This window comes from Schistocerca americana, chromosome 1, assembly GCF_021461395.2.
Source record: "Schistocerca americana isolate TAMUIC-IGC-003095 chromosome 1, iqSchAmer2.1, whole genome shotgun sequence".
Taxonomy (NCBI): domain Eukaryota; kingdom Metazoa; phylum Arthropoda; class Insecta; order Orthoptera; family Acrididae; genus Schistocerca; species Schistocerca americana.
This window is the reverse complement of record NC_060119.1, coordinates 633,626,695-633,698,783: the sequence shown is the minus strand read 5'-3', so window position 1 is coordinate 633,698,783 and position 72,089 is coordinate 633,626,695.

Genomic DNA, 72,089 nt, shown 5'->3' with positions numbered 1-72,089 from the left:
CACTACCTAACAGATCAAAACGAAAATTTCTGTTCCGACACTAACAATGTTGAGTGTTTATGGAAAAGGCAATAGTAAAATGCGTTTTAGACAGGTACGTCCCGAGTAAAACTGTGAGGGACGGGAAAAACCCACCGTGGTACAACAACAAAGTTAGGAAACTACTGCGAAAGCAAAGAGAGCTTCACTCCAAGTTTAAACGCAGCCAAAACCTCTCATACAAACAGAAGCTAAACGATGTCGAAGTTAGCGTAAGGAGGGCTATGCGTGAAGCGTTCAGTGAATTCGAAAGTAAAATTCTGTGTACCGACTTGACAGAAAATCCTAGGAAGTTCTGGTCTTACGTTAAATCAGTAAGTGGCTCGAAACAGCATATCCAGACACTCCGGGATGATGATGGCATTGAAACAGAGGATGAAACGCGTAAAGCTGAAATACTAAACACCTTTTTCCAAAGTTGTTTCACAGAGGAAGACCGCACTGCAGTTCATTCTCTAAATCCTCGCACAAACGAAAAAATGGCTGACATCGAAATAAGTGTCCAAGGAATAGAAAAGCAACTGGAATCACTCAATAGAGGAAAGTCCACTGGACCTGACGGGATACCAATTCGATTCTACACAGAGTACGCGAAAGAACTTGTCCCCCTTCTAACAGCCGTGTACCGCCAAGTCTCTAGAGGAACGGAGGGTTGCAAATGATTGGAAAAGAGCACAGGTAGTCCCAGTCTTCAAGAAGGGTCGTCGAGCAGATGCGCAAAACTATAGACCTATATCTCTGACGTTGATCTGTTGTAGAATGTTAGAACATGTTTTTTGCTCGAGTATCATGTCGTTCTTGGAAACCCAGAATCTACTATGTAGGAATCAACATGGATTCCGGAAATAGCGATCGTGTGAGACCAAACTCGCTTTATTTGTTCATGAGACCCAGACAACATTAGATACAGGCTCTCAGGTAGATGCTATTTTTCTTGACTTCCGGAAGGCGTTCGATACAGTTCCGCACTGTCGCCAGATAAACAAAGTAAGAGCCTACGGAATATCAGACCAGCTGTGTGGCTGGATTGAAGAGTTTTTAGCAAACAGAACACAGCATGTTGTTATCAATGGAGAGACATCTACAGACGTTAAAGTAACCTCTGGCGTGCCACAGGGGAGTGTTATGGGACCATTGATTTTCACAATATATATAAATTACCTAGTAGATAGTGTCGGAAGTTCTATGCGGCTTTTCGCGGATGATGCTGTAGTATACAGAGAAGTTGCAGCATTAGAAAATTGTAGCGAAATGCAGGGAGATCTGCAGCGGATAGGCACCTGGTGCAGGGAGTGGCAACTGTCCCTTAACATACACAAATGTAATGTATTGCGAATACATAGAAAGAAGGATCCTTTATCGTATGATTATATGATAGCGGAGCAAACACTGGTAGCAGTTACTTCTGTAAAATATCTGGGAGTATGCGTGCGGAACGATTTGAAGTGGAATGATCGTATAAAATTAATTGTTGGTAAGGCGGGTACAGGTTGAGATTCATTGGGAGAGTGCTTAGAAAATGTAGTCCATCAACAAAGGAGGTGGCTTACAAAACACTCGTTCGACCTATACTTGAGTGTTGCTCATCAGTGTGGGATCCGTACCAGATCGGTTTGACGGAGGAGATAGAGAAGATCCAAAGAAGAGCGGCGCGTTTCGTCACAGGGTTATTTGGTAACCGTGATAGCGTTACGGAGATGCTTAGCACACTCAAATGACAGACTCTGCAAGAGAGGCGCTCTGCATCGCGGTGTAGATTGCTCGCCAGGTTTCTAGAGGGTGCGTTTCTGGATGAGGTATCGAATATATTGCTTCCCCCTACTTATACCTCCCGAGGAGATCACGAATGTAAAATTAGAGAGATTAGGGCGCGCACGGAGGCTTTCAGACAGTCGTTCTTCCCGCGAACCATACGCGACTGGAACAGGAAAGGGAGGTAATGACAGTGGCACGTAAAGTGCCCTCCACCACACACCGTTGGGTGGCTTGCGGAGTATAAATGTAGATGTAGATGTAGATGTCTATTCGAGAGCATTCCACATCATCCCTCAATGTTCCGGAATATTCCACAATGATCTGGGATGTTGTGCAATGTTCGGGATTAGTCTAGAACATACGAGAAGATTCCAGAATGTTCGGGAACACTCCGGAACATCGCAGATCATTGTGGAACACTCGAAAATACTTTTGAAAGTTGTGGACTGTACTGGAATAGTCCTCAGCTCGTGGTCGTGCGGTAGCGTTCTCGCTTCCCGCGCCCGGGTTCCCGGGTTCGATTCCCGGCGGGGTCAGGGATTTTATCTGCCTCGTGATGGCTGGGTGTTGTGTGCTGTCCTTAGGTTAGTTAGGTTTAAGTATTTCTAAGTTGTAGGGGACTGATGACCATAGATGTTAAGTCCCATAGTGCTCAGAGCCATTTGTACTGGAATATTGTGGACGATTCGAAGCCTTTTTGGTATGCTCTGGAATTCGCCACTGGTGGGGAAGTCCATTGGTAGGGGCACATAAAGCAAGACCCTGCGTATGTTCGGTTTCTTATCAGTGACAAAGGGAGAAACCGAAAAAGTAGTGCAGCGAGCGAATAAAAACAAACAGTGAAGTGTGAGTAGTCGAAGAGCTGTGTCTGAATATAAATCGAACGTAAGTGTGTAGAGTGTACTTAATGTAAAAAAGAGTGACCGCAAACGAAACACCACACAACAAGTCTGGCTATGAACTCCAGCAGCATGTCAATATTTTCCTGGAGGCTAATAAAATGGTTCAAATCGCACTGAGCAGTATGGGACTTAACATATCATCAGTCTCCTGGACTTAGAACTACTTAAACCTAACTAACCTAAGGACATCACACACATCCATGCCCGAGGCGGCCCTGCGACCGTAGCAGCAGCGCGGTTCCAGACTGATGCGCGTAAAACCGCTGTGCCACAACAGTTGGAGCAGCTAATAACGTAGAGGGAGAATGTAAGCAGACGCGTGGCGAGAAGGTGGGAGGGGGAGAGCACGGGGCGAGGAAGGGAAACCAGTGTGTGGACCCCAAACCACATCACACCACTGAATCGTTCCTTTCAGCTGAGAGCTGCAGGTATGGCGCGCTAAGAGTATTGACCGTGGGGACCGTTGTAAGGAAAGTGCCATTAGGTGCAGGAAAAATTAAACCCCATCAGAAAACGGTTCCCAAAGAGTTTTAATGCACCATATAAATTTGTCTCTTTATTGCTTTTTTGCGTTATACATTAAGGAAATGGATACACAGTGTGCTTCTGTAAGAGCGTGCAAAAATCTAACAGAATGCAGTGAGTGCTCCACTGAACAATTTGAAGTAGGAAGCAACGGTTGGAGGAGCCAGCTTGAGATATGGAAGTAATCTTGTCCATCGCTTTGTCTAGCATTACTGTTTTCCAGCTTATTTAAAACTAACATGCATACAAGTCTACACGTACTGTGCTGTTTATTTGCAGGTACATTCTTTATTTCCTGCAAGGAAACAACAAGGACGAGTCTCATTGCGAGGAGTTCATGGTATAGGTTTTGTTTGCTTTACGTGTCCATACGGTGGCTCCATTGTATCGTATTTACATTGCCCCTTAACAGAATGTGCTATGAATCATCTACAGATCCATTCATTACTCAGTGATAGTGACGCACTTACAGTACAGTATGGTGGAGCAGTACCAGTACATTATTCTCTGATCGCTTGATTGGAAGGGGAGGTCCTATTCCATGACGTGCGAGATCTCCTTGGTTATTTCCTGTGGGGTTATATAGAGTCACTTGTGTATGAGACTCCAGTTGATATGGAGATGGAATTAGTTGCAAGAATTGTAGCTGGCTGTGATGTGGATCGAAACACGCCAGGAATATTTGTCAGGGTACGTCAAAATCTTTTTTGCTGATGTCATGCTTGCAATGAGGTTGATGGCCGCCAGTTTCAGCGCACTTTGTAAGATACAGTAGTAATGGTACGTTCATTGTGTCAATGATGGTATTTGAAGTTAAATATGAAAATAAAAACTACACAGAAACGTGACTTTATTCCTCTTATCCCCTTAAGGTGGCTTCTCCGACCTCGGGTTTCCTGCCCCAAATTGTTCATCGGAGCATCCTCTATGTCCTGTTAAATTTTTGCACTCTCTTACGAAAATACCCTGTATGTGTGTGTGTGTGTGTGTGTATATGTGCGCGTACATATGTTCCACAGCTCCTCCTAGACCACTCGACCGATTTCAACCAACCTTGATATACGTATTTTCTTGTAGCAATCGCTTTGGGTGTAAGAAACGAGTCAAACGAGTGGGGGTGAAACAGAAACGCAATCAGCGAGGAGTCAGTATCGAGAGTAAATTCGTGCAGTATTGGAAAATGAGAGCTCTTGGCAACTTCCAACAAATGTTACACATAATGTCGTGCTTGTACGAAATTTTTCTCGCTGAAAAAGAAGTACCGCATGAGACATGACGTTATAATTTATTAGTTCTCCACTGCTAACTGTTTTCGCGACACGTTTTCCACACAGAATGCACATATACCACTGAATGAAACTGCAAAATTATGTCACTGCGACACATAATTCAAGAAATATAATGTAATAAACAATGAGGTGCATGATATACTGCCACATCGTCCACGACGTTTAAATTTACTACATCTGTGCCACTAACACTATTCGCAATAAATTTTGCAAACAGTATCCTCATATACTGCTGAATGTTTCTACATCATATCGTTGTACGACACATAGCTCAGAAGAAACGACGTCAAAATATTATGCATAAGGACAGACACTGCTTGATATGAACGTCAAAACAGTGTTGTAAGTGAATACCTGGACAACGGCGAGTCTCTCTGCTACTTCACTTACAGACGCGATATTTCCGTTGCGGACATAACATTAAGCAAACACACAGAGATACTACAAAAACCCGGGTGTTTAAACAGGAGTAGTATATGGGACTGGATGTAAGGTCTATTCCTGCAGTAGACTGAGTCCTTGCTGTGACAGGCGAGTGGATTGTGACAGTTTTGAGAATGACTATCATTTTATCTGCAGCATACATGGCCACCATAATCTCCGAAAACGGCTTTGCTAAATTATGTTTCACACTCTTTTGATGTTAGGTCCTTATTGAGCATAGCTATGTACAGGACGCTAAAATACACGTACTAGATAGAGTGGACAAGTGTCATTTATGATACTAGATCCTGTATGTAATTTATTTCGGTATGGGAATTCATCAGTCTGTATTATCGGTGATGAGATCAAGAGCAAATTTTCTGACAACGCCTGCAAAGGTAACTGAATAACGAAGAAATTGATGTGTCTGGTATGAGGGAATGCTGAACAGTGTGAGGGATGTACATGAAATAGAGACCATAGAATTCTATCTAAACAGTCATGCAAGTAGCAGAAACTATTTATATAAAAACAGGGAGAAGAATCTTGGCTTCTCTCAACTGCACGTGTAATGAAACACCGTTAATCAGTTTCATGTAGAATGGTAATTCATATACCGAAATTACTTGAACATAGGCAAGAAAATGAGTTCCTGTCTCTTCTGCGTTACATCATCTCTTACTTCTGGAAAGCATTTCACGTCCAGCCAATTACCAAAACTAATGAAAATAGCGTTGGGGACACATTTCAGTTACTTTCATGTCGAGTTCGTTTGATTTAATTAACATAATGTACGTGGAGGGGCAAGACTGGCAGAGTTTGTGTGAATGTTACTGCCGATAGCCCTGTTTGCAAAGTATTGGGGTACAATCAAAACAAAAACGAAAATTTCTGTCATTGCTGTGTATTAAAATCGGCGAGCGAGAGTTTAATTATGGCACATGCAACTCAATATTTTATTTAGTAATCGTTTCGTCCGTCTCGCACATTACATTAAAAACGCGTCTCTGATATTACAGCCAGGTTTGCAGAAACGTTCATAATTAATGTCACTGTTTTTATAATATTCCAGTTCATTTCATGACCTGGACTGAGGTCATAGCTTTTTGTGTTCTGCAATGCAAGTGATTTTAAATTGCTGTTGTGTGGATTTTTCTCTCATGTGGTTTACAATTAAGACCATATTGCATGAGTTAGGCTCTGAAAGATGCCAGTTCGTTACGTTATCGCGATTGAAATGTAATTTGCTCAATCAAAGAGGTTTTAGATAAATGATGTCAGAGGGACGTTGAGTAATTTAGGTTAAAAACAATAGTCGAAATCGCAACAATATTTGTTTATTTACAGGTTTCGGCTTATGATAAAGCCATCTTCAGAAGTTTTGGCGCCCTATGGCTCGTGCTGGCGGCTCCTCGGTTTTCTTACGATACCACGATCGTACACTCTGATACTCGTGGTATCGTGAGAAAACCGTAGAGACGAAAGCACCAGCCATAGGGCGCAAAAACTTCTGAAGACGGCATGAACAGAAGCCGAAACTGGTAAATAAACAAATATTATTGCGATGTCGACTGTTGATCTTAATGTAAATATAGCATGAGATCGCTGCACTCCTTAGACAATGTTTCTAAATTAAGGGACGTAGAGTAATGTCAAAAATCTACTATTCATGTGGATGCATTTTGAAATGCGTATACCAAATTATAGCTATAAACTCGCATAAGTAGTAGGTAGATACCAGTATCAGCACAAATAGATTATCAAATTGATATGCAAATTAAATAAACTAATCATTTATTAGCCTACACCCCTCCCCCCCAAACCACTACCACCCCCCCCTCTCATTGGCTGACATCGGTGTCTTCCTCAGCCAGAACGTGGGTCCCGACCTCCTCTCCCACCAGCCGTCACCCTCCACCTCCCTCGTGCACCCTATAGGCAGTGGGAATTCCAAATTTTGGCTGGTATTTCGAAATTTGATGGGAATTTCTTTGTGCCAGGACTGTGCTGATACCTCACCCCAGCCCCTCTCCCAATCCGGAAATTGGCGGGAAATAAAAAGGGAAGTGCCCTTTCTGGGATCCAAACCCGTCCTTCTGGACAGCAAGCCCAAGTGCACCCCACAACACACGGAAACTGCCCAGATACAAGAGAGGAAGGTTGGGAAATTAAAATGGAGGTGCCCTTTCTGGGATCCAAACCTGTCCTTCTGGACAGCAAGCCCAAGTGCACCCCACAACACACGGAAACTGCCCAGATATAAGAGAGGAAGGTTAGGTTAGTGTACTTTGTTTATTTTGGTTGGGCAGCTGAAGTAAAGATTGCTCCTACTTCTATAATTAATCATAAAGATCAATCCTAATTACACAAGTATATGCATAGCGCTACACAAGGACTGCCTAAAACCGCAATACAGCTAAAATCGACGATATCATACAACTGGTGTTAATCTGCTGAGAAAAAATTCCACATTACAACTTAAAACGTACAAGCTGGCAGGCAAAAGCCTAGACAGGGAGAAATTATCTTCACTTTCTTGGTGGGATGTGTATTCAACTGACGAGGGGATGCTGGTATTGGACAGAGAGGAGTTTAAGAAGTCTATTACCAGTAAGCATACAGCTGAGAGCTGTATCTATAGTTTATTTGACGTTAGAGTTTGCTACAGAAACCTCCTCGACAATCACTTTGCAGCCCAGGAAATCTAAACCAATACATACTACCACAACTGATGGAAAATGCTTCGCTGCTGTAATTACAAGTCGAAATTGTCGTGGGAAAAAAACAGTGCTCAGAACGGGTTACAATGCAACCCATGTAATGGGGAAAATTGTCGTCGCAAAAGATAGCAGAGGGAGAGGTAGTTGAACGTTCGTTCTCTTCAGTGTGCAATCAAAAACTGCCGAAATTAGAAGCACTCTTACCTCCCCTCATCCCTCCGCCTCCCTCCCTCCCTCTCTCACTCCCTCCATCCACCTATGAGGAGCAACAGGACTTTTCAAATGGCCAGCTGTTACTGAGCACCTCGCGGTTTTTCTGCGGCCTACGCACATTTGGTAGCAGAAGGGAGGCAACCAGGCTGCCCTGAGATGGCAGCCCTTCACCAACACAAAAGAAAAATTTAGCACCACCATCCCGCCCCACCTGCTGCCCCCCATTCAGGGCACAGCTGCCTTGGAGTAACCATACAAACACACACATAAACACACACACACACACACACACACACACACACACTGGACCGTCTCCACACAACACCCGCAAATACCCGCTGTTCAGAATGTGAAAATACTCCACTGTAACAATTGTATTTAATGTCAATGCACCTCTTATAATCTAGCGTCTATTAAAGGGAATACACAATAGTGATGCTAATAAATGTCTTTTTTCTACCAAAACAGGTACAGTTCACTATCTTTTAGTTTTATGTGCAAAGTCGGTATAGTTTTTACATTCGACTGCAAGAAACAATTTGCATCTCATTATTTTGCAACATCCAATGAGGTGCACCACCGCCGATTACAAATGGTCAGACTGCAGAAACTTATACATGTCTACCCTGCGTAAAATCAGGAAGAAAAAGGTTCCTCTATTTTGCTGCAAAAACTACCAATCATCACTAAATGTCCTCGTAATTTAGAAAGCATCGTCGAAATAAATAAAAAGCGTACATTTAAACTACAAAGAGGAGACATCTATGTTAAGCAATTTCTTTTATCTTGATGTACAAATTACATGACCTGAGACTGTCTCTCTTGTTCAAAACAGTGTCTGTAAATAAGCTGTCATGCACTTGTGTATTACAAACGTTAGACATGTGAAATAACATTACAGAAAAACTTATCGGAAGAAACACAATCATACTGCGTTTGACAACAACAAGCTACAATTCAAGAGGACGTTGCTGTTTTGTACATTACTGCAGGTTCCGTTTTACTAATGTGATGCTATATCACACTGTCGTTAACGAAATAAATTGTGAGAGCCTGCATTGTAATAGAACCTCTTATAAGAGTTAACGTGTCTCTCCCTTCTGATATACTGAAATCAAATACTATTTGTGTGCTTACATTTGACATTTTTGATCCATAGCTCACGTCCACTAACATGTCTCCAAGGTTTCTATGAGACACCAAATTCTTGAATTATATTTTGTAACCAATTTGATCATCACAGAATGTTTCATCCAATTTACTGACATGTCAGGAAAAAACACAACAAGCTATAATTCAAGTGGTGCCTACTTTGTGATTAGAGGTTATGAAGTATGATACAACAGGATTTGCGGTAACACCTTTTTTTAAACATGCAATCATGACGATAATAATAAAAACAGTCATGATCACACAAGAACAGATACATCTGATTTAGTTTCATTAGTTTTATGAGCAAAATCGTGTAGTTTTGAGAGAACCATCTGCATCCAAACTTCAACAAGTTATATCACGCCTTTAATAGAACCTCCTATAAGATTTTACCATATCACTCTCTTCGATTGCAGTGGAAAACAAATATGGTCATGTTGACGTTGAGCGTATTATATATACATGCACTGGAGAAGGAGTCGGCTGCTGTGGGCGAGTGGTTCTAGGCGCTTCAGTCCGTAACCACGCGACTGCTCCGGTCACAGGTTCGAATCCTGCCTCGGGCGTGGATGCGTGTGATGTCCTTAGGTTAGTTAGATTTAAGTAGTTCTAAGTTCTGGGAGACTGATGACCACAGATGTTAAGTCCCATAGTGCTGAGAGCCATTTGAACTGGAGAAGGCAACCAGAGGTCGAAGTCGCTTGAGCAGATCTGTGTGAAATTTTATCTACTGTACTGGAGGAGGACCATATCCGACAGACTATCAGTCACGCAAGTGGGTTCCTGTATTGTTCCTGTTGTGACTTGGCAAGACAGCCAAGCCACTAGGAGGTAGCCGAAAGCCACGCGTTTAAGCTCACGCAGGCTGGCGTGAGGTCTGGAACTGTTAAAGGACTTGAGTCTGGCAAAAAAGTACGGAGCTTCTGGAATACTTAACTTTAATCCATAATTGGTAAACATCGGTCTGACGGTACATACATCACAAGATAAATAGCAAATGATAATGGCGCCTTGCTAGGTCGTAGCAAATGACGTAGCTGAAGGCTATGCTAACTATCGTCTCGGCAAATGAGAACGTAATTTGTCAGTGAACCATCGCTAGCAAAGTCGGCTGTACAACTGGGGCGAGTGCTAGGAAGTCTCTCTAGACTTGCCGTGTGGCGGCGCTCGGTCTACAATCACTGATATTGGCGACACGCGGGTCCGACGTATACTACCGGACCGCGGCCGATTTAAAGGCTACCGCCTAGCAAGTGTGGTGTCTGGCGGTGACACCAAAGTCCTCCCCCGCAAATCGGTGTACGGTTGTGTTATAAGGCTTCCGCCCGCCGTGGGGAGGACCCCATGTTGACGTATGCGACGAGGTGGGGAGCCTAACAACAGGCGAGGCTGTGCCACCCGCACCCTGCCATTCGGTCCGAGGGGAGCTAGGGAACGCCTGAAAACCTAGTCCAGGGTGCACGCCAACATGCAGTGTATGCGCCCGTAGAGAGACAGGAGGGGCCGAAGGGTCGACCTCCATCGGGTCGGGGCACCCGACGGGCGAAGACGCCATGTGGTCCGGAGCGGGTAAGAGTTTCCAGGACAGCTGGTCACGGGAAGCGATCGGATGCGCGTGACCCATGGAGGCGCCCGGCGGTTGGAGCGACGCGTTCACTGCGGGCTTCGCCGGCGGGAGAACAGGCGGCGGCGCGTCGCCATGGGGCAAAATGGAAGGCAGCATCGGTAACACCTGGGGCTGAGGCGAGCCAGTAGATGGGTCCCCAGGGCGCTGACCGGACGGCACCGTCGCTGAAAGCAGACGGGGAGCGGCAGATCCCGTGCGACGACAGAGGCGCAGCTGATTGAGATGCCGACGCACCTCACCAGAGGCCCCCAAAACGAAATACATAGCGCGGCCGAGGCAGCGAAGAATGCGCCCTGCGAGCCAACGCCGTGAACCTCGAAAGTTGCGGTAGTAGACAACGTCGCCTGGGGCAGAAGCAGGTGTCTGCCGCTGCACAGGAACCTGATGCGGCGGATGTAGCAAAGACAGGGTCAGCAGTTGTGGCTGTAGCTACACGACGAAAATCAATCGGAAACGATTCGACCACGTCATCGGTTTCCGAATCAATGAACTTGCAAGCAAGTTCGGAGGAATCGAATGCTCTATCCTCAGCAACAGGCAAACGGGACAATGCATCGGCGTTTCCGTGCTTAGCAGTGGACCGATACAAGATATCGTAGCGGTACTGCGAGAGGAAAATTGACCAGCGAATGAATTTCTGCGCTGTACGTGGAGGTACAGGCTTGGTCGGATGAAAAAGCGATGTCAAAGGTTTGTGGTCTGTGATGATGGTAAAGTGACGACCATACAAGAAATCATGAAACTTAGTAACACCAAATACGAGAGCCAAAGCTTCCTTCTCGATCTGTGAATAATTTCTTTGTGCAGACGAGAGCAATTTGGACGCAAAGGCAATAGGGCGATCGTGCGAACCATCTTTGTGCGCAAGCACAGCACCGATCCTGAAATCCGATGCATCCACCATCAACAAAAGGGGTTTCTGGGGATCGAATGGCGTAAGGCAAGTATTGGAAAGCAACGCCGATTTCAAATGACGAGAGGCGCGTTCGCATTCCGTCGTCCAGACGAACGGAACACCTTTACGGCGTAAGCGATGAAGCGGAGCTGAAATGGAAGAGGCGTGGCGCACATATTTATGGTAGTAATTGATTTTTCCCAGCACACTCTGTAGCTGCTTCAAATTCTGCGGCGAAGGCAAGTCTTGTATGGCACGGAGGTGCTCTGGACTGGGATGTATGCCATGGGCATTGAGTACATGGCCCAGGTAGGGTAAGTCCCGAGCAAAAAACACACTTTTGTTCTTCCGCAAGCGAAGACCATTTTGTCGCAAGACCTGAAATAATGTTCTGAGATTGGCTAAATGTTCTTATTCCGTCTGTCCGGAGATCACAATATCGTCCAGGTAGTTTGCTGCAGTAGGGACAGACGCACAAACAGTTTGCAGATATTGCTGAAACAATGCAGGGGCGGATGCACACCCGAATGGCAGTCGTTTGAATCGATACAAACCAAGATGCGTGTTAACCACTAAAACGCGCTGGGATTCTTCGTCCACCGGTATTTGCAAGTACACATCTGCTAGGTCCAACTTCGAAAAATATTTACCCGGGCACAGTTTGTCAAAGAGATCTTCCAGGCGGGGTAAAGGAAAAGTTGCAGTCACTAGTTGTGGATTCGCTGTTGCCTTGAAGTCCACACAAAGTCTCAATTTTCCAGAAGGTTTTTGCAAATTTACTAAGGGTGATGCCCAGAGAGAAGCCTGCACACGTTAAATTACACCTTGTGATTCCAAATTGTGTAATGTTTTTGCGACCTCATCACGCAATGTGTGGGGAACATTGCGCGCTCTGAAAAATTTCGGTTGCGCATTGACTTTCAGTTCCAAATGTGCTTTATAGTTCTTAGTGAAACCGAGGCCCAGTGCAAAAATGTCTGCGAACTCTTCACATAGACGAGAAACACTGTCTGAAGGCACAGTCTAGTTCACTGATAGTACCTGATTGACTATAGACAAGTTAAACAACTGAAACAAATCGAAACCAAACAAGTTCACCGCAGAAGAAGAACGAAGGACGTACAATGACACAAGTTTTGTTTGTCCCTTGTATGTTACAAGAAGGCTGCACTGTCCTAACACAGGGATAGCTTGTCCTGAATAACTACTTAACATTTGCAGCACGCAGCGGAGGGGTGACCAGCTGTTTGTACGTGTCTTGATTGAGCAAGGAAACTGCAGCTCCGGTATCGAGCTGGAATGGTATCACATTGCCATGAATGTCCAAGTCTACAAAAAGTTTATTGTCCTGCTGACGACAAGAGCGACTGTCTCGTGCAACGTGAACTGACACTGGCACAGAATCACTTGCGACTTGACGGGATTTCCGTCGATGTCGACGCACACTATTTGTGGGACAAACACAGTCACTTTTAGAGAGAGTGGCACTGGGCGGAGTGGAATGAACTACATGAATTTCAATGGGCGAAGGTTCACAAGCCTGAGTATTCTTGGTTCGATTCCAGCGCAAAGCAAAGGGCCTGGAATGGTTGTGAGTGTCTGATTGGAGCTTTTTCTGGCAAACACTTTGAACATGGCCTTTTTTATTACAGAAAAAGCAAATAGCCTGGCGTGATGGGCAATTCTCATGTGAATGTCTAGTAGCACACTGCGGGCATGATTTCACCGCATTTGCTTACTTACGCGGCACACGTGGCGGAGAGCTTGGCGGCAGCTGCGTGGACGGGCGCGAGGGCTGTTTACCGTTCCGAGCAGCGCGACCGGCGGCCCGGTTAAGCTGACACACAGCTGGCGAAGTTTCAAACGATTCCTGAGCAAAGTCAAGTGTGTCCTGCCGATCCAATATGTCTATCACTTGTTGAAGGGAGGGATTGACTAGTTTCAAAATCTGTTCCCGTATACGAACATCAGAAACGTTCTGTGCAATTGCATCATGTACCATAGTGTCTGAATAAGGGAGTCCACATTCACACTCAATAGCACAATCCCGAGTAAGGCCTTGCAAAGTTGCAACCCACTCCCTATTAGTCTGACCGGCTGTACGTTTTGTATGAAAGAAGGTATACCTTTTTGCAACTACATTGACTGATTCTTTGAAATACGCATCTAATGCAGACAAAATTTCGTCGTAGGACAGAGTTGGCACGTCGCGTCAGGGAAATAATTTCACTATCACACGGTAGGTGGACACCCCAACACACGATAATAATAAAGACTGCCGCTCATTACCTTGAATTCTGTAGGCGGCGAGATGGAATCCAAATTGGCGTGACCACTCCGTCCAGCTTTCCAGTGCAGCATCAAAAGGACAAATAGGTGGTGCAACTGTGTGTTGTGGCTGCGGTAGCGGTGGAGCGGCGGCGGCCGCATCGTTTTGCATTGCACGTTGACCCTGGACAAGCTGCTGATTCTGTAAGCGGTAAAATTCGGACAGTACATCTGGAGATGGTGGCGAAGCCATTACACAAGTATATCAGTCTGTATTGGTACAAACGCGAATTGGATCGTCGCCAAGCCTCGTCGCCAAACTGTTGTGACTTGGCAAGACAGCCAAGCCACTAGGAGGTAGCCGAAAGGCACGCGTTTAAGCTCACACAGGTTGGCGTGAGGTCTGGAACTGTTAAAGGGCTTGAGTCTAGTAAAAATGTACAGAGCTTCTGGAATACTTAACATTAATCCATAATTGGTGAACATCGGTCTGACAGTACATGCATCACAAGATAAATAGCAAATGATAATGGCGCCTTGCTAGGTCGTAGCAAATGACGTAGCTGAAGGCTATGCTAACTATCGTCTCGGCAAATGAGAACGTAATTTGTCAGTGAACCATCGCTAGCAAAGTCGGCTGTACAACTGGGGCGAGTGCTAGGAAGTCTCTCTAGACCTGCCGTGTGGCGGCGCTCGGTCTACAATCACTGATATTGGCGACACGCGGGTCCGACGTATACTACCGGACCGCGGCCGATTTAAAGGCTACCACCTAGCAAGTGTGGTGTCTGGCGGTGACACCACAGTTCCTTCATAAGCAGCTTAATACATTGTTTCCTTTTGTCTGCAACACGTTCAAGCAGTGTACAACTACAGCTATGTACATCACCATGTACTTTGTTATTCTACCATGACTTCGAGAACCGAAATTAACATGTTTAGATGTGATAGCGGATGTCTCGGTGTCCTGTTTCGAAGAGCATTCTTTCCTTATTTTGCTGTCAGGTACAAAATTGCTGTTCCGGTACTGACCACGTCAGTACTAGAAATAAAAAGATATACTTTTATGTAACTGATGAAACAGAAAACTGCAGGGCATCACAGCATATGGAAATAGGACAAATCTGCAGCATTGAAGTGTACTTCCAAAAAACTACGTTTAATTACATGCTCCGTAGTAACAAGTAAGAGATATCCTGTGTTCCACCAAGGCTCCATCCATCTCAGCAAATGTTATCATTAAGTCATTATGTGATGATCAACAGCATACCAGTGGACAGATTGGATGGGACAAAACACTGTTGATCTGGGGCGTATACTGTAATATGCACCACAATTGATAGCGTGATCAATTTCAGTATTTATACCAGTTGTTCAGTAATTTCACTGCCCGCCACAGATGCACCAGATTGCTTCCCAGTTTCTATATCGTCTCCTAATCACCCTTTCACTAATTTTCAAGTACTGTATACCAGATGTGCAGTACGTCCATTCAGTCATAGACATCAAGAAAGGCCAATTGTTATGTAATTCCAACATTAGCCAATGACATGGAGAATGATCTCTAATTTGTGTATCATTGCCTAAACCACCCCTCCACCACTTTGCGATTAGGAAATACAAGACTTTGAATCAAGATAGATGACTGTGCCCTATGTCCATTTGGACATATTCATCAAAATATACCAGACAGCGTCCTATACCGATGCAATTAGGCTATCTACACATTACCAGTGCATCGATCATAGTGCAGAATTCATGATTGCGACTGGCCGTCTTTCTCTGTGTGCCTGAGTGTGACAGAGTATTCTCGCATTAGTAGGATAAAGTCGGAGATTGATAAATCTTTTCCACATTGCCCTTAGCAGTCTCCGTGCAACACCAATTTTACCCACAGCGCCCATCCAAATGCACAAAATCTGTCCACATGCATGTGTGACGAAGAGAGTAGCTCCCCTTATCGGTGTATAGTAGACATGAAAGCGTTGTGGTGATATAACAGACGGTTAAGAAGAAATGTGTGGTTTATACAGGATGATAGGAAATACCCGTTACAAACTTCTAGGACATGTAGAGGATAATGAGTTCATAACATTTTGAATAGGAAACCAGGTCCGGAAACGTATCGTTTCCGTTCTACTACAGTTTCAATGCAGATGATTATCTCATCCACATCCACGTGAGGAATGTACTTAGGCGTGACCCAGTACAATTGTTGCAATCCATTTCAAAAGAATACTGACTCGTTCCGTTGTTACTTACGCATTTACATTACAACTTACACCTTATGGTTTACATTAGTCGACAACAGCAAGAACCCAGCATCTACGGCTCCAGCCGCAACGTACCGATGCATTACAAGAGTGGCTCGATGTGGCGACCACCCACGTTGTTACACACATTGTACTTTCGAAGCATGTTTTCGTACACTCTCTCCATCCCACCTCGTGTCTCTTCAATGTCTCGTGCAGCGTCCAGAAATCTTGCCAGCAGATCTTCCTCTGTCTCTACAGGTGTCTCATAAATTTGGCTCTACATACGACCCCACAAGAAGTAGGCCATAGGGATTAAATCCAGCGATCGTGGCGGCCACGTGGTTGGACCACCACGACCTATCCATCTTCCACTATATCGTCTGTTGAGATGTCTCCGGACAGCCAGTGAAAAGTGAGGTGGTGCTCCCTCATGCTGAAACCACATTTCCTGACGGATTCAATGCCATAGCTTCGATGAACGAGTCCATTACGTGTCGTAGGAAGACTAATATGCGGGACCCGCGAGCTTGGATGGAAGGAGGTATGGTCCAATCACATGAGCGTCCAGATTACCTGCCCGCACGTTAATTCCAAACCTGTCTTGAAATCCCTGAACATGTATGGCATGAGGGTTTCCGTCCGCCCAGACACGGCTATTTCGAGCGTTCAGAACACAATCCCTTGTGAACCTACATACATCTGTGAAGAGAACTCGACGTGGAAACAGGGGCGCCTCGATGCAACGGTGCAGGAACCATGTGCAGAAGGCGACGCGTTGTGGAAAGTCTGCTGGAGCCATAGCGTGTACCCATTGTAAGTGGTACGGATGTAATTGTTGCTCATGCACGACGTTCAATACGGTACTGTGACCAACAGCCATTGCAAGCGCAATTGTTCGCGAACTCGTTGACGGGCTATCTTCAGTGCGACGCAGTACACCTTCTTCAAATTCGGGAGTGCGGCGTCGCCGTGGAGCACCACAGTCCTCTCTCCCCACGGTGAAGGTACCCGTGTCTCGTAGCCCTTGTGTAACTTGTGCGATGGAGTGTGATGGTCTGGAAAACGTTCATGATACAGCCGACTAGCAGCTCTTCCGTTACCTCCAGCTTCACCAAACACAAGGAGCATATCTGTGTATTGAGCAAACGTGTACTGCACCGTGTTTCCTCTATAGGTGATGCACAGATATTGACTCAGTCTCACAGCAAAGCGGACAAGTGACATCACGGGATCGTTTGACGTAGTACACGTCATCGTGTCTACCGTGTTGCATACCAGGGCAGGGAACTCTGACACGTTTCTTGCCCTAAGCAGACGTTGACGATGTACACATCTGAATTGAAAGTGTCGTAGAACGGAAACGATACGATTCCGGACATGGGTTCCTATTCAAAATGTTGTGTACTCACTACCCTCCACATGTCCTAGACGTTTGTAACGGTAATTTCCGACCACCCTGTATATGATGGAGCCCCCGCTGGATGGAATTTGAAACATCGCACGTAACTGAACTGTGCTATTATCTCTGAAGCACTGTTCCTCTGTATGAAGTCGGTACCACGAAGGTACTGGCATGAGAGAAATGATCGTAGAGCATAACGACACACTCCTATGGTAACATGCTTTTACACCTAAAATGCTATATTGTTAAAGCCATGCGGTTTCTGAAGTAGTAGTCATGTGGAATGCAATGCTCTTGATAGCCTAATGCAGTATTTGTCCAATATCAGAAATGCAACCACACCACAAGTTTCCTACCCCAGTGACAAACTTTAAAATGATAAAAGTACTTTCTTCTACTCTATTCGGGGGTTCTAGGAAGGCATCATCAGTGTATATCCGCCACAGGAGCTGCTTATAAATCAAATAGAACGAAGAGAGGAGATTGCTGTTTCGACTCCTAGGAATTTGATGAATTTGATGGATTAGTGGATTTGACAGATGTCTTCATGTAGGAAACGTATCACACTTAACACAACAGTCATGCTTATCATTAGTAGTAGTAGTACTATCTGTTTTCTATGAAGCGGCTATGTCTAACTAGTAAACAGAGCGAGGGAACACCGACATGAATATTTTCGAGAGCTGATACATTGAAGTACGACCAAAGCACTACACGAAAATGCACGTGAAGAAGCAGCAACCTCTTACGTGGGAGAAAGCACAACGATCAGTAGCCAAAAGAGATATAAAACTCTCATTGCTGTTTACAGTTGCATTACCACAGCTCTGGCAGCATTCTTCTTGCACAAAGAACTCCTCGTCTGAAATTAGATAGTTTTGCTGATATGTAGGATAGTATAGCGGTTTGGTCTTAACGCCATGTCTCTTGAGTACACCACCCGCACACTATTAAAAGTGATACATGTGACATCGGTCCACTCTCCTACAGAACACTCTAGGGAATGTCTTAACGCTGTTAACCGTATTGATTCTTCTCCTTAATACATAAGGAATAATATTGTAAGAACCAACCTTAATTCGGTAATATCTAAACTTTGTTATCAAAAGTATCCGGACACGTGACTGAAAATGACTTACAAGTTGGCGGCGCCCTCCATCGGTAATGCTTGAATTCAGTACGATGATGGCCCACCCTTAGCCTTGATGACAGCTTCCACTCTCGCTGGCATACATTCAATCAGGAGCAGGAAGGTTTCTTGGGAAGTGTCAGCCCATTCTTCGCGGACTGCTACACTGACGACAGGTATCGATGTCGTTCTGTGAGGCCTGGCACGGATTCGGATTTCCAAAACATCCCAAAAGTGTTCTATAGGATCCAGGTGAGGACAGTACTTTACAGGGATGTTACTGTCGTGTAACCACTCCGCCACAGGCCGTGAATTATGGGAATGAAGAAGATGCTTAAAACATAGGTGTAGGCCTGTGCTGTGATAGTACCTCTCAAAACACAAGGGGTGCAAGCCCCCTCCACGAAAAACATGACTACATCATAACACTACGGCCTCCGAATCTTACTGACACACTTTGGCAGATGACATTCACCAGATCTTCACCATACCCACACCCTGCCATCGGATCGCCACATTGTGTACTATCACTCGTCATTCCACACAACGTTTTTACACTGTTCAATCTTCCCATGTTTATGCTCCTTACACCAAGCGAGGCGTCGTTTGGCATTTATCGGCGTGATGTGCGGCTTATGAGCAGCCGCTCAACCATGAAATCCAAGTTTTCTCACCTCCCGTCTAACTCTCATAGTATTAGCAGTGGATCCTGATGCAGTTTGGAATTCCTGTGTGATGGTCTGGATAGATGTCTGCCTATAACACATTACGACCCTCTTCAGCTGTGGGCGGTCTCTGTCCGTCAACAGACGAGGTCGGCCTGTACGCTTTTGTGCTGTACGTGTCCCTGCACGTTTCCACTTCACTATCACATCGGAAACAGTAGACCTAGGTATGTTTAGTAGTGTGAAAAAAATGACACAAGTGACACTCAATCACCTGACCACGTTCGAAGTCCGTGAGTTCCGCGGAGTGCCCCATTGTGCTCTCTCGCGATGTCTAATGACAACAGAGGTCGCTGGCAGTAGGTGACAGCACAATGCAATTAATACGAAAAACGTGTTTTTGGGGGTGTCCGGATTCTTTTGATCACACATTTTATATTCGTCTGCATGTGCCAGAACACAATTATGGACTGGGATACATATGTTTTGCCTGCTTTAATATGGCACCTCTGCGTAATATTTATACCGCCATTTTTGAATTACGTGTTACGAAAACCCATGTAGTTTACAAAGGGATGGGGAGAGTTGAAAGTGAATGCAGCCAAAGCGTAATGTTCAAGCTTTTTTCGTTTTTGAGTTTCAAAGTACCCTGAACAAACCTCGATTTCCCGCATGTCGTGGTACTTTTTCTCTAATTTTGAGTACTCTCAGGCAGTTAAAGAAATTTTGCAAGCTTCTTTTGTGATTTTACATGTTTCTTCGTATTTCCCTCGACTTTACTTATTTTCCACCAATTTTTCGTAATTATACCAGGTTTTGCTTGATTTTTACCGATTTTATGCGATTTATTTCCTTTTTTTTTATATTTCTTCGTATGTATATGGTCGTATTACCGGCATACCCATGATTTTATACTAGGATATTAGCGTGTCCTATACACTAGCCTGTTAAAAATCCTAAGTACTCCTCTCTTCACAATAATTTACTTGCATGAATTTCGGATTTGAAAATCATGGAAAGTATACTAACATTCGCCTTGTACGTAGATGAGATTCAACGTGTGGTGCAGATTGAAAACTCATAGTCTGGAAACAAATGCTTGTACTGCTACGAAATATCAGGAAGCTTGTCTTCAGACTGACGTTGCTATGCACTCCAAGGAAACTCAAAAGTCTGGCACAGTCTACCCGTTCATCTGATTTCCACTCTACTGTGCAGGGATCTGCAACATCGAGTTCACATACGTACAGAGTTCGTTTCTGCTGCTGCTTTGATATTATTTCCCATACGTATATACCCTTATTGCTTATCAGATGATCTTCGCCACTTTTCTTTACACCTTTCAACACTGATACGTCCCCAAAACCATGTCAGGCAACGTAATTCATAGACGAACGGTTGGAAAGTTATGCATTCGAACCGCAACCGTCCCCGCTGACAGCTCCATACACACATGCATAAAGTGATTATGGATGCACATTATCAATCGCGAAGTCTCGATTTCAATCAGTTGTATGTTATTTTCGACAGTGTTACAGCCCCGAAAAAAGCGAAAACTCTTCCTAAAACGATTCTGTATGGTATGTAAGCACATTAAACTTCATACTGCTTAAGAGCTTATCATCTTCGATGAGAGTTATATCAGCAATATTTCGTAGCAGTATTGCCTAGAATCTCCATTAATAACAACAAACTAAGGCATCCTGCTGCGCCTCTTACATCTCCTTTTATAATCTTAGAGATCCACCATGGCAGCACATAATCATCGCAATTCCCTTATTTTATGTGCTAGATGTTCTTTGGAAGGATGGAGATAATACTTCACGAGTATTATTCTTATGTATGGAACAGAACAGCACATTAGTCAGACGATACAGCACTGCACTCGAATGCGTCCAGTCACTCGAAACCAAATATTCTGCAGAAGTAATTGCATTTGCTCAATCTTTGTTTGTCTAAATCCATGTGTGTCGCAGATGGCTCCAATAAACCTAACTCACTCCTCCCGCTGGTTGATCTACCATGAATTATATCTAGTACAGCGGCTAGAGGATAATCCACAGTGCAGTATGTCCGGGATAGAGTTCAAAGGTTCACTGCATCTGTAGAACATTTGGTTGTGAGTGACTGGGTGCATTCGAGTACAGTGCCATACCGTCCGACTAATGTGGTGTTCCATACTGTACTTAAGAGTAATAAGGAGGACCGTCTCAATCCTTCCAACGGATATCTAGCGCACAAAATAGCGGAAATGGGGTAATTACGTGCTGTCATCGTGGATCCTTAAGAGTATCAAAGGAGGTGTGAGAGGCGCAGCAGGGTGCCTTGGTTTGTTGTTGTTACTGGAGAGTCTGTACAATATTGTTACGGAACATCGGTAATATAGCTTGCAACGAGGATGTTATGCTATTTCGCAGTATGAATTTAAATAAACGCACTTACACCCCCAACACAATAGTATTGCGAAGAGTAGCACTGTCAAAAATAACGTACAAGTGGTTGAAATCGAGACTTCGAGATTTGTAATATCCATGTATTGGCTCTATATGTGTGTAGGGCTGTCAGTGGCGGACGGTGGTGGTTTAAATGCATATCTTGGCAACTGTTGGCCTATAAATTACGCTACCTGGGGGGTGCGCACTCTGTAGGTACTAGGAGGGGAAGCTCTCAAGTTTCAGAATGCTAATTGCAGTCGACACACTGTCAACTACGGAATAACTTATTACTAGGATAAAAAAACCGAAATCTACAGTATGTACATGTCCTGACAGTATTGAGAGGACGTATCAGAGTTGGAAGGCGTAAACAAAAGTAGCGAAGCTCATCTGGTAAGCAATAAGGGTAGATACCTACGGGAAAAAATTATCAGAGCAGCAGCAGAAATCAATTCTGTACACATGATAGCTCTCTAAAAATGGTTCAAATGGCTCTGAGCACTATGGGACTCAACTGCTGAGGTCATAAGTCCCCTAGAACTTAGAACTACTTAAACCTAATTAACCTAAGGACATCACACACATCCATGCCCGAGGCAGGATTCGAACCTGCGACCGTAGCAGTCGCGCGGTTCCGGACTGAGCGCCTGAACCGCTAGACCACGGCGGCCGGCGACAGCTCTCTGTTGCAGATCCCTGCACGATAGAGTGGAAGTCATATGGACGTGTAGAACTGGACCAGTTTTTGAGTTTCCGTCAAGTGCATCGCAACATGAGTCTGCAGACAAGCTCTCTGATATGTTATAGCACTACACGGATTTGTTTCCAGACTACTAGTTTCCAATCTGCACCGCAAATTGACTCTGATATAGGTGTGGGGCGGGTGATAGTATACATTTCATGATATTCCTATCCAAAATGCTTGCATGTAGATTATCGGGAAGAGGGGTATTCTTAGGAATTTTAGTAGGCTAGTGTACAGGACACGCAATTATCCTTGTACAAAATCATGGGTATGCCGGTAGTATGGCCATATACATACTGAAAAATATAAGAAAATGTAAATAAATGGCATACAAACGGTAAAAATCGAGCACAACCTGGTATAATTACGACAAATTGGTGGTAAATACGTAAAATTTAGGGAAATACGAGGAAAGAAACTTGCAGAATTACTTAAATTGCCTGAGAATACATAAAATTAGAAAGAAAGTACCACGGAAGTCCGTCGGAATTCACATTGGAAATGAATGGATGCGCGTGATCAGACAGGATGCTTAAGTACGTGCCACCTAGCAAAGTCGTATCTTGGCGTATCAGGGGTCCCATATCACTCCAACTGCACAAGTCCCACGCCATTACAGAGCCTCCAACAGCTTGAACAGTCTTCTGCTGACGTGCAGGGTCCATGTATTTATAAGGTTGTCCTCATACCGTACACGTCCATCGCCTCGATAGGATTTGGAACGAGAGTCGTCCGATCAGGCAACACGTTTCCAGTCATCAACAATTCAATGTCCGTATTGACGGGCGCAGGCGAGGCGTAAAGCTTTTTGTCGTGCAGTCATCAAGAGCACACAAGTGGGCCTTCGGCTCTGAAAGCCCATATCGATGTAATTTCGTTGAATGATTCGCACGCTGACACTTGCCGATGGCCCAACATTGAAATCTGCAGCAATTTGCGGAACGGTTGCAGCTCTGTCACGTTGAAAGATTCTCGTCAGTCGTTCGCTGAACCCGTTCTTGCAGAATAGTTTTTCCTTCAGCAGCAATGTCGGAGACTTGATGTTTTACCGGATTCCTGATATTCACGGTGCACTCTTGACATGATCGTGTGGGAAAACCCTCACTTCATCGCCACCTCGCATATGCTGTGACCTATCGCTTGTGCACCGACTTCACACCACGTTCAAACTCATTTAAATCTTGATAAGCTGCCATTGTAGCAGCAGTGACCGAGCTAACAACTGTGCCAGACACTTTTGTCTCATATACGCGTTGCCGACCGCAGTTGCGTTTTCTGCCTGTTTGCACGTCTGTGACCGGCCGGAGTGGCCGTGCGGTTCTAGGCGCTACAGTCTGTAACCGGGTGACCGCAACGGTCGCAGGTTCGAATCCTGCCTCGGGCATGGATATGTGTGATGTCCTTAGGTTAGTTAGGTTTAATTATTTCTAAGTTCTAGGCGACTGATGACCTCAGAAGTTAAGTCGCATAGTGCTCAGAGCCATTTGAACCATTATTTTGCACGTCTGTGTATTTGAATACGCATGCCTATACCAGTTTCTTTGGAGCTTCAGTGTATGAGACGGGCGATGTACCTTCAGACTGTCAGAAATGCATCATCCACACAATTCCGAGGATTACAAGAGAATTATCTTACAATCAACTTAAAGCTGATTCATTCAAGCTGCTGACCAGAATAACATACAGATGAATGGAAGAGAAAATTGAGGATCGTGTAGATGAGGATCAATTTGGCTTTAGAAAAGGTAAAAGCATCAGAGGGACAGTTCGGACGTTGCAGTTCATGTCAGAAGAAAGACTGAACCAAAATCAGGACACTTTCATAGAATCGGTCGACTATGTCACATGGTGCAAGGTGCTAGTACTTTTGAGCAAAATAGGAATAAGCATTAGGTATGGAAGGACAATATACAATATGTACAAGAATAAGAAGAAACAATAAGACTGGAAGAACAAGACCCAGATGCTCGGATTAAAAGGAAAAAAACAGGAACATAGTTATCCCATCTGCTGTTCAATTTATACATCAAAGAAGGAATGACGGATATAAAAAAAAGATTCAATAGTAGAATTAAAATTCAATGTGGAAACATATCAATGACAAGATTCGTTGATGGCGTTGCTAGAAAAAGTGAAGAAGAATTACAGGATCTGTTGAACTGAATGGCCAGTCTAGTGAGAACAGAACCTGGAATGAGAGTAAATCGAAGCAAGGCGAAGGTAACGAGAAGTAGCGCAGTGATAACAGCGAGGAAACTAACGTTGGAATTGGGGATCACGATGGGAACGAAGTTAAGGAATTCTGCTACCTAGGCAGAAAAATAAACAATGTCGGAAAATGGCTCTGAGCACTATGGGACTTAACATCTATGGTCATCAGTTCCCTAGAACTTAGAACTACTTAAACCTAACTAACCTAACGACAGCACACAACACCCAGCCATCACGAGGCAGAGAAAATCCCTGACCCCGCCGGGAATCGAACCCGGAAACCCGGGCGTGGGAAGCGAGAACGCTACCGCACGACCACGACATGCGGGCAAAAAAAAAAAAAAAAAAAAAAAACAATGTCGGGCGGAGCAAAGAGGACAAAAGAAAGCACACTAGCATTTGAAAAATGATATTCCTGACCATGAGAAGTCTGCTAGCATCAAACGCAGGCTTTACTGTGAGGAAGAGCTGTCAGACTATTTACAGTATTGTATGGTAGCGAGGCATGGACTGTGGCATGAACAGAAGAGAAAAGAATGGAAACATTTGAGATGTGGTGCTACAGAAGAATTTTAAAAATTAGGTGAACTGGTAAGGCAAGAAATGAGGAGGTTCTCTAGAGAATCGTCGAGGATAGGTATATACACTATATGATCAAAAGTATCCGGACACTTACAAAAATATACATTTTTCTTATTCATCTACTACCAGGTACTCCATATCAGCGACCTTGGTAGTCAATAGACATCGTGAAAGAGCAGAATGGGGCCCTCCACGGAAATCACGGACTACGAACGTCGTCAGACGATTGGGTGTAACTTGTGTCATACGTCTGTACGCAAGATTTCCACACTCTTAAACATCCGTAGGTCCAGTGTTTCCGATGCGATGGTGAAGTGGAAACGTTAAAGGACACGTACAGCACAAAAGCGTACTTGCCGAGCTCGTCTGTTGACTGACAAAGACCGAAGACAGTTGGAAACAGTCGTAATGTGTATTAGGTAGACATCTATCCAGACCATCACACAGGAATTCCAAACTGCATCAGGATCCACTACAGGTAGTATGACAGTAAGGCGGGTGGTGAGAAAACTTGGATTTCATGGTCGAGCGGCTGCTCATAAGCCACACATCACGCCGATAAATGCCAAACGACGCCTCGCTTCGTGTAAAGAGCATAAACATGGGACGATCGAACAGTGTAAAAACGTTGTGTGGAGTGACGAATCACGGTGCACAATGTGTCGATCTGATGGTAGAGTGTAGGTATGCGAATGCTCGGTGAACGTCATCTAAATGGTTCAAATGGCTCTGAGCACTATGCGACTTAACTTCTGAGGTCATCAGTCGCCTAGAACTTAGAACTAATTAAACCTAACTAACCTAAGGATATAACACACATCCATGCCCGACGCAGGATTCGAATCTGCGACCGTAGCGGTCGCTCGGCTCCAGACTGTAGCGCCTAGAACCGCACGGCCACTCCGGCCGGCCGAACGTCATCTGCCAGCGTGTGTAGTACTGACATTAAAATTCGGAGGCGGTGGTGTTACGGTGTGGTCGTGTTTTTCATGGAGGGGGCTTGCACCTCTTAATTTTTTGTTTTTGTTTTTCTTTTGTTTTTTGCGTGGCAGTATCACAGAAAAGGCCTACAGTGATATTTTAAGCACCTTATTGCTTCCCACTGTTGAAGAGCAAGTAGGGGATGGCTATTACATCTTTCAGCACAATCGAGCACCTGTTCATAATGCGTGGCCTTTGACGGAGTGGTTACACGACAATAACATCCCTGTAATGGACTGGCCTCCACAGAGTCCTGACCTAAATCCTATAGAACACCTCTTGGATGATTTGGAACGTCGACTTGGTGCCAGACCTCAGCGACCGACATCCATACCTCTTCTCAGTGCAGCACTCGGTGAAGAATGGGCTGTCATTCACCAAGAAACCATCCAGCACCAGTTTGAACGTGTGCCTGCGAGAGTGGAAGCTGTCATCCAGGCTAAGTGTGGGCCAACACCATACTGAATTCCAGAATTACCGATCGAGGGCGCCACGAACTTGTAATTCATTTTCAGCCAGGTGCCCGGATACGTTTGATCACATAGTGCATGAAAAACACTGACGAAGAAGGGCAGGATGACTGGACATCTGCTAAGACTTGAGGGTATATTTTCCTAGGTACTCGAGGGAGCTGCAGAGGGTACAAACTGTAGAGGAAAACAGATGTTGGAATGTACGCCGAAAATAATTGAGCACTTAGGTTGCATGTGCTGCTTTGAGATGGTGAGACTGCCACAGTAGGAGAACTCGAGGCGGGCGACATCAAACCAGTCTGATGACCCAAAAATTGCCAAAACACAAAAACCTTTGTTCATAATGTAACACTTTTTATTGTGGTCTTAATTGAAGGTATTGGCCGAAGAACGTGATAACGCCCTTTCAGTATCAGACTGATCACCGCTGTCTGTAGTGTTTTGAAATTCACCACCTGCAGGTAAGAAGTAGTTACAGTTTCACGACAAGAATGGGCTGCCTACTTTATGAAATACTGTATGTATGTTCTTTTCTTATTTAACCAGGCAGATGTCTGGCTATAGTTCAAAATGCACTCTTGTGAGTTGTCCCTTTCTGCCATCACCTCTTAAAAAATCCTGCTTTTACATCTCTTGGTTTTCTAACACCATTTCCAATTTAGTGTCAGGAAACGGTAGGCGTTCAAAGTATCTTCCAGTCGCCTCGGTACGATAAATATACATCTTGTAAGGTTTCCAGGGGTAGCTGATATCATTCTTCCTGCAAAATAGTGGTAAAGATGATGGAGGCGGATAAGCATCACGCACTCTTCTCTCCAAAGTAGGGTACAAATGCCCTGGCGACAGTGGTAGCTAGGGGAGATCTGACGATTCATCCTCTTCGTGCTCGCAAAAGCATTCCTGGACGATGCGAGCTGTGTGGACAGGCGTCCTGTCGTCTTGTAATCCTCATGGGAAGAAACATTTTTTTCACTGGACAGACCTGATCAGTCAAAATGAACACATAATCCTTGCCTGTAACGCGACGTTGCTGAGTAACCACGAGGCCCACGGAAGACCACGATATGACTGCACCTCTTTTCGGTTAGAAGTTGGAAACAGTTTGAAGCAACACTCATGGGACCTAATGAATTGGTCATGATTTCGGTAACATGATTTCCTGTGACAGGCACTTTGCACCACTGGTGTGTGGTTTGGGGAATCCATCTCGCCCTACAACTCCCAGCTTATGGAGCTCATTCATTTTGTTCTGGGGCTGACAGGATACGTGTGTGCGTCACTGAGTTCTGCAACAGCTTTTGCAGCTGTCGTCTCTAGTTTTTCGACGGAATTCTCTTCAACGACTCTGTCAGGATCAGTCAACATACAGCTTCGTCCGCTTTGTGACTTATCGGATGATGTTTTCCCTGTATACATTACAAATCTTCGATAACGTGCCTCTTGGAACACCAGACACTTCCCGCTACGTTGGTTACGGGAGCATCAATCATAAGACAACCACATTAAAAATTACCTGCCTCCGGCAAAGTGCACTCTTAACTACATAGAGCACTACTCTGGCCACGACTGAAACTTGCAATGTATCGAAAGCATAACACAATTGCCTTTCATGGTCAATAAAACAGCACGACCTCCACGTTCGGCTAGCACCAGTTTTTATGTTCACGTATGAATTTCTCGGTGTGTTTCCTTATTTTTATTCTGTATAGTCCTCCATGATGTTTATCAATAAATAGGCCAATATTCAGTTATTTTATGTTTCAACGCTCCCGGTGTGCCAGTTCTTTTTATGGCAAACTAAATGAAACGCTTTAAAAGATGGAATGCACAGCATTTTCTTCGTCGATATGTATGTCCGAAATGTTTCACAGTTTCGCGTCTTCTGACCTGTTTAGTGTACTCAAACTTTAGATTCCATCCACAGTTTTCAGCCTTCACGATTCTCCCCATTATCAAACTGACAATTGCTTGGTGATTCAGGATACGTCCTATCAAGCTGTCCCGTCTTTTGGTCTGACTGTATCACAAATTTCCTATTTTCGCAGTTCGTTTCAGTACGTCACTAACTATTACAGCTAAGCATATGATCTTTAACGATCTTGATGGTACGATCAACAGCTTCTACGCTCTTCCTGTCTGCTGTTTATCATCCAAGTTTGATTTCTATAAAATGCTACACTCTAGGCAAAGACTTCAATTGATACTCCCTGTTACCCAAGTTCTCTTCTTCAGAAATGCTATTGCCAGTCTTCGTTTTATATTCTTTCTGATGCAGCCATTATAAATTGCGCTTTCTGCCCAACTAGCAAATCTCATGTACTATTTTCAGCGTGTCATTTCGTGTCTAATACCTTCAGTATCGCCTGATTTAATTCAACTCAATTTCATTATCCTTGTTTTGTATTACGAAATAGTTACTTGTTCTGCTACCATCCATTGACGTCACCTGTTTGCTACGCGTGAAAATTTGTGACGGACTGGGACTCGAACCCGGATATTCCCTCTTGCGTGAACCATCGCCTTAACCAATTCGGCTATCTGAACAGGCCTTCAGGACCAATCAAAACTTTTTATACGTCACTTAATCACACTCCTTATGCTCGTACAATTCATGATGCCCGCTTTGTTAGTAGTGGGTATCATGCATGTCGATACCTTGATGTTGTGCGGTTGTGTTGCTCGGAGGCTGGGGTGGGCCAGCGCCAGGTGTACATATGAGTCGGTGCGGTCATACGAAGCGCCTGACGGAGGAGCGGGAGGGGGATTGTCGTATGTATACCTGGCGCCGGCCCACCACCGGTCAGTACATCAGCGCACCTAATGATGGCAACGTGGCAGATTGTGGAAATATTGTGTCCTATCCACACTCATGCCAGGCTGTTCACCCGAGATTTATTTCGTCATAAAATACTCCTGGAGAAACAGAAGAAATACATTATTTAATGAATACCATCGTGATCGCATTTACGTTGTTAATTTTTACTTTTTAGATGATCTACTTCGATCTTGTAACAGGTGATCATCTGATCTGCATTCCGTGATGACAGTAGGAATCTATGGCGTTGAGCAGTTACGTATGTGCAGGCGTGGAGAACACTGCTGAGCGATTCCTACTGCAGTCAAGAAATATAGAACTGATGATGATCTCTTAGAAGATCGAAACTGGCCATCTAGAAAATCAAGATAAACAACTTAAATACGTTCATGACTGTGTTTACGAAATAAGTTTTCGTCTTTTTAGTTTGTCGAGGGAAGAATACATCTTTGATGCTTGTAATGTCGGTGTTTATAAAGACACAGTCTTCAGGATATAAAGCCCTTCATATGTGAATGCATTCGTGTCCAATATGTGTTCTTCTTAACATGCATACATGTCCGAAGGTAAACCCCTTACGTTATTTGATTTTCAAACAGATGAGCAAAACTGAACGCGCTCAGACATTTCTCTCTTTATTTATTCAAATCATTAATAAACTAACACACAATATTTTTAGCACAACTCAATCTGACTTTCAATAATCCCTACAAAAGAATGGCCCTGACTAACAATAACCAATACCTTTCATGAATCACCTACCTCACAAAAATCTTCGTTACTCGAACTACTGCAATACAGCGAGCGCCAATACTGCCAGCTAAATAAAAGATTCTAACTACTGAAATCACTAACTACTGATAGGCATAGTTAGCAAAGCAAAGATTTTGATAGAGAACAAACAATGTATTTACCTTAATAGCTTTCAAAAGTCATAATATATATATCAGTTCATGACATCCAGTCTTACAAATTTACTGTCTCTGATGGACACATGTCCAGATCATCCGCTCTCAAAACCCCGCCATCTCACTCCCCACATCCACCACTGCTGGCGGCTCACCTCCAACTGCGCAACGCTACGCGCTTTTCACATCCAACAGCCCAACACTAGAATAGCGACTATTCCAACAATGCCACCCAGCCACAGACTGCACACAGCACAGCCAGTGATTTTCATACAGAGCACTATGTGGCTTTACCAATATAAAAACCTAAACAGCCTTCTTACAGATTGCATGGTACTTCTTAACAAGACAGGCACCGCAATATCGTATTTAACTCAAGATACCAGGCAGCGACTTTCGGTAAAAATGTCCTCCCTTCTTCGGAAATTACATAACGTGTGTGCGAGGACAGATTGCGGCTCAGGAACGGCGGTATGTGAAAGTCTGGGTCTGGCCGCTAGTCGTGCACGGATAGTCAAAGCGACTCAGGCGACCGCTCGCGTAAAGCGGGAAATCCGGTTTCGAGTACCGGTCCGGCACAAATATTCATTGTTGTCATCCCTTATGCAGCTGATGACGGTTCATATTCGCAACTGCGAATCATTTCGAATATCCATTCCCTTCAAGTACACTCCAAACCCCTTTTCAAATTAGAATGCCACCGAAAAACCTCAAAGAGTTTATTGCTCTCCCCTTTACTGTACTTCTCCTTCCCGATTTCCTTGTTTTCATTACTGCTTACTCAATGAACAGCCTCATGATCAACTGTAAGTTTCATATGATTTTCAATCACTGCTTCCCTTAGACATCCTTCGACTCTTATTTAGTTTTGTGCAAGTTTAACATAACCTTTCACTCCAATGGTTCCAATGGCTCTGAGCACTATGGGACTTAACTTCTGAGGTCAACGGTCCCCTAGAACTTAGAACTACTTAAACCTAACTAACCTAAGGACATCACACACATCCATGCCCGAGGCAGGATTCGAACCTGCGACCGTAGCGATCCAGACTGAAGCGCCTAGAACCGCTCGGCCACTCCGGTAACCTTTCACTCCCCGTGTTTTTATGTCTGTTTCTTAAACTTTCACCCCCGTATTTTATACCTGCTACCTCCAGAACTTCGAAGAGTGTATTCAAGCCAACTTTGTCGAAGGTTTCTTCAAGAAATGAGAAGAAATAAAACTGAAGTGAATGAGTTGAGAATTTGGGGTAATGCCATAGTGACGATGCCGCTTTCTTAATGCCGGAGTGACCTATAGACCCCGTCTGAACAGGAAGTCGTAAGCCGCCGGCTGCAAATACCGAGGGGGAAGCGAAATCATAACGACTGCGGCATCTCCATGTCGGACAACATTTATATCTGTAGTAGTTGTACCGCGACAGAAATAAAACTGCCCGACCGCTCCCGCATTAATTATAAATGACTCTCGGAAACAGTGCACATACGCATTCTTGCCTGCACGTAGTAAGTTAATGGCAGCTTCTGTGCCATTAAACCGGCCTGCCGAGAGCTCGTTAAGAAATGCGACCGAACCGTATTTCACGTCGGCGTGCATTGATTTAGGGGCGAACGGCCGGCTGAGACGCGACCGCGGATCCGGGCTGTGCTTCTCGCCCCAAGTTTTATTGAATCGCTGTTCTTTTACTGCTGGCGCGATTTATGTGGCTGAGCTTTTTATAAGTCCCTTTGTTCAGCAGTTCCAGCATATTTTTCCGGTTCACTAACCGGCGTACTGCCTCCTTTTTCAATAAAAGCTTACGTCGTCGAGCTCTTCTCCATTAGAGACGTTAAGTAGCCAATTCTTCAGCATCAGGCCGAACGTTCCTTCCACTCTTTCAATACGAGCTGTGTTAAAACATTCTCCAGAATATTCTCTCTCCACGCGCTGTTGATACCGCATGTTATTTACAGTTATCATGCTAATAGATGGGTGCGACTGCTTCCTTACGGAAGTCAGTACAATTTAACTTCAGTTAAACATCTTTTGGAATGGATGAGAATGCTGCACATACCTGCCATCCAAGGTGGCTCAAAATGGTTCAAATGGCTCTAAGCACTATGGGACTTAACATCTGAGGTCATCAGTCCCTTAGACTTAGTACTATTTAAACCCAACTAACCTAAGAACATCACACACATCCATGCCCGAGGCAGGATTTGAACCTGCGACCGGAGCAGCAGAGCGGTTCCGGACTGAAGCGCCTAGAACCGCTCGGCCACAACGGCCGGCTCCAAGGTGGCATTCGACTCGCATTCGAGAGTATGTCACAATAAATTCCCGTCCAGCTACCAAGATTTATGTGTTTGGTCGTTCCCCTCAGTTGCTCGGGGAAAATTCTGGGAAGATTCCTGTGAGACATACGCGCACAAATTCCTTTGCCGAACTTGTTTTTCGACTGTAATGACTTGTCTCTGTCGGTCCATTATGGCGTGGGGGACACCGGCTGGTGCGTATTTCTTGATTCAAAAACTTTACCAACAGCCGTATGTTTTGGTTTATTTTATTTTATATCTCAAATGCTACCAGACCCCATACAGTATTATCCTATTAACGTTATTATCGACTGGTGCCATAAAACTAGAATCGTAAATCCGATCGCTATGCAACAGATTCCTGACTAATGAATTGTTGTCGACAGGACGGAAAATGTCCCTTCCTTCCTATGAAATGGTCTGTCTAATGTGTCCGACTGATATATGTAGAATTACAGTACTTACGGTAAGTGCTTCTACACTTCTTTTGACGATAATGGGAAAGAAGTTGTCAGCGTCACTTCATTCACAGAGAAATATGAGGAAGTATTTCCTATGGATGTTACAGAGAAGCTTGTACAGTCACTACAAGTTCCCACGATTGTCTACGGTGATGTTAATCTCCAGGGACTTTCATACGAAATCTCAAGCAGGCAAGAAATGCCGATTAATGCTTGTGTGCGTTACATATGTAACATACGCTGTTTCGATAACAACACTACTGCCTTCGTCCAATTATCATCGCTACCTGCCAGTAAGCATAGATACTAACATGGTCTGCTCTGTAGTCTTCTCAGTGGTTGCGCTCTTATCTTCAACTCTTACTCTGAACAGCATAGCACAGCAGAAACACTGATTCTCAACAAAGTAAAATCCTCTCTATAGTATCACACAGCACTGCTATGTTATCTAAATCATTTTCTGTATCAGGAAGCCTACTTTTTAACAGTCTTTCTTAAAAAATCAGATAAATTAAATTCCTTCCAAACTTCAAAAGATCGTTAGTTGACCTCCTTCTACCACAATAACCATATCTCTACTGCTCAGTCTCATCAATCCCCCTCCATCAAAGGTTTTCCCTTCGCCATGTTAGAAGAGCCCTTTATTTAATTTCCGTTCTTTCCTAAAAGCGACTGTGACGGTTCATTTTAACTCCTCCTCTTTCCTTATACTTTCAGCTTCTATAATATCAGTTATGTATTCAAATGTACTAAATAAGTCTATATCATCCTTAAGCCTCTTTACTGTTATTATGATTGTTATTATTAGGTTAAACTATTAATTTCATCATTATCATTATTACTAATTATTAATATCATTTTAGTGTCAATTATTAGTGTTTCATTGTTATTGTTATTGTCATTATTGCTCTTGTGAATGTTTTTAACGTCTTTGGTGTGTGTTGTTCATGGACAGATTTAAGACAGGGACTTAACACATTGATGAGGTCAGGCTAAATATGCAATAAATAGATAAATAAGTAATAGAAGGGAAATGATGGAATGCAATCCCGGTACATAGCCCACTCCTCTTCAAAAGCACTCTCCATCTGCTGGATTCAGAAATGTGAACAGCGTTACATGTTACTTAATTTCATAGTCGACTATCGATTATTTAACTGAAGTCGATCAAACCACTAGCATCAAACTCTTAGATCCTATCCTAAATTGACATTGCTCAAGTTATGTTTTTCATTCACACAAGACATGTTTATAACAGCACTTCATTGCTGACTGCTTGCTGATTCCATAGGTATCATACAATCCATCTAAAATTGTAGGTTATGAGTCATGTAACAAGTCCACATTTCGAGCGTCGAAATCGTTAAATACGTTACTTCATATCCCACTACAATGAGGGGAAGATCTATGATGATTAAAGGTCATGATAGGACAATAGGCTTCATAGTAACCCTCTCATTTTGGCTACTTTCAAAACCGTGTCGAGACTCAGTGAGTCAATTTATGTGGCAATATTGAAATTTAGTTAAACAACAGTGTTCAAACACAGCGTTCTACAACTAGTGCTAAAGAACAAAAGAGGGTACAGGGTGACAATTATTGAACTATACGAAAAAAAACGAAAATTTGTTTCGAACTACAGCGTGCTCAGACTTATTCAACATGTAAACGTCACTACAGATATTCGGGTTTAGGTTATGACATAACCGATTTGCCTACCATTATTGGCGACGATTTAGAGCAGACGAAAAGCAAAATTATGCATGACCCGCCGAAGTCTCGGAACATCGATGCTGTTGATGACCTCCTCAATGTCTGTTTTTGGCTCAGCAATGGTTTTGGGGTTATTGTTGTACACCTTGTCTTTAACGTGTTCAGGTCCGGAGAATATGGCGGCCAATCGAGGCCCATGCCAGTAGCCTCTGGGTACCCCAGAGCCTGATTGCAGTCCCGAGAGTGCTCCTCCAGGACATCAAACACTCTCCTGCTACTATGGGGTCGAGCTCCGTCTCAAATGAACCACATCGTGTCGAAACGAGGATAATGGGGATGAAATCATATTCCACAACCTTCACGTACAGTTCGGTAGTCACCGTGCTATCATGGAATAAAGCACCGATTATTCCGTGACTGGACACTGCAGACCACATAGTCACCTGTTGAGGATGAACAGACTTCTCGATCGCGGAATGCGGATTCTCAGTCCACCAAATGCGTCAATTTTGCTCATTGATGAACCGATCCAAATGAAAGAGGGCTTCGTCGCTAAAGCACACCAAGCTTGTGCATACTAATTCCCATCACGCCCCGCGGCCAACCATGCACTTTGGACGTCCAAACACAAACTGTTCAGAATTTGTCAAGTTCAATAATTGGCACCTGGTATTTAACATACAACTTTAACGAAACTGCATTAAATGTATTAGTAATAATAGAATATTAATCATAATTTTAAATTTTCCATAACTTAGTTGAGAAACTAGTATAAAAGTTCCTTAAGATGGAAAATTTTATGCAACATTTCAGCGTAATTTTAATTTATTTTTTAATTTCAATAATTTTGCGAATATCACAGCACTTAGTGTGGATGGAACAGCTGACACAGCTATCATTGCTGCCACATTAATATGAGTTATGATTAAGACGAGGGACGTGAAAGGGAAGCAGTGGTTGGGATGGGAGTGAGACGTGGTTGTAGACTATCCCCGATGTTGTTCAATCTGTGTATTGAGCAAGCAGTAAAGCAAACAAGCCGGCCGGGGTGACTGAGCGGTTCTAGGCGCTTCAGTCTGGAATCGCGCGACCGCTACGGTCGCAGTTTCGAATCCTGCCTCGGGCATGGATGTGTGTGCCGTCCTTATATTAGTTAGGTTTAGGTTGTTCTAAGTTCTAGGGGACTGATGACCTCAGAAGTTAAGTCCCATAGTGTTCAGAGCCATTTGAACCATTTGAACTGGTTGTCCTCTGACTTGTTTTTATACGACGTAACCTTCCTACAGAACAACAATATCATCATGGGACATCTTTGACAATGAATATATTGTAATTATATTTATATCATGGTATTATGATTAACTGGATTATGGACATGGATAAATGTATGCATCTTAAAAGGTATCTGCATATCACACTAACGTTATGTATGATTTATTGACATCCACTCCACACTGAATGATAGATATGCATCATATTATTTCCATACTACAGATAGATTTACTGTCTTGTTGTTTACTTATTTATTATCGTTTACCGGGACCATGATTGTGAAGAAGGAAGTATACCTCGGTCTGGCACTTTATTGATTTCATGAATACATTACACATAATGATTAGAAGCTTTGCTTATCTTTGCGTTTTATTTTCTAATTGTAAAGAAATACAGGGGTGCACTACACAAAGGAAACGGCTTCTCGGGTAGCAGAGTACTTGTGGCGTGCACATGGGGTTTCTTTAGGCTAGGCAGTTGTGCGAGGTGTCCTGATGAACACTCACCAGTCGACGTGCAGGCAGGGAAATCAGAACGCGCTCAGTGTAAAGACACTTCAGCTATCAAGATATTAGCACCCATAGTGCTCAGAGCCATTTGAACCAAAGGAAACAAAAGAAAAGTTCGGAGTAGGTGTTAAAATCCATGGAGAAGAAATAAAAACTTTTAGGTTCACCGATGACATTGTAATTCTGTCAGAGGCAGCAAAGGACCTGGAAGGGCAGTTGAACAGAACGGACAGTGTCTTGAAAGGATATAAGATGAACATCAACAGAAGCAAAACGAGGATAATGCAATGTAGTCAAATTAAGTCGGGCGATGATAAGGGAGTTAGATTAGGAAATGAGACACTTAAAGTAATAAAGAAGTTTTGCTATTTGGGGAGCAAAATAACTGATGATGGTCGAAGTAGAGAAGATATAAAATGTAGACTGGCAATGGCAAGGAAAACGTTTCTGAAGAAGAGAACTTTGTTAACATCGAGTATAGATTTATGCGTCAGAAAGTCGTGTATCCATGTATGGAAGTGAAACATGGACGGTAAATAGTTTGGACAAGAAGTCAATAGAAGCTCTCGAAATGTGGTGCTATAGAAGAATGCTGACGATTAGATGGGTAGATCACATAACTAATGAGGAGGTATTGACTAGAATTGTGGAGAAGAGAAATTTGTGGCACAACTTGAATAGAAGAAAGGATCGGTTGGTAGGACATCAAGTGACCACAAATTTAGTATTGGAGGGGAGCGTGGAGGGTAAAAATCGTAGAGGGAGACCAAGAGATGAATACACTAAGCAGATTAAGAAGGATGAAGGTTGCAGTAGGTACTGGGAGATGAAGAAGCTTGCACAGGATAGAGTAGCATGGAGAGCTGCATCAAGTCAGTCTCAGGACTGAAGATCACAACAACAACAACAATGATTAAGTCAACGTACAAAGGACTGTTTTTTGCAAAAACTAACTTAAATCGAAAGAGTTTTAGCCATCAGACAGCTTATTTACACTATGCACAACATATTTATGGTTCATTTTTTGCGCCCTCACATCCCTGAAACCAAGATCCACCAAGAATTCGCCTCGTGGGCCAGGCACTGACAGAAGTGCCATAGGGCCATACCGCACAGGTTGGCTGGCACTCTTCCGCCACCGCCACGCTGTCTGGCTGTCTGAGCAGTGAGCAGGAAGGGTGGATAAGGGCGGTGTGTGAGGAGCGGCGGCGCGAGGGGGGGGGGGGGGGGGACTGCGAATGCGCCACATTTAAATGGCAATACAAACGCATTGCGGACGAGTTGGTTTTATATTTCACGTATCATACTAAGGAACCCAGATGCATGGACACAACTGAATACAATCGCCAACAACATCTTAAAAGCGGAAGATGAAGATGAGAAACCAAAGACATTTTCAGTATTATTTAATTAGTTATGGAGATCTGAAGGAATAATTTTTACTTGGTAGAAACTGTCGACATACGGCCAGACTCAGACAATTTCACAGATTTTGGCACTCACAATAGCACGTAATCGTTACTTATTTCGTTTCAGAGCCGAAAACTGGTCTTTCGCACACACGTGTAGATCGGAATACTGTACCACTTCTGTAACTTCATTGGGGAGACTTTGGGCCTCTACCTGCGGTAAGCAATATAGACGTCCTGGATAGTTCTATCATTAAAGGAATTTGTCTTTAAAATGGGATGTACCATGCAAATCAATCAGTTACAGCTGCACATGCACAGAAGTGCGTTGAACTGGAAGGGCCAACGATCTCAAGAACATACGTGAAATTGACAATGTCTTCAAAACGTTTAGGAAACTACGATGTCGTCGAGTATCGAGAACGGCTAAAGAAGTATCGGCCACCGCAGAGGTTCCGCGCAGCAGAGTGGTATTACGAGGTGCCAATTAGATGCTAGGCAGATGCTTCCCGTAGTTCTACGGCGCCACCGCCCGCGCTTCTGTCCTGAAATAGCGTCGCCAGATGTCAGGAGGGCAGTTCTGGTCGAGTTCGGATGCTGACCACATCCAGGATGTTCCTGTCGGAGAAACGTGCTGTCTACTCGCCGTGACACAGACGGTGTCAGCCGTAAGAGAGTGAAGAGACTTCCGTCTTCTGTAAAAATTGGAAATTAGTGGTACGTTCCTATGGGACCAAACTGCTGAGATCATTGGTCCCTAGGCTTACACACTACCTAATCTGACTTAAACTAACTTATGCTGAGGACAACACGCTCAGTCATGCCAAAGGGAGGACTCGAACCTCCGACAGGGGGCGCCGCGCGAACTGTTGCAAGGCGCCCTAAACCGCGTGGTTACGCCGCGCGGCTCCGTCTACTGTGAACTGTGCCTAAGCGCCAACGCTATTGCAATTGTGTCAACAAGTGTCTACGAACTTTTGTTTTCTAGTGATTGCAGTGATCCACAGTACAACCATGTTGAACTTCTATCAATTCGCCACTCAGTAATCGTGGCTCATTTAATGTGTTCATAACCGCAAGGTCACGTGTGCAGTTTCGTAGCCACAGCCGAACCTGGTGATCAATGATAAATTTCTATGTAATTAATAAAGTACTACTTATTCGGAGTGTAGTAATTAACTTTATTATTATTAGCCACCTCAGAGTCCAAGAAGTCGCTAACAGCTGAAATTATCCTTGTAATTGCCGGCCAGGGTGGGTTCTATGCGCTACAGTCTCGAACCGTGCGACCGCTACGGTCGCAGGTTCGAATCCTACCTCGGGCATGGATGTGTGTGATGTCCTTAGGTTAGTTAAGTTTAAGTAGTTCTAAGTTCTAGGGGACTTATGACATCAGAAATTAAGTCCCATAGGGCTCAGAGCCATTTTTATCCTTGTAATTCTTTCAAGGTAGCCATGAGTTCTTCAAACCTGGCGTTTTCTTTAACGCCAGTGAGTTTAGGGAGCAGCATTGTATTTGGCAGAATGTGTCCCTTCGACAACGCTACTTTCATTTTAATTGCGTCCCCATCACACTAGAAAGAAGTCGTTTCTCACCTCTTTTTTATTTATTAGGTCTTCAGAATAGCAAATCGATTTAGCCATCAATAACATATAGTTACAACATCCATACATTTGAGTAAAAGAGTATAGAAATGCATATTTACAAGCAGAGAATGCTCAAACCATCACTGCTGCGTCAACTATATTTTTGTAACATTTTTAATTAAAAGACCGAGAAAATTGTGTTGAATTACAATTCACACCATTCTTGAAATATCATCAGAACCAAAACAGAAAAATAGAATGTGTACACTATTAAAACCTGCAGATTGTGGCCTGTGTTCTTAAGTAACTTAGTAATCAAAACTGAAACAAATGAGCCCTCGGCCACAATTTTTTAGTCTTATTTACCAGATTTCAACACTTCTAAGGGTGCCATCATCAGAATTTAGACATTTAAAGTGGGTTATAAGTCCGTTGCAACCTGTGACTGTACAGGTATGAGCAGCCCTTAGAGTCTCGCCCTCACACGTTCCTTTTAAATATTTTATAACTTAAGCCCTTCTGGCCTGTTATTTATTTTATACGTGACATGTAAGTACTGTCTTGTATTGTAACTCTTCAGGCTTTCCCGGCGATCTAATGACATCGTGGGTTGTCGGGTTTTCTGCCGGATATCAGCGTCGTACTTGCACGATATTTCGGTCACGTAGCTCGTAACCTTCATGAGGTGCGACCTGAGACTGCTCCTTGAGTGGACCTGGTCCAGTATTTATGTCTATGGCCTTCCCCCTCCACCAACGGCTGCAGGCGCTTCCTCTGTGGTCCGCGCCCATTCCCTGCGACCTGCTGGAGCGTTGCTGCTCCGTTTTCCGTCCGCTGCGGTTCTAGGTGTTCCCTCTGCGGTCCGCGCCCACCAGACTAGCTCCTGGGGGTTTCATCTACGGTCTGGGGTACCAAGCGTTCCGCCTGCGGTCCGCGCCCGCTCACCATGGCCTCTTGGAGCGTTGCCGCTCCGTTTTTCGTCCGCTGCGGCCCTGGATATTTCCTCTGCGGTCCGCGCCCCCTGGTCCCACTTCTGGGTGTTCTATCTTCGGTCTGGTGCGCCTGGCAGTCCGATAGGGGTTCGTTTTCCATCTCCATGTCTCTGGTTCTTCTGTTTGTGTAGTGCTGCAGCTGGCCCCGTTGCTCCTTTACAATTCCAGAGCCGGATCCCAGGCTCTGCTTAGCTGGTACTCTGTGTCACGGTTCATAAGATCTTCAGTCATTTTTATTTCTATCGATTCTCTTATAACACTGTCCCTAAATTTGGGTGTTTGTGCTATAATCTTGGTATCCTGATACTTCATGGCATGACCTAGTTCTAGACAGTGTTCAGCTATGACTGACTTAGTCACCTGTCTTAATCTAGTGTGTCTCTGATGTTCTTTGCACCTGATCTGCACAGTTCTTGTCGTCTGCCCAATGTAGGACATACCACATTGACAAGGTATATTGTAAATCACTGGTTTTCGTAACCCCAGGTCGTCTTTGACACTCCCCAGCAGTCCCCCGATCTTGTGGATGGACAGAAAACACACTTAAAATTGTGTTTACGGAGGATCCTACTGATTCTGGCAGAAATGGAGCCAGCATAGGGCAGATATGCCACCTTCTTTGCTTCATCTTGGTCTTCTTCAGGAACCTGTAGTATAGTGGCTGGTTGGAGTGCCCTCTCAATTTGTCTGTCTGTGTATCCATTCTCGGATAAAACTGTTTTGAGACGTTCTATCTGTGTAGGTGGATTCTCTTGGTCTGACAGGGCACGTGCTCTGTGGACCAAAGTCTTCAGAACCCCATTCTTTTGTGCAGGGTGGCGACAGCTGCTGGCTTGCAGATATAAATTAGTGTGTGTTGGTTTTCGGTACACACTGTCGCCAGTTGATCCATCTGCTTTCCTATGGACTAGTACATCCAGAAATGGCAGCTGGCCAATCTTCTCCAGTTCCATGGTGAGCTTGATATTAGGGTGGCGTGAGTTAAGATGTTCAAGAAACTCATTGAGCCTGTCCATACCATGTGGCCAGATCACGAAGGTGTCATCCACATACCTAAAGAAGCATGTGGGTTTAAATGTGGCTGTCTCCATTGCCCTCTCCTGAAAACTCTCCATAAACTTGTTGGCAACCACAGGGGACAGTGGGCTGCCCATAGCTACACCTTCAGTTTGCTTGTAATATTGGTTTCTGTACAGGAAGTACGTGGATGTCAGTGTATGACTGAACAGGTCCAACAGAGCACCGTCAAATTTCTCTGCAATCAGTTCTAGTGAGTCCTTCAGTGGGACCCTGGTGAACAGCGATGCCACATCAAAACTAACCATGATGTCCGAATCTGTGATGTGGAGTTGCTTGAGGCGTTGCAGGAAATCTTCTGAGTTGCGTATGTGGTGAATACATTTCCCCACATACGGAGACAGGAGACTTTTCAAGTACTTGGCTGTTGTGTACGTAGGTGCCCCAATATTACTGACAATTGGACGTAGGGGCACGCCCTCCTTGTGTATTTTAGGCAGACCATACAGTCTAGGTGGCACTGGCGCTTATTCCCGTAGTTGTCTGATGATCTTATCGGGCATCCCTGTTTCCTTCAAGAGAGCACTAGTCTTCTTGGCCACCTTGTCCGTGGGGTCACACTCCAGAATTCTGTATGCAGGGTCCTCCAGAAGTTGGCGTACTTTCTCATCATAATCCACCTGCTGCAAGATGACAGTGGAGTTCCCTTTGTCTGCTGGTAGTTCCACAAAGCTGTTGTCTTCCCGGAGTTTCTTGAGTGCAAGCCTCTCCTCGGTTGTGATGTTCGATTTCGGCGACCTGTCCTTGGTGAGGGCCCTGCAGGTCTCTCGGTGGACTTTCTCTGCCACATTAGGTGGAAGTGTGGCTGCAACTTGCTCTACTGCACTGACGCAACCTGAAATGGGTACGTTTCTAGGGGTCGTAGCAAAGTTGAGACCCATGCTGAGTACCATGCAATTAAAGCATTGCCTGACAGACGCCACATAAAGATCTATAGGACATCTTGTGTCATGGGTATCCACAGCTTCCGGCAGTGTTTGGGAGTCAAAGATTCACAAGCAGATGTGCAGGTTGACTATTTGATCTTTACCATGTCTCTTCGTAAACCTCCGAATGTCTGTAACAGGGAAGGGAGGTCTTACAGCTTCCAAAATTTCCGCTTTTTCAAGGTTTATGCTTTCATGATTACTCCCAGTGTGCGGACAACGAAAGCAGGACCGCAATACCGCACTGGTAACTAAGGAATTAGCCTTGTCTTGAGTGTTCACTTACACGTTAATTTCGGTTTTCCTAATGAAGAGATACTTACTATAGCATTCTTAATTTCTGGCAAGGAGAGGTGCAACAGTTTCCCGAGAACCTTAGGGCGCAAATGGCCTAACCTTTTGTTCAATTTTTCCATATAAACAACATACGGCCCACTATCTGTACGTTTGTAAAAATTGAGACACCGTTACGTAGGTACAGGTCCCGCAGGAGGAGCGTAGAGAACAGTGTGGTTGTTAGGACTGAGACCAGAAGCAGTGTTACAGGGGGGGATCAACTACATTTATAACATCATTTCGAGAAGAGACGTGACTGGCGTCCGGTACAATGATTTTGGAATTCCTTAAATTCAGACTAACCTCACTTCGCCGCTTGTTTCTCGTGGCAGAAAAGCCGGAGGATTACTGTTCCGAAAACTCTATCTGCTCTTCCGCCGGGTGCATTGCAGAGGCCCCCCAAATAACCGCTAACAATTTGCTGATAGCCGGCCGGTGTGGCCGAGCGGTTCTAGGCGCTTCAGTCTGGAACCGCGCGACCGCTACGGTCGCAGTTTCGAATCCTGCCTCGGGCATGGATGTGTGTGATGTCGTTAGGTTAGTCAAGTTTAAGTAGTTCTAAGCTCTAGAGGACTGATGACCTCAGATGTTAAGTTCCATAGTGCTCAGAGCCATTTGAACCATTTGAAGTAGCTGATAACTGCCGCTGTGCTGTCCAGTATACTTCCTGAAGGAGCTAGTAAGGGAGCTGCATCTGGATGTAGCCGCTGGGCAGTCTGTTGTTGGTGATATCGTCCGGCGGTAGTGACGAAATCATCACCACTTTCTCCACATGCCCCACGACACATGGCGGGGCTTATCGCTACAGAAACTATATGCACACACAACAAACAGAAGGTAAACAAAAGTTTGACAAATAAGAGCGACCGCAGAGCACGTATGATCACTCCCGCGTCCGCGAGCGAACTGGTTTCTCGCCTTGCAATAACTTACAAGGAATCCCTTCAGTGCTGGGTGGCAAAATGCCTGTGATGTTTACGGCATTCGACGTCCCACATATTGTCTACCGTGGAACATAATATTGGCTGTTAATGTAAACAGGGAGCGAGACTGAAGACATCCAATGGTGAGCACAGCCTCAGGCTACAGAGCGTAGTTGAACTGTTTAGTCGACGAGTAACTCGCAATAGTGCTACAGTGCTAGTAGCGTTGATACAAATCAGAGCAGTGACATCGATAAACAAAGCAAACATTGCATTATGCCGACGACAACAGTTGTCGAAGTTGACATTTTGTTAGAAAGAAATCTAAGGAATTTCGCAGACTGTGAAACAAGTGCCAGGTGAAATATTAGCGTTTGCTAATATGTCAGTGAAATGTGTGGTGTTATATACACTCGACTGTGCAGGTAATGTAGATGAGTAGTACAGAAATGACGATATGTGGTTAACAAATGAAAGTGATATTGAAACAGGTGTCGAGCCTTGTAGGTCATCATCCATGTCGGACAAGGAGTCACAAAACCTGTCCCCGGATAAATTTAGTGATGGACAGTCGTGGTCCAAGGAGCGGGTAGTAAGCATAATTACGTACGTGGAAGATCATCCACAGCATAGTGAAAAAAAAGTTATGAACAAATTTCGAGTAAGTCCACAGACATATGAAAGTGTAATGCATAAGAAAAGCTACGAATATTCAAGGCAGGACAAGGCGCACTTGTTGTAAAAACTGGTGTTTTTGCGTTTCAAGGAAGCTTGATACAAGTTACAGGAAGAGCGTGGCGATGACCTACTACGCTATGCACTTCAAATTGCGCCTGACACAGATTGCAGTGACTTCAAGGGAAGCAGTGGATGGCTGCACAGCGTCAAACAGCGCTACAAAATTGGAAGACGTAAGATAAACTAATTTCGAACAAAGAGTCAACGTAACAATGCACAGCAAACTGCGGAATCGGCACGAAAATTTGCATATGAGATAAAAAAAAATTCTCCCATGTTTCAGAAAGAAATTTTTTGTGCAACTTCGACCAATCGATATTTGGAGAGGAGATGCATATGAAAGGAAACCTGGAAATCAGAAATACCAAGAGAATTGTACCAAGATCAACTAACATTAATCTGGATCGTAAATTGGCTGGAAAGTTATTTATTGTGCTACGAGAAGTTGGAGGTGCACTATCCCGACTTTTCTTTCTCGTGTGCGTGATCTTTCAAGGGGATTTAGAAATGTTTACGTCACAGCAAGCAAAAGTGGATAAATGGGCGTTTGAGACATACAGCTATGATAAGAGCACTGCTTTTAGCCAGTAGATGGCCAAAATAACTTGAATTTTCTTGATTCCAGGCCTACGTATAAGGATCGTGCTCCGTTAGAGCTAACTAATACCCCTAAAAATGTGTGACGTTGTAGTTCAGACTACCCGGAACCATGGACAAATTCACTCTCTCGATGTTGTTTTTTCCTTGCCTATAAAAGGTCCAAGACAGACTGTTTTGCATTCTGTGGCATGCCATCACATTCCATCAGTTCTCATAAACCAGTTACCGCAATATGTTTCTATATGCAAGAGTGGAGACATAGCTTAAAGCTCTGCACGGTATGTAACTCCCAAGGAGTTCACCTTCCAACATACATTATCACTGTGGTGCGCCATTTTTCATTCGGTGTTCATGGTGCAAGTTAATGGTCTGCTTTGAACATGTCTTGAATGCCGACGACGTCCATTTTTTGAAATGTAATACATACATCTCATAGAAGGTTGATGTCCGCAACTTCCGGACACTCATTTTCTGTCGCCCTCCTGACGCGCATGGTGGGTCTTAGCAGCTGATACTTTCCTCCCATAGTTGTTAACACAAGACTTTCAAATGAGCATTACTAAAAACTGAACTTCCAACTCCGCGCTCAAGGGGTCCCTTGTTAGTGTGGGTAGTGTGCTGTCAAGTTCACGTAAAATGTGACGCCTGCAATCCATTCCGGTTGTTCTAATTTGCATTCCTGCACGTCGTTTCCCTTTATAAAGTCAACAATAGAGAGTTTTAATACGAAAAATGGTTCCAGGTATGTTCCGTGACGGTACCAACTTAGCGTACTTTGCTGTAATATGTAAAGTTTCCGCACTCAGCACTCACTTCCATCGAAAACTGTTGAATCTGACACTAGAATAATGTGTGCGATTTATGAAATTTTACTGTTCTCACTATCAATTTCCTTACGTGCTCCACACCCCCAAATTTAGCACAAAGTGCTGCCTAACGTACAGAATAATGAATCCCGACTGTCGTTCGTTGTAATTTTGTGCTCTTTCATTATCAACTAAATCTTTAAATTCTTTCTGCATGGTATTTTAATGTTGTGTCGTAGCAAACTTGCAGTACACGTCGCTTATGAGACTGCATAATATATATCGGGAATTCTCATCCCTCTGTTCTAACATTCCCATTCATTTTTATAGGCTTTACACTGTGGATCGCTAGATCGCCGTTTTTGTGCAAAAGGTAATTGGATCTGTAAACGTCTTTCATATCGCGTACGACCAGCGAAGTGTAGACCAAGCTGTCTCCATGGTTCTAACTAAAGAGAGCTTCAATCGGAAAATGCTACAACGCAATACTGAATGAAATCTCGCACTTTCCGGGTACTTGGGGTAAGGATAGAGCAAACACGAGACAGGCTCGGCTTTTGCACGCACGTGGCCCGCACAGTTTGCATGCGGGATATTTGTCACGCCTTAAACTGTTTGGGAGAGGTACGCTTGTATCTCGATTTTTGAGAGACGCCGCAGATGTTTCAGTGTGAGTTAATATTCAAGTACTCCGTTGTGAACGACAATATCTGCATTTTTGTGATTTCCTTCCAAAGTTATGTTGGCACTGTTGCCGTAAAATGGTCGATGCATGTTAAAAATAGATTAGAGTTTAACGTCCAGCCGAAAGCGCTTTGATTACAGACGTATCGATGCATTAATTAATTCGTCTTGTTGTTCTGGTCTTCAGTCCCGAGACTGGTTTGATGCAGCTTTCCATGCTACTCTATCCTGTGCAAGCTTCTTCATCTCCGAGTACCTACTGCAACCTACATCCTTCTGAATCTGCTTATGAAACCCGAAAGTTGTATTTATGGTGTAGTCTTTGGGCGCTCACACTTAAATTGTTTATTGACTTCTAGTTTAGAGAACGACACACACATGACGCCCACTGTAGTTTGTCTGTACTGCACTCAACTCTCCTAAATCAAAACACACAAACAACAATATTTTTGATACACTTTTACTGTTGTGTCTCACCCTTATCCATCAGGGAGAGGACGAGCTGGCACTTGTACATTACTGCTCGGAGAGAAGAGCATTAACAACATGTAAAACTCACTTTCTAAAGTACTTGAAGAGATATAATTCTCTGCATATTTTTAAAATTATTAAAATGGGATGTTGCACACGGAAATTATTTTGTGCAAAATATTACAGTATTTTTCAAAATGTGTTCAGCTAACAGTAGTTTCTTACAAAAACTGAACACTTAACTTTCCTGTAGTTATAGAAATTGATCGGTAGGTGAACAGGATTGTTGGATGGGGAGTATTTTGGAAATGATGTGGGACAGAAGAGTTTAGGAGGATCGTGCAGACTGAAAATGGCTGCAGGTCACACCAGTACACAAGAAAGAAAACATAAGTATTTCTCTGAATTTTAGACACATATCATTGACATCATGCCGGAATCAGAAAATATCGTTCTTGTGAAGGACAACGGGCTCTTCATTCACACGAGATAATGAGTGCTATCGGCGGGGTATCTAAAATTGACAACTCAGTGCCAGTTGTACATGTCGTGTAGTGGTAGCGCCTTAACTAATAATCGAAATATTTCGGTTTCGTGTCCGAACCCTGACTCTAATTAAATTTTCAATAGACGTTATCAGAAATGGCGACCGAAGTCTTCCGGCACAAGAAACCATCCCCATTCCGCCACACACCGTCAGGTGGCTTGCGGAGTATGGATGTAGATGTAGATGTGGAAGGTCCTTGTCAAACAAGGTGAATAACGTGATAGAGGTTCAGGATTTTCTCTTGCCCTTGGGGTCGTAACTGCCCTTAAAACTGCATGAAGACGCATAATGCATTAGGAACCATTGCGTTACAGACAGATAATGTGTATTCACACTAGATGCGGCCTGTAATTGAGAAAATTTCGTGATGATCTTCTCATTGGCAAAAGATTCCTTACTAGGCTCCAGTTCGGATCCCCGTGAGAGGACTGTCAATGGGGAGGTGACCATGAGAAAAAGATTGCATAACCAATAAGACAATTGAATTATAAAAATTGGGTAATGGAATGTCAGAAGTGTGAACTTGGTAGGGGTGCTAGAAAATCAGAAAAGGGAAATGCTAAGGTTCAATCTAAATCTAGTAGGAGTCAGAGAAGTGAAATAGAAACAAGACATGGATTTCTGGGCAGAAGAGTATGGCGTAATACCAGCAGCAGCAGGAAGTGGTATAACTGACGTAGGATTCGTTATGAATAGGAGTGGCGTGCAGAGAGTGCGCTACAGTGAACAGTTGAGTGATAGGACTGTTCTCATCAGAATCAACAGCAAAAAGACGGGTTCTTTTGGTGTACAACCTGGTAGAGGGAGAAAACGAATTCATTCTACGTTAGTGGAAGCAGTGGCCACAACAGTGCAGGAGGAGAAGACTGGTGGTGTGCATCTGTGTACTGCACAGAGATTTGTCCGAACATTGGACATACCCGTGAGCACAGTGAATAAAATCCTACGAAACATCCTTCTTAGCTATCCATTCAAAATTACCCATGTGCACGAGTTGCTCCCTGCCAGGAAGAGAGACCTTTGCATTAGAATTTCTTGCTCGCATAGAAGTCGAAAATGATTGGCCGTGGAAAATTTTGTGTACAGACGAAGCCCACTTCCATCTGCGAGGATATGTCAATACACAGAATTGTCGAATATGGGCAAAGGAAAATCCACACGCAAATCAATCACTACTCTTCATCCTGAAAAGGTTGCTGTGTGGTGCGGGTTTACGGCATCATTTATCGCAAAGCCATATTTTTTCGGAGAGACAGTTGCTTCCGGTCCTCTTATCCGTAACGTTTCTAGTAAGCGCAATGAATGACTTTTGCGCAACCACGTCATTCCATCTCTCCAACAGCGTGGATGTGTCGATGGGATCATTTTTATGCAAGATGGCGCTGGCGCACCTCCGCACAATGCAAATCCAGTTAAGCAGTTGCTGAAGCACCATTTCGGAAATGCTAGAATTATCAGGTGCCATTTCCCTACAGCCTGACAGTCCGGATCACCTGATCTTAATCCATGTGACTTCTGGCTGTGGGGCTATCTGAAAGATGTTGTGTTCAGTGTTCCGACTGCAAACTTAGCTGCATTGAAGGCACTCGTTGGGCAACACATTCCCGACGTGATCCTAGAAACACTTCGATCAGCTGTCGAACATGCTGTTTCTCGATTTCAACTTGTTGCAGAAAACGGTGGACAGCTTAAGGAACATGTTTTGCGCCAATCACACGGAAATTAATAATGTGATTTGATTTTGATTGATGCTTTTTATGAGGTTTTTGGCCTCTGGATGTTGTGGCCGCCCACTTCTTACATCATAGCACCTGCTGAATCGGCATCCAATCAATACGGGATGCCTGTATCACAAGTCTTATGTACACCAGGAAAACCTACGTCATCTGTGTTGTCAAAACCTCCTTGCCTAGGGACGCCAGATGAAAGGTGATGTCGTCAAGCCCTGAATGAAAATTGCGCAACGGATAACTGGGGAGGGGAGCTTGAGAGCGCTACCTAGAGAGCGTGCCCTTTCTGTACGATACTAGGCAAGGGGCTGGAGGGCTCTCACGCTGATGTGTCGGTCCCTGCATTCTATAGCTTTTATTTTAAATGAATTCCTTTAACTTGACTTCTTTGTGATTTTTAAGGTATGTTAAAGATTGACGACGATTGATTACGTATTTATTTTAAACATTATCACTCGATTTTACAGCGATTGCAGCAATTGTTCCAGTTTACAGATATTCCAATTTTACAACTTATAGCTCGGGTATATTATATACTAATCTGCACGCACATTTCTACGAGCAAGACGGAATTGCGTTGGCCAAGTGTATACCACAAAAGTCTCCCAATATTTTACATAGGACATACACTATGTGAGCAGGATAACGGGCAAACTGGGGACCAGATACTTTAACACTGGGGGTCAAATTTCCGGAGTTAAACGAGCACATTCATTTCCTTACACAATCCGAAGCTGGAAATAAAAGAATTAGTACAAACATTCAAATACCTCTCTTCCATGCGTGAACATCGAGATAGATGCACTGAGGGCACGTCTGCTTACTACCCGTCTTCAACTCTCGTCTAATATGGCGGGCACCCGGAGTTCTTCCTGGGCCCCGGTGGAGGGGGTGGTCGAACCACTTGGCCGTGACCAACCTCTCCACCCCAAATTTTGTGACACTGGAAAGTCTTTGACTTTTACCTGCCTGTGCTGTCTCTCTGATCCCCTACCCAGGAGTAAGGTTGGCACTACTATACTACAGAACTACTTCCCAACAGAGATTTGGCCACGCTTTACGGAAAGGTGTGAGGACGATTAGTAAAGTTCATGTGCAGATTCACATTCACGTACAAGAAATGCATTATAGACGACACATATAAATACGTATTATGAAGCCTGACACATTTCTTTCCACCCGTCCACATGGGTTCTCTTGCACCCACGGCCAGCCGCGTCGTGTAATAAAATTGGCTGCGGAGCCGCCTCTGTTTCCATTTCCCGGTGGGAGCGAGCAGCGAAACCTGCTGCTTATAGAGCGGAAACTACTGTACCGTTTCATCACCCCATGCGTGGATGGAAAGAATTGATCCGGAATGTTCTTCTCATGGGAGGACAATTCTGGTCCATTTCTTTTACCAATGTTATGTTCTATGCTTACGTAACAGAAAAATGGAAACAATCGCAAACAGTAGTTTGTGCTATAGAAAAGGATAAAAAAATGGCAACGTCCTGCTCTCTGGCATGAATGAATTTTCCCGCTATGAGCGGATCAAATATGCGGCCACTTGGCATAAGGCGATGGCATTTAAACGACATAGCAAGTGAATAACATAGGAAATGTCTAAATTAACCTCCTAGGCAAACAAGTGATGAACATTCAAAATCATTCATTTCGTGATGAAAATTTAAGTTAAAATGAACCACAGAAATGTCATTTGCAAAGACAAATGATGCTGACATAAACTTAAAAATCTGAGTGAAATTAACAAATAAATTAAGCATAAAATTCGGTGGGCGGGCCCGTTTTACACTAAGGGCAAAACAAAAGATTACAGAAGACGGGTAAGTGAGCAGACGTGCCCTCAGTGCGTCTGTCTCAATGTTCACGCATGGAAGAGAGGTATTTGAATATTTGCACTAATTCTTTTATTTCCAGCTTCGGATTGTGTAAGGAAATGAAGGTTCTTGTTTAATTTCGGAAGTTTGACGCCCTGTGTTAAATTGTCTGATCCCCAGTTAGCCTTTTATCCTCCTCACGTAGTGGATGTTCTATGCAAGATATTGCGAGGCTTTGGTGGTATACATTTGGCCAACGCAATTCCGTCCTGCCCGTAGAAAAGTGCGTGCAGCTTGGCATATAATATACCCGAGCTATAAGTTGTAAAATTGTAGTATCTGTAAACTGGAACAATTGCTGCAATCGCTGTAAAATCGAGTGATCATATTTAAAATAAATACGTAATCAATTGTCATCAATCTTTAACATACCTTAAAAATCACAAAGAAGTCAAGTTAAAGGAATTCATTTAAAATAAAAGATATAGAATGCAGGGACCCACACATCAGCCCCTTGCCAAGTATCGTACAGAATGGGCACGCTCTCTAGGTAGCGCTCTCAAGCTCCCCTCCCCTGTTATCCTTTGCGCAATTTTCATTCAAGGCTTGACGACATCAACTTTCATCTGGCGTCCCTAGGTAAGGAGGTTAGACGGTAAACTTTCACCAACACCATGTTACTTTTGAATACATTGCGGGGAAGGCAGTGATCAATGTCTTACAAATACACTCTTGGAAATTGAAATAAGAACACCGTGAATTCATTGTCCCAGGAAGGGGAAACTTTATTGACACATTCCTGGGGTCAGATACATCACATGATCACACTGACAGAACCACAGGCACATAGACACAGGCAACAGAGCATGCACAATGTCGGCACTAGTACAGTGTATATCCACCTTTCGCAGCAATGCAGGCTGCTATTCTCCCATGGAGACGATCGTAGAGATGCTGGATGTAGTCCTGTGGAACGGCTTGCCATGCCATTTCCACCTGGCGCCTCAGTTGGACCAGCGTTCGTGCTGGACGTGCAGACCGCGTGAGACGACGCTTCATCCAGTCCCAAACATGCCCAATGGGGGACAGATCCGGAAATATTGCTGGCCAGGGTAGTTGACTTACACCTTCTAGAGCACGTTGGGTGGCACGGGATACATGCGGACGTGCATTGTCCTGTTGGAACAACAAGTTCCCTTGCTGGTCTAGAAATGGTAGAACGATGGGTTCGATGACGGTTTGGATGTACCGTGCACTATTCAGTGTCCCCTCGACGATCACCAGTGGTGTACGGCCAGTGTAGGAGATCGCTCCCCACACCATGATGCCGGGTGTTGGCCCTGTGTGCCTCGGTCGTATGCAGTCCTGATTGTGGCGCTCACCTGCACGGCGCCAAACACGCATACGACCATCATTGGCACCAAGGCAGAAGCGACTCTCATCGCTGAAGACGACACGTCTCCATTCGTCCCTCCATTCACGCCTGTCGCGACACCACTGGAGGCGGGCTGCACGATGTTGGGGCGTGAGCGGAAGACGGCCTAACGGTGTGCGGGACCGTAGCCCAGCTTCATGGAGACGGTTGCGAATGGTCCTCGCCGATACCCCAGGAGCAACAGTGTCCCTAATTTGCTGGGAAGTGGCGGTGCGGTCCCCTACGGCACTGCGTAGGATCCTACGGTCTTGGCGTGCATCCGTGCGTCGCTGCGGTCCGGTCCCAGGTCGAAGGGCACGTGCACCTTCCGCCGACCACTGGCGACAACATCGATGTACTGTGGAGACCTCACGCCCCACGTGTTGAGCAATTCGGCGGTACGTCCACCCGGCCTCCCGCATGCCCACTATACGCCCTCGCTCAAAGTCCGTCAACTGCACATACGGTTCACGTCCACGCTGTCGCGGCATGCTACCAGTGTTAAAGACTGCGATGGAGCTCCGTATGCCACGGCAAACTGGTTGACACTGACGGCGGCGGTGCACAAATGCTGCGCAGCTAGCGCCATTCGACGGCCAACACCGCGGTTCCTGGTTTGTCCGCTGTGCCGTGCGTGTGATCATTGCTTGTACAGCCCTCTCGCAGTGTCCGGAGCAAGTATGGTGGGTCTGACACACCGGTGTCAATGTGTTCTTTTTTCCATTTCCAGGAGTGTATTTACTATTAAAACAGTCTTGGTCACGATTTGTTTATCAAGCTGACCGGTTTCGACCACTACTGTGGTCATCTTCAGACCTCTTTCTCTCTGTTGGAGAATCACTAGTAGTGATTCTTCAACAGAAAGAGATCTGAAGATGACCTGTACACCAATGCACACTGAGCAATACACTTTGTTTAGCGTCAAAAACACTTTGGGCCTTGTTGTATGATTCATTTGCCATTTGTAGTCGAGCACTATTCAATTATCATGCTTACAGCGCCATGTATTGCTACATTTTGTAACTATTTATTTTTCTTCTGCCATTCGTTTTCCCCCTTCTCCGATAAAATTCCGTTGCAAAATAAATGATTCAGTTGGCTCTGAGCACTATGGGACTTAACGTCTAAGGTCGTCAGTCCCTTAGAACTTACAACTACTTAAACCTAACTAACCTAACGACATGACACACATCCATGCCCGAGGCAGGATTCGAATCTGCGACCGTAGCGTATTCCGTTGCAATTTGATGTTATTTTGATCAGTGGTGTTCTTTATACAGCGGTTTCAAAGTTTAACTTTAATTATAATTATAATTATCCTGGTCATTGTAAATCACATATACTTAAAAGTTATAAATTCGCCTAAACTTCTAGGGGTTTCAAATACGAAGAAATGACGCAATTCTGTTACTTTGCAACCATACATTAGGAGAATGGGTATCATCAGAGAGCTTTAACCTCAAAGGATCGACCTAAGGCGGCATTCATGGTCCCATGCAGTCATTTCCAGTACTCAAATACCATACAGATATAAGAACGCATCAGCAACAACGCATACTGGACGCGCATATTGGACAGTGTGCTTCGAGGTTTGAAACCAAGACAATGCTGTACCTAAACGATATTATAGTTTTTGTAAGGTTACATTATGCCAACGGCCTTGTCAAAGAGGGCGGAGGAGCGGATAGAGGTTCAGGGCACTCTCTTGTCTAGGGGTGGGAAATTGCCTCTAAAGGCGGAAGAATCAGCAATGATCAACGACATGAGGATGCAGAAGGCAATGGAAACCACTGCATTAAAGACACGTAACGTGTATCCACAGCACATGTGGCCTGTAATTGAAGAAGTGTCATGATGATCTCTCCATTGGCAAAAGATTCCGGAATAGTCACCCATTCGGATCTCCGGGAGGGGACTGCAAGGGGGAGATTATCATGAGAAAAAGATTGAATAATCAACGAAAGGATAACGTTCTACGAGTCGGGGCGTGGAATGTCAGAAGCTTGAACGTTGTAGTGAAACTAGAAAATCTGAAAAGGGAAATGCAAAGGCTCAATCTAAATATAGTAGGGGTCAGTGAAGTGAAGTGGAAGGAAGACAAGGATTTCTGGTCAGATGAGTATCGGGTAATATCAACAGCAGCAGAAAATGGTATAACAGGTGTAGGATTCGTTATGAATAGGAAGGTAGGGCAGAGGGTGTGTTACTGTGAACAGTTCAGTGACCGGGTTGTTCCAATCAGAATCGACAGCAGACCAACACCGACAACGATAGTTCAGGTATAGCTGAAGATGAACAGATAGAGAAAGTGTATGAGGATACTGAGAGGGTAATGCAGTATGTAAAGGGGGACGAAAATCTAGTAGTCATGGGCGACTGGAATGCAGTTCTAGGGGAAGGAGTAGAAGAAAAGGTTACAGGATAATATGGGCTTGGGACAAGGAATGAAAGAGGAGAAAGACTAATTGAGTTCTGTAACAAGTTTCAGCTAGTAATAGCGAATACCCTGTTCAAGAATCACAAGAGGAGGAGGTATACTTGGAAAAGTCCGGGAGATAGGGGAAGATTTCAATTAGATTACATCATGATCAGACAGAGATTCCGAAATCAGATACTGGATTGTAAGGCGTACCCAGGAGCAGATATAGACTCAGATCACAATATAGTAGTGATGAAGAGTAGGCTGAAGTTCATGACATTAGTCAGGAAGATTCAATACGCAAAGAAGTGGGATACGGAAGTACTAAGGAATGACGAGATACGTTTGAAGTTCTCTAACGCTATAGATACAGCAATAAGGAATAGCACAGTAGGCAGTACAGTTGAAGAGGAATGGACATCTCTAAAAAGGGCCATCACAGAAGCTGGGAAGGAAAACATAGGTACAAAGAAGGTAGCTGCGAAGAAACCATGGGTAACAGAAGAAATACTTCAGTTGATTGGTGAAAGGAGGAAGTACAAACATGTTCCGGGAATATCAGGAATACAGAAATACAAGTCGCTGAGGAATGAAATAAATAGGAAGTGCAGGGAAGCTAAGACGAAATGACTGCAGGAAAAATGGGAAGACATCGAAAAAGATATGATTGTCGGAAGGACAGACTCAGCATACAGGAAAGTCAAAACAACCTTTAGTGAAATTAAAAGCAACTGTGGTAACATTAAGAGTGCAACGGGAATTCCACTGTTAAATGCAGAGGAGAGAGCAGATAGGTGGAAAGAATACATTGAAAGCTCTATGAGGGTGAAGATTTGTCTGATGTGATAGAAGAAGAAACAGGAGTCGATTTAGTAGAGATAGGGGATCAAGTATTAGAATCGGAATTTAAAAGAGCTTTGGAGGACTTACGGTCAAATAAGGCAGAAGGGATAGATAACATTCCATCAGAATTTCTAAAATCATTGGGGGAAGTGGCAACAAAACGATTATTCACGTTGGTGTGTAGAATATGTGAGTCTGGCAATATACCATCTGACTTTCGGAAATCCATCATCCACACAATTCCGAAGACGGCAAGAGCTGACAAATGCGAGAATTATCGTACAATCAGCTTAAGAGCTCATGCATCGAAGCTGCTTACAAGAATAATATACAGAAGAATGGAAAAGAAAATTGAGAATGCGCTAGCCGACGATCAGTTTGGCTTTAGGAAAAGTAAAGGGACGAGAGAGGCAATTCTGACGTTACGGCTAATAATGGAAGCAAGGCTAAAGAAAAATCAAGACACTTTCATAGGATTTGTCGACCTGGAAAAAGCGTTCGACAATATAAAATGGTGCAAGCTGTTCGAGATTCTGAAAAAAAGTAGGGGTAATCTATAGGGGGAGACGGGTCATATAAAATATGTACAACAACTAAGAGGGAATAATAAGAGTGGACGATCAAGAACGAAGTGCTCGTATTAAGAAGGGTGTAAGACAAGGCTGTAGCCTTTCGCCCCTACTCTTCAATCTGTACATCGAGGAAGCAATGATGGAAATAAAAGAAAGGTTCAGGAGTGGAATTAAAATACAAGGTGAAAGGATATCAATGATACGATTCGCTAATGACATTGCTATCCCGAGTGAAAGTGAAGAAGAATTAAATCATCTGCTGGACGGAATGAACAGTCTAATGAGTACACAGTATGGTTTGAGAGTAAATCGGAGAAATATGAAGGTAATGAGAAGTAGTAGAAATGATAACAGCGAGAAACCTAACATCAGGATTGATGGTCACGAAGTCAATGAAGTTAAGGAATTCTGCTACCTAGGCCGTAAAATAACCAATGACGGACGGAGCAAGGAGGACATCAAAAGCAGACTCGCTATGGCAAAAAAGGCAGTTCTGGCCAAGAGAAGTCTACTAATATCAAATACCGGCCTTAATTTGAGGAAGATATTTCTGAGGATGTACGTCTGGAGTACAGCATTGTATGGTAGTGAAACATGGACTGTGGGAAAACCGGAACAGAAGAGAATCGAAGCATTTGAGATGTGGTGCTATAGACGAATGTTGAAAATTAGGTGGACTGATAAGGTAAGGAATGAGGAGGTTCTACGCAGAATCGGAGAGGAAAGGAATATGTGGAAAACACTGATAAGGAGAAGGGACATGATGATAGGACATCTGCTAAGACATGAGGGAATGACTTCCATGGTACTAGAGGACAAAAACTGTAGAGGAATACAGAGATTGGAATACGTCAGGGAAATAATTGAGGACGTAGGTTGCAAGTGCTACTCTGAGATGAAGAGGTTAGCACAGGAAAGAAATTCGTGTCGGGCCGCATCAAACCAGTAAGTAGACTGATGACCAAAAAAAAAAAAAAAAAAAAAAGAAGGTTACCCAGTTACCCAGAAACACGTGGTACAATTGCATGATGTCCTTTCTTATGAGTGGCAGAAACACAATTAACGGTTAGCTTAGCAAAGCATCATTTTGTGCTAAAGAAGGTTCGCTATTTTGGCCCTATTATCAGCGAGCTTGGAGTGCAGATCAACCCTCAGATTGTGCAAGACATCTGGGAATTTCCTACACCTGTAATGGTGAAATAATTACTGTCTTGTCTCGGAATAGCAAATTACTATGGAAAATCTGTGCTGACTTTTACAGAAATAGCGAGACCACTGAGCTATTTACTGAAGAAGGGAACGAAGTTTCAGTGGACACAAGAAGGTGAAGAAACCTTTGAGCGACAGAAGAATTAGTATATCTCTTGTCCTGTCCTCACATTCCCGGATTATGAAAAGTAATTTATATTATTATGTTATTCGAGCAACTATGCCTTGCAGTGCATTCTCAGTCAGGAAATTTAACACAGCTGAGCACCTGACAGCTTACGCTTCTCGGCAGGTAAAAAAGGCAGAGAGAAACTACACAAGTACTGAAAAAGGGATTCTCAGTTTGATCTTCGGAATCACTTACTTCCATAGCAACTTGATAGTCAACTGTTTAAAGTTACAACAGATCGTTCAACACTGAAATGGCTGATGGCGCTGAAGGATGCATCTAGCCACCAGTCGGGGGTATGCTTAGCTGTTCCACTTTGAAGTCATACATCAGTTTTGTAAGAATCGTGATGAAGTAAATGGGTTAACTCACAAGATGTGTTATGTACAACATATTGGTGTATCAGAGGACGACTGGCAAAAGGTTAACCACCTGCTGAGAACGTCAACTTTTTATGACATTAGCTGAGTTCAGTGTTGACAAAAGACTATTTTACAGACAAACAAGGTGGGCGAAATGCATTTTCATACTAGTTTGATTACATAAGCAAATGATAAGACGGGCCGATGACTATCTTAGCTGAAGATATAGGCTGATGAGCTACAGAATGGCAGATTACGAGGAATTTTTAGTGGAGTATGCCGAAACAAGAGGTGCTACAAACGTCAAAATACGGAAACTGTGCACAAACAGACCATTTCAAATGATCAATTTGGACATTCTGGTCTCTTTTCACCTATAACAGTATGGAATCGGTGTGTTCAGTGTAATAGATCATTGTTCACTATTTCTGTATGTGATTGGGCAATGAACCAGCAAGTTGAAACAGTTACTCATATAGCGATGAACCAGTGGCTGTTAAATTTGGGACGCCTGAGACCATCACACAGGCATCTGAGTGGCAAGAGCGTGCACGTAAAGAGAAAACCACGCTATCCAAGTATCACATCAGACAGTGGGGTTTGCCGAATAACCCACGGCTACTAAAAGGGGAAACTGAGAGGTTTCTTACGTGGTACCAAGGGCTTTGTCAAGCAATTGAAATTACTTCTCGCATTAACATAAAGCTGCAACTGCCAATTCGCACCATGACTGTACAAACTGAGAGAGACCTTCCATTTAGTCCTGTATGACCATCTTTTTAGAGATGGTGGCGGGACTCGGCTGTTCGATACAGGATGTCAAATTAAACACCTTTCAGCCGTCCAGTTTCCAGCTTTATTTTCTTTGGCAAGCTGTTTCAGCGTTTTACTACGCCATCTTCATGCCCCTTACCGACGTGTAGGAAGATTCTACCTTGGTTGTGATCAAAGCAGAGGCCAGCAGTATAGGATAGTAGATTTTTGCTGAAGCAAAATCCCTCGGGGAGTCACATGATGATTGGACGAGTGTGGCATCAGTTTTTGAGAATTGTGTTTTATGAATGTAGACATAGGAATGATACTGTTTACTTTGGTAATTACTGTCAACAACCGTACAATACGCTGTGAATTAGACGTATATGTGTTGGAGGATTTTAAAGTCTGACATGGGCTGAAACAAAATCGTTTGCGGTGCCAATCGAAGGCCGACCAAAGGCCGAATCTGAAATTGTGAAGTAAATTTTTTCTACAGTCAACGGCTAGTATGATATCCTTTAAAAAATAAATCAATTATATTCGAACTGTGCAGCCCAAGTAAGCTCCCGGCATGGGCCGCTACCTCTACTGCTGTTACTCCTTAATCAGCAACGCGTAGTGCGAACGAGAAAAGGTCGTAACGGCAGCTAACAGCAAACCTTTGAAGTTTAATTTCCTCGCAGCGGCCAGTTCGGTACGATAGGCCAAATTGTGGCGGCTGGTGTGTGAGTCAGCAGAGGTGGGCAGCACTTGCTGTGAGCCGCTGCCCGCCGCTGGGACTGCCGGGTAACGAGTACAGCAGTTCGGTTCGTTACGGCACGGCCGCCTCATTAGCGGTCGGTGGCAGCCCAAACGCCAGCCTGCTGCTCTGCTGTCGCGTTAGCTGGCCCTCGTGCGGCACAGCCAGAGGGCACCACAAAAACGCGACGTTTCTGTTCTCAGGTTGGTAGCACTCTCTCACAGAGAACTCGTATCAGATGCCTGCACGGCCCTACAAGCGTTGGTAATTCCATTGGGTACTGTTCATGCCACAGCATTCAGAAGGAGAGTAACAGTTCTTAAAATTAGGGCTGTTGTTTTAGCCTTTTCTCCAGAATTGGGGGACAGATAAGTAAACAAGTTTAGCCACACTTACAACATAGTTCAAAGTATCTAAACATATTACCCTGATGTGATAGATTTTTTTCTCTTTTTCCCCATCTGACATATGCGAAAGCTTGCGAGATCGATATTATACGTAGGTACATCTTTTTTTAACTGGCAGGAGGTGTTCACCCTCCACGCCCCAGGCGGCAGCAAGTGCAACACAGACTTAAGCGAATCGATCGAGCTCCTCGGGTTGCGTCGTGTGCTGGAACGAGTTGTGACACTGTCAGAGGTGGTACATTGCCACATTTCTCCATCATATTATTTGGCATTGGCAAGTAAGGAGGTAAGTGATCTTTTGTGTTAAAGCTGTGAATTGAGAAAAATCATAAATCGGATAACAAAATTTATTGCCGGCCGGTGTGGCCGTGCGGTTCTGGCGCTTCAGTCTGGAACCGCGTGACCGCTACGGCCGCAATCCTGCCTCGGGCATGGATGTGTGTGATGTCCTTAGGTTAGTTAGGTTTAAGTAGTTTTAAGTTCTAGGGGACTGATGACCACAGATGTTAAGTCCCATAGTGCTCAGAGCCATTTGAACCATTTGAACAAAATTTGTTTTATTTGATTAGTAGTTTCGGCTTATCTACAAGCCATCTTCAGAACTATAATATGGAAAACTGCAGAAAAAGAACAAAAAGTTAAATTTTCACTATAAAAATCTCATCACACGATAAATAACGTAACAAAATATACTAAATAGTGTACGATTGCCAAATGGCGGGAGGACGACGGTTCAATCCCGTCTCCAGCCATCCTGATTTAGGTTTTCCGTGATATTTCTAACTCGTTTCAGGCAAATGCCGGGATGGTTCCTTTGAAAGGGCACGGCCGATTTCCTTCCCAGTCCTTCCCTAACCCGAGCTTGCGCTCCGTCTCTAATGACCTCGTTGTCGACGGGACGATAAACACTAACCACCACCACCACCACCACCAAATGGCGGGACACATCTTCACTGTTGACTGCTATATGATATTTTCGATGAACCTCCATATTGCCTTATACTTAGAGTATCACAAAAGGTCAATACTATGTAATGAGTTGCTCAGTAATTATATCTAGACCACCATAAAATTTTCGTTTTCAATTGTTATCCGTTTCTTTCAGAATGTTGACATCCTTGGTGTCATAACAGTTGCTCCGTTCAGTGCCACTGCCTAGCATCAGGGTATAAATGGTCTGTAGATGGTTGCATTCTGACCCACTCTGGTTAACAATTATAAATAAATATTTTATTGTGTTAAAGACTGTTTTCAAAATTTTTTAAAGTATTTTGAGCCAGACACTGTTTCACCACGACAAATATTCTCAAAAATTACTATATTTACTAGGGATGTTCAATAAGTAATGCTACAATTTTTTTCTGAAAGCTTGGTTACATTCAGGACTCCAGTACACATATTATCCCCCACTATTTTGACTGAAAAACGCTGTTTTAATAATCTCCGTTCAGTCTGACGGTCTTACGATGCCTTACTGGGAGAGGCTGTATGCCCGCGTGGCACCACTCCAGGTATCGATGTCGGAGCCAGTGCCTTTCTGCCTCAGTAACCTCCCCACCAACCACTTACTGCCTTCCGTGTAGTGCACCCTTCATTGGAACGAAGCGATGGAAGTCGGAAGGTGACAGATCTGGAAGTTAGTGTGGATACAGAAGAACAGTCCAACAAAGTTTTGTGAGCTCCTCTCGGGTGCACTGACATGTGTCATGCGCTGTCAAGAAGAAGGAGAAGTCCGTTTGGATTTTTGTGGCAACGAACGTGCTAAAATCCTTTCTTCAGTTCCCTCAGGGTTGCACGATACACTTCAGAGTTAATCGTTGCACTATGTGCTACGGACATAAAAGAGAAAGACTCCGTCAGAGTCCTAGAAAACCGTCGGCATGGCTTAACCCGATGAGGATGCGGCATCGAAGATTTTCTTCAGAGGAAACATGATGTGGCACCGATTTGTTTCCGGTTCGAAGTGATGAAGCCATGTTCGACAAGAAATTGTCATGATCCGCTCCGTAACGCGTAAGCAATTTCCTGCAGATCGTCCTTCGTTACCCTTTATGGTCTTCTGTTAGGCAGCTAGGAACCCAGTGGGGAACCACCTTTGAGTACCGCAACGAATGTTGCACTACCAGCAGAGACGTCCAGTCGTGCAATGAGGCGTTTGATTGTTCAAAATGGCTCTGAGCACTATGGGACTTAACATCTGAGGTCTTCAGTCCTCTAGAATTTAGAACTACTTAAACCTAACTAACCTGAGGACATCACACACATCCACGCCCTAGGCAGGACTCGAACCTGCGACCGTAGCAGTCGCGCGGTTCCAGACTAAAGCATCTAGAACCGCTCGGCCAGAGCGGCCGGCCGTTGCAACGTTGCAACATTGTCCGCACGTTGCAACATTGCAGGAGTAGTAACTGTGTGCAGACGGCTGGCTCGGGGCGGATAGGACAGTTTTACGCGAAACTGTCGCTTTGATGACAGATGCTTCGCCCAAGCTGCGCGGGATTAGCAGAGCGGTCTGGGGCGCTGAAGTCATGGATCGTACGGCTGGTCCCGGCGGAAGTTCGAGTCCTCCCTCGGGCATGTGTTTGTGTGTTTGTCCTTAGGATAATTTAGGTTAAGTAGTATGTAAGCTTAGGGACTGATGACCTTAGCAGTTAAGTACCATAAGATTTCACACACAGTCGAACATTTTTTGCTTCGCCCAACGACTCACCGTGCCTTTTTTCACTATAGAAATTCTGCAAGTGTTTATAAATATCTGTGACGCTCTGTTTTTCCGCAAAAAGAAACTCAGTGACAGCTGTCTGCTTGGAACTCACCTCCATTAGAAGGCTTCGTACGGAGCCGCCGCGTAACGGAACTTCATGATACTTCATGATACTATAAGGATTGAGGCTGAAATATTTCGCGCTCAGCAAATTTCACACTTTTTCAACCGAAACTGGCCGCGAAAAAAGAAGTGTTTCGTTACTTAAAACGTCCCTTGTAGATCTATTCTATAAATTACCAAACTGAACCTCAGAAAACTGTACTGTCCGACTACATCTTTTCGTACATTTGACATGCGAATGTCCTTTTAAGCAACTGACTACTGTTATGTTAATTAAATAGTGATTAGTTATTGCCACATGCCACCATCGCTTCTATTGCTGTTCAGTGATGTCAACTAAAATGCTCTAGCAGCATTCCATACTTCCTAAGTTTCCTGGAGACTTTATTCGGTATAATATTGCTGTACACTCATACATTCAATGTCTACACCCTGCCTTATATTACACACAGGTCTTCGCTTTACCGTATTTAGACACTCCCGACATATAACTGAGGCACTTTATCTGCATTACAGGGTGCATTCAAGTTCTAAGGCCTCCGATTTTTTTTCTCCGGAATGGAAAGAGATAGAAACCTGCGCATTGTTTTAAAATGAGACCGTGTTCATTGTCAATACGTCCCAGAGATGGCAGCACCGTATGGCAGATGGAATTTTACCGCCAGCGGCGAGAATGAGAACTGTTTTAAGTACTTAAAATGGCGACGTTTTCCTTACTTGAACAGCGTACAATCATTTGTTTTCTGAATTTGCGTGGTGTGAAACCAATTGAAATTCATCGACAGTTGAAGGAGACATGTGGTGATAGAGTTATGGATGTGTCAACAGTGTGTTCATGGGTGCGACAGCTTAATGAAGGCAGAACATCGTGTGACAACAAACCGAAACAGCCTCGGGCTCGCACAAGCTGGTCTGACTACATGATCGAGAAAGTGGAGAGAATGGTTTTTGGGGATCGCCGAATGACTGTTGAACAGATCGCCTCCAGAGTTGGCATTTCTGTGGGTTCTGTGCACACAATCCTTCATGACGACCTGAAAATGCGAAAAGTGTCATCCAGGTGGGTGCCACAAATGCTGACGGACGACCACATGGCTGCCCATGTGGCATGTTGCCAAGCAATGTTGACGCGCAACGACAGCATGAATGGGACTTTCACCTCGTCGGTTGTGACAATGGATGAGACGTGGATGCCATTTTTCAATCCATAAACAAAGCGCCAGTCAACTCAATGGAAGCACACAGATTCACCGCCACTAAAAAAATTTCGGGTAACCGCCAGTGCTGAAAAAATGATGGTGTCCATGTTCCGGGACAACGAGGGCATAATCCTTACCCATTGCGTTCCAAAGGGCACTACGGTAACAGGTGCATCCTACGAAAATGTTTTGAAGAACAAATTCCTTCCTGCACTGCAACAAAAACGTCCGGGATGGGCTGCGCGTGTGCTGTTTCACCAAGACAACACACCCGCACATCGAGCTAACGTTACGCAACAGTTTCTTCGCGATAACAACTTTGAAGTGATTCCTCATGCTCCCTACTCACCTGACCTGGCTCCTAGTGACTTTTGCCTTTGTCCAACAATGAAAGACACTCTCCGTGGCCGCACATTCACCAGCCGTGCTGCTATTGCCTCAGCGATTTTCCAGTGGTCAAAACAGACTCCTAAAGAAGCCTTCGCCGCTGCCATAGAATCATGGCGTCAGCGTTGTGAAAAATGTGTACGTCTGCAGGGCGATTACGTCGGGGAGTAACGCCAGTTTCATCGATTTCGGGTGAGTAGTTAATTAGAAAAAAATCGGAGGCCTTAGAACTTGAATGCACCTCGTACATACAACTTCGATATTAATCACTTTCGATAACTTGTCCTTACTGTCATTCCGTACTAAATTCAGGCTGGCCACTGTAACCGAGCGGTTCTAGGCGCTTCAGTCCGGAACCCCGCTGCTGCTACGGTCGCACGTTCGAATCCTGCCTCGGGCTTGGATGTGTGTGATGTCCTTAGGTTGGTTAGGTTTAAGTAGTTCTGCGTCTAGGGGACTGATGACCTCAGATGTTAAGTCCCATAGTGCTTAGAGCCATTTTTTGAACTAAATTCAGGACTGGTTTTCCTCTCACTTGTTTTTATAGGACGTAGCCTTCCTACAGAACAAGAATATCATCATGGGATATTTATGACAATGAATATATTGTAATTATATTTATTTGATGGTATTATGCTTAACTGGATGATGGACATACAAAAATTTTTGCGTCGTAAAAGGTATCTGCACGTCACACTAACGTTATGTATGATTTATTGACATCCACTCCATACTGAACGATAGATATGCATCGTATTACTTGCATACCACAGATAGATTTACTGTCTTGTTGTTTACTTATTTACTGTCGTTTACCGGGACCATGATTGTTAAGAAGGAAGTATACCTCGGTCTGCAAAGTTGATTGATTTCATGAATACATTGCGCATAATAATTAGAAGCTTCGCTTATCGTTGCGTTTTATTTTCTTATTGTAAAGAAAGACATTGTACTGCATCTCGCACATAATAGGTGTGATGCTACTTCTGTACATCTTGTTCGGCATTTATCACCTAGCCTTTCGTCTACAGTTTTGTTTGATGTGACTTACACGATAAAAGTTTTACTTACTGTTGTATCAATTTTCTGATGTAGATTTTGTCTACAATAAATATACTGTACTTTTATTACAATTATGTGTGTCATTCTCATAGCAGCGAGTGTAAAATTGCATGTGCAGTTGCCACTCTTAGTCTTATAAATAAAATGTGCACAGAACGCGTGATGCTTGTCATTAAAAGTAAATGTTCAGGCTTGCTGCTTGTTACCTCTCAGTTGCTTCCATGTACTAATATATGTGTGAACACCTGTTCTTAGAATAATGATGTCAAATTTACGGCAGACTGCTGTGCGCTTTGCTGTTAACATCACATATCGTGACATGATAAGAGAAACTAATGTGGATTTATCACTGTATTCTCTTCTGCTTTCGTATCCGTTTATAGTTCAATGAAAGCATAATCATCCTGCGTTAAACCTACACGTGTAGTATATGTGTTTACTGGTACTCTTACCACTTTAATGCCACCTTGTTTGTGGCAGTCAGTTGGAAAATATTGAGAAAATTTTACTGTTTCGACATACATATTTCATTATACACGTTGTCGTAGTATTAACTGATCATTAATTCCATTAATAAAAAAATTATTTTCTTCATCTTGTTTTCTTGCAAGTCTTGACGCATAACATCGGTTAGCCTGCTGTAGCACGGACACTTCCTTGTCTACCGAGGCTTTTGTTACAGGTAACAAAATGGCTCTGAGCACTATGGGACTCAACTGCTGAGGTCATTAGTCCCCTAGAACTTAGAACTAGTTAAACCTAACTAACCTAAGGACATCACACACATCCATGCCCGAGGCAGGATTCGAACCTGCGACCGTAGCGGTCTCGCGGTTCCAGACTGCAGCGCCAGAACCGCGCGGCCACTTCGGCCGGCTACAGGTAACACACGACGTTTATTTTCACATGTGGTTTCATAGTACTTGTTCCTAGCGCGGAAAAGGCATCTAGTACTACAGAGTCCACAAAAGTAAGTGCTTCTTACATTATTTTAGAGTAACGTAATGTGACAAATATGATCACCGTTTCCACATATGTAAACGGTATGACTCTGTCAGTGTGCATTACATATGACAACCTATTATTCTGCGTAAGAACTGTAGTCTTACCATATATACTATGTATTTGAGAAATATAATACTGACACGATTTAAATGTTGTTGTTGTGGTCTTCAGTCCACAGACTGGTTTGATGCAGCTCTCCATGTTGCTCTATCCTGTACAAGCTTTTCATCTCCCATTACCTACTGCAACCTACATCCCTCTGATTCTGTTTGGTGTTTACATCTCGTGGTCTCTCTCTCTACGATTTTTACCCTCCACGCTGCCCTCAAGTACTAAATTGGTGATCCCTTGATGCCTCAGAATATGCCCTACCAACCGATCCCTTATTCTAGTCAAATTGTGCCACAAATTTCTCTTCTCCCCAATTCTATTCAATACCTCCTCATTAGTTATGTGATTTACCCATCTAACCTTCAGCATTCGTCAGTAACAACACAATTCGAAAGCTTCTATCCACGTTTCACTTCCATACATGGCTACACTCCATACAAATACTTTCAGAAACGACTTCCTGACACTTAAATCCATACTCGATGTTAACAAATTTCTCTTCTTCAGAAATGCTTTCCTTGCCATTGCCAGTCTACATTTTATATGTTCTCTACTTCGATCATCAGTAGTTATTTTGTTCCCCAAATAGCATACCTCTTTTACTGCTTTAAGCGTCTCATTTCCTAATCAAATTCCCGCAGCGTCACCCGATTTAATATTATATTCTTCTTGAAGTCTGAGGATATTTTGCCTGTCTTATGTATCTTACTCACTAGATTTAAATATGTTTGAGAATAATTTACACCGTTGTTCCACTGGGCTGTGTAACAAATGATCCTCTTCACACAAATTATAACGATGTGTCCCACCGTTTAGCAGTTGTACAGTAATAAATGTATTTTGTTATGGTACGTATTGTGAGATGGAACCTTCATAGTAACAATTTAAATTTCACTTCTTAAATGCAGTATTCTATATTACAGATATGGAGATGGCTTTCAGGTAAGGCGAAAGAAGTATTTACGATTTTGAATATTAAGGTCTTTTTCTGAATCCACAGCTTTAACACAACAGATTGGGTTTCTCTAGAATTTATAATGTCAAATGCTAAGACAGACAATGTCCCAAATATGGTGAATGGAAACTGCAGAAAACTACCTAGTGTAAGACAGAAAACTGCAAAAGAATAGCAGAAAATTTATTTCAACAAACATTCTTTGCACCCTTCTACTCCCAGTGCGTGCCCTGCAGTCTTTACTGATAATTTGGTGAAGCACCTTGGGAAGGAAGCTAACCGGAGTCGATTAAGTCTGACGCACAACTTCGAAGGCTACGAACGAGTGATTCCAGGGCGATCACTGAGAGTAAGAAATTTATGTTAACTTGCTGCTGTCATCGCTTCGGATGTCACCCGAAAATTGGCACTGAATATAGACTTCTCCGCTTGCTACTGTTAATATTTTATATATATGTTTCCAGTATCATCTAAGCGTTAGTGACAGCTACGATAGTTAGCCATATCTGCGTATTCGCCTTGCCTTCCTCCGGGTTGGCTGCTAACTGTTGAGTATCGTGTTTAATGTGTTTCATTTTTAACCTCAACAGGGGAGTATTTTATAACTAAGGTTCTTCTTACAATTCACGGACTGTCAAAGCAGGACGAAGCTTTAGAATCACTTAAATACTATTACCTTTCATTTATATTCTGCTGTAAACTATCTAAATGCTTTCAGGGCATATCTGACACATTAAGCCTTGGATTATTTAAATAATTATGGCTGACATCTCCGGTGTTTTTCTACAGCCAAATACATTGAGGTTACAAAAGTACCCGTCGTAATGCAGCAACTCGACGTGGAATGGACTCAAGTGTTCGTTGGAAGCCCCCTGCACAAATATTGAACCGTGCTGCCTGTATAGCCGAAAACGTTGCCGGTGCAGGATTTTGTGTACGAACTGACGTCTCGATTATATCCAGTGAATGTTCGATGGTATTCGCGTCGGGATATTTGAGTGGCCAAATTCAACGATCGAACTGTCCTAAATGTTTTCCAAACCAATCACGAACAGTTGTTACCAGGGGACTTGGAGCATTGTCATCCATAAAATTTCCGTCGTGGTTTAGGAACACGAACGGCTGCAAGTGGTCTCCAACTTTAGTTGGATCAGAGCCTCCAGTCCATTTCACGTAATCACAGCCTGCACCGAGCGAGGTGGCGCAGTGGTTAGACACTGGACTCGCATTCGGGAGGACGACGGTTCAATCCCGCGTCAGGCCATCCTGGTTTAGGTTTTCCGTGATTTCCCTGAATCACTCCAGGCAAATGCCGGGATGGTTCCTCTGAAAGGGCACGGCCGACTTCCTTCCCCATCCTTCCCTAATCCGATGAGACCGATGACCACGCTGTCTGATCTCCTTCCCCAAACCAACCAACCAACCACAGCCTGCACTATTAAGGAGCCGCCACCAGAGTGCACAGTGCCTTGCTGAAAACTTGGCCCACGGCGTTTAGGGGCCTGCCCACACTCGAACCCTTCCATCAGCTCTTACCAACGAAAATCGGGTCACTACTGACCAGGCCACGGTTTCCCAGTCCAGGGTCCAACAAATATCGTCACAAGCCCAAGAGAGGAACTGCAAGCTATGTCGTGCTGTTATCAATGGTCTTCAGTCGATCGTAGGCTGCCGTAACCAATTAACATCAAATTTCGCAGCACTGCCCTAACAGATACGTTCGTCGTACGTCCCACACTGATTTTTGCGCTGATTTCACGCAGTGTCCTTATCTGCTAGCACTGACAACTCTATGCCAACGCCGCTTCTCTCGGGTGCTAAGTGGAGGCCGTCAGCCACTGCCTAGTCCGTGGTCAGAGATAAAGCCTGAAATGTAATATTCTCGACATTGTCTTGACACTGTGAATTTCGGAATACTGAATTCCCAAATGATTTTTGAAATGTAATGTTCAATGCGTCTAGTTCCAGCTACCATTCCGCGTTCAAAAGCTGTTAAGTCCCGTCGTATGGCCATAATCTAGCACGTACATCCAACCTCTTCAACTATTTGCTATACCCGTTCCAGCCGTTCACATCGTAGTCTTTTATCCCTCATTATTATCAAATATATCAAGCTATTCCCAAACACTATTTTTCATGTTCTCTCACGACAGAGTACCAAGCAAGACGGCCATCTATTTGACATAATAATCAGAAATTGATACTGTACTCGTTACTTTTTACGGAAAAAAGCCTCTGTTTTGTTCGAGTCAACGACAACACTCCGGCTTTAATGAGACAAAAATTAAATGAAAAGTAGTTCCTAACATTACTGGACTTTGCCAAGAATGTTTATGATATGCTCTTAGTTCCTGATGATAGAGATGATTTTCCATCAAACAGGAAACATGTTTACCGGTTTGGCAATGTTAACGCAAAAGATGACAATAACGTAACACACACATAACAAAAAAGGTTTTACATTACCTCGGTTGGAGAGTTTCGGAAACTGTACAGAAAATAGAAATAGAGATCACCATTAATATTATTTCAGCCCTTTTTATTGCTTGTAAAAACCACACATTGCATGTTGTACCATCATACAGTGAGACCTTCAGAGGTGGTCGTCCAGATTGCTGTACACACCGGTACTCCTAATACCCAGTAGCACGTCCTCTTGCATTGATGCATGCCTGTATTCGTCGTGGCATATTATCCACAAGTTCATCAAGGCACTGTTGATCCAGATTGTCCCACTCCTCAACGGCGATTCGGCGTACATCCCTTAGAGGGGTTGGTGGGTCACGTCGTCCATAAACAGCCCTTCTCAATCTATGCCTGGCATTTTCGATAGGGTTCATGTCTGGAGAACATTCTGGCCACTCTAGTCGAGCGATGTCGTTATCCTGAAGGAAGTCATTCACAAGATATGCACGATGGGGGCGCGAATTGTCGTTCATGAAAACGAGTGCCTCGCCAAAATCCTGCCGATATGGTTGCACTATCGGTCGTAGGATGGCATTCACGTATCGTACAGCCGTTACGGTGCCTTCCATGGCCACTAGCGTCATAGGTCGGCACAACATAATGTCACCCCAAAACATTAGCTAACCTGTAACTTGTTGCACTCACTGCACAGTGTGTCTAAAGCGTTCAGTCTGACCGACTTGCCTCGAAACACGACACCGATGATTGTCTGGTTGAAGGCATATGCGACACTCAAAAAATCGGTGAAGAGAACGTGATGTCAGTCCTGAGCGGTCCATTTGGCATATTGTTGGGCCCATCTGTACCGCTCTGCATGGTGTCGTGTTTGCATGGACCTCACTATGGACGTCGGAAGTGAAGTTGTGCATCATGCAGCCCATTGCGCAGAGTTTGAGTCGTAACACGACTTCCTGTGTCTGTACAAAAAGCATTATTCAACATTGTGGCGTTGCTGTCAGGGTTCCTCCGAGATATATTCTGCAGGTAGCGGTCATCTACTGCAGCAATAGTAGCCATTGGGCAGCCTTAGCGAGGCATGTCGTTCGACAGTTCCTGTCTCTACGTATCTCCTCCATGTCCGAACAACATCGCTTTGGTTCACTCCGAGATGCCTGGACACTTCCCTTGTTGAGAGCCCTTCCTGGCACAAAGTAACGATGCGAACGCGATCGAACCGCGGCATTGACCTTCCAGGCATGGTTGAACTATAGACAACACGATCCGTGTACGTCCTTCCTGGTGGAATGACTGGAACGTATCGGCTGTCGGACCCCTTCCTTCTTATATGCGCTGCTCATGCATGGTTGTTTACATCTTTGGGCGAGTTTAGTGACATCTCTGAACAATCAAAGGGTCTGTGCCTGTGATACAATATCCACTGTCAACGTCAGTCTTCAGGAGTTCTGGAAACTGGGGTGATGCAAAAATGTTGGTTTGATGTTGGTTGGATGTTTACATGTCATACATGTTTAAAAATTTGTCATGTGTAGAAGCACAAAAGTTTCCTTGTTCTCCACTTCAGATTGCAATAGTGGATTTTGTAAATAAATACTTGCAACAGTGATGATCTCTTGCAAAAAGTTTTTATGTGACTGTGAACGTTATCAAACTAAAGAGAGTCAGCTGTCCTTAGAATGTAAACTGGTGGTAGTGTTTAAAATGTTGTTCCCGTGGCACGTTTTTGCCTTGTTTCCACGTGAGAGCCGTTACTTGTCAATTGCGGGACTATTTGCTGTCTTTTGAGAATGAAGCACAAATTAATGACAACAATAAAATAATCTTGATTTTTATTTGGTTCCAAATATTATTTTCGAGGTCGATTTCCTTTAAGCAGATTTCTCTTTATAGCAAGTGAAGCGGGCGGATGAGGAATGCTGGTGAC